Raw genomic sequence first — 60,948 nt, forward strand, 5'->3', positions numbered from 1 at the left:
AGAGTTTACACTGCTGGATAAGAGGAAAATGAGTTGAGAAGAAAAGACCCATGGCCTGTTGTGTAGGAACAGTAAAAGCATTACCGTCTAATGATAAATATCTGCTCTGATAGTCACAGTGAGTCATTTAGCAAATGCTTCTGTCTAAAGCAGCAAAAAAAAAAAAAAAAAAAATCGAAAAAACTTAGTAAAGACTCTTGATCCAAACTAACCAGCTCAGAGATTAATCACATAAACTTTGTATTCGAGCAAAATATATTTGAAAATTTGGAGAAAAGTTTTGAAGTTGTAAATAAAGCGGATATATAAATATCAATAACAATTAAACAATTCTTCAACAAGTGTATATTATAACTTAACAATTGCAAGTGGTAGGTCTGTACAATATAGATAAAGTTATTACTTTGCAAAAAAAAAAAAAAAAAAAAATATATATATACCTAAAATTATAGTAAAAATCAAAAATGAATGCAATTTATTATTGTGAGTACTTCTGGAATCTGACTTGCATTCTGCTGAAAGAGAAAGTTTAGATGAGACTTTTTAAAAAGATTTAAAAGATTATTTTAAAATCCTTTTTTTATTTTACATTTATTTTTTAAAAGCCTTTTGTTTGGACAAAAATTTGCATACACCGCTAACTGGAAAATGAGTCATATATATATATAATTTTTTTTTTAGTTTTAGTAAATTTTTCCATAAGAGAAAAACTTTGGATTTAAATTGTGCATATCCATTAAAAAAATATATTTATATAAAGATGACATCAGTGTTAACACCCATAAAAAAAAAAAAAAAGTTTTTTATTAAAATGCTTTTCTCTCTCTTTTAGGGTTTTGGAACAGCGAGTAAATGCATATATAATGCATGCATATGCTTATTGCTGATGTTATTGCTTGTGGTTGTTAAACCTAATGGCCACCAAAATATCTCCAGGTATGAAGAACCTTATGAAATGGACAGAGAACCATAGAGCTGTAGAGGAAAAACATGACATGAATGAGGCCTAATGATGAGCGATTACAGATGAGCAGACAGAAGAGGAATGGAGGACACATGATCCTTCAGAAACTGCAGGAACAGATAAAAGTGGAGTGCACAAATGGACCATCAAAGACCCAATATAGAAGATAACTTGTGCAGTGGAGAGAAACAAAGGTGGCTTCTGTATTACTCACTTCATGATGATTTCATAAAATAAAACAATGCTTTGTTTTCATTGCAACTTCTCCCCTCAGTTTTTCTTTTTTTCTTTTTTTTTTTGCTTGGTTCATTAGCAGTGTGCTACAGTGAAGCGGCCCATGAGTGGCAGTGACCTTCTTATAGAATGTTCTGGAATGCTCTAGCGATCACATTAAACTCTTTTTAATGGGCCCTGTCTGTACATACAATCCCTGATTCATTTAAAGAACTGGACCAGATGTTGAATGCTTGAAATGAGGATAGGAGAGACTCTGAAGATGACACACACTTGAACAATTCTAAAGTATTTTATTCGTTCGGCTCAGCAAATAATTTCCCCTGAACATGATTATGCTGCCTAATAAGATGCCTAAATAATAAGGCAGCATTACATGTGTCCTACATGGGGAATATATGAATGCTTTGCAACAATCTGAAGAAAATCCAAAATTGCAGATGAAGCAAGAAAAGTGTTGATATATATATATATAATATAAAATGGAATAATTAACAACTTCATGCGGACTGTGTGTATCCACTTAGATATGACTCTTACATTTCTCTTCCGTGAAATGCAATATTGTGGGATTCTCTCTGATCTTCACAGATGTTGGAGTTTTAAGGCTCATGTGTGCTTCGTTTGGGTTATATAATGAAGTGACACAAATTCACACTCATTAATCTCTCAGTGAAATGAGACCTGAATGTACGCTCTTATCCCATATTTGCATTTGAATACACACACACACACACAGAATATTTCAATTCCACACCATAAATAACCAGCTATATGCAAAGTGAAGGAATAAATAAAACCAAAATATGCATAAATATCATATTTGAGTTTCACAAGAACATGTCACATAAACACATACAGAGGCACAAACATTTACATATGCACACTCATTTATAAGCAAATACACAAAACTTTGCATCTCATAAATCAATAAGCTATTGGATTGCTTTTTTCTAGAATCTCATTACGATTCACCAACATAAGAAATACTAGAGGAATACATATGAGATATAGGGGGAAAATGGGTACATAAATGAACACAATATTATTCAAAGCCAGAGGCAGAAATTCAAGCACTTTATGTCCCAAGGGTTCACTGTTATTAATTATGATATTTATTTTGTTTTCTTTTTGTTATATAACGGTCACATTAAAACTTTATTATAATGCATAAAACGGTTGTTTAATATAGCTACCTTTTATCAAATATATTTAATTCATGTTTTACTCTTGACCCTGACTTTCAATATTCATTTTATTAAATATTTGTAGTTTAAAACTATGATGATCTAAACAAAGTATAAAATAAAAATCTATTTCACATTTATTTGGTAAAAACAACTATATTAATTTAAAATTGACTAATACAGATTTTGAAATAAAGTGGTAACACTTTACAATATGGCTCATTAGCTAATGCTAGTTAATGTATTAACGTATATTGACTAACAATGAGCAATACAGTTGTTACAAGTTAGTTAACAATAATACAAGTGCTCACTGTTAGTTCATGTACAATAAGTAAGGGTTAATGCCCGACGAGGTGTCCATTGTCAGGTATTAAAGGACAACTCCAGTGAAAAATGAACCTTGGGGTAATTAACACATGGTTACCGAGTCGATGGTTCCCTGGGGTGCGTTTTCATGATAATCAAATGTAAAGAGTTTTATTTATAAAAACAGATTAGCTCATAACACTAGTATATGGGGCACAGAGTAAGTAAAAACAAATCGCAAGTTAATACCACTAACAAGGCTCAAAATAGCCTCACGCTAACACGGTAGCATAATGAGGGTCCCTACATGCAAACCGAAGCATTGAGAGCGTTGTAAGTGTACAGACAGTTTAATAAGAAAATACTTTATAAAGACAGTACATTACGCATTTACAGGCAGGATCCATCTTGGAAAACAGACTCGATTAATCGAGCCACGAACGCCCTGCTACGTGAGCTGGTCGATAGGAATTACGTTTGTGAAATCTAATGTAGCAGGGCGTTCGTGGCTCGACTAGTCGATACTGTTTTCCAAGATGGATCCTGCCTGTAAATGCGTAATGTACTGGCTTTATAAAGTATCTTCTTATTAAACTGTCTGTACACTTACAAAGTTCTCCATGCTTCGTTTTGTATGTAGGGACCCTCATTATGCTACCGTGTTAGTGTGAGGCTATTTTGAGCCTTGTTAGTGGTATTAACTAGCGATTTATTTTTACTTACTCTCTGCCCCATATACTAGTGTTATGAGCTAATCTGTTTTTAGAGATAAAACACTTTATATTCGATTTTCATGAAAACGCACCCCAGGGAACGATCGACTCGGTAACCATGTGTTAATTACCCCAAGGTTCATTTTTCACTGGAGTTGTCCTTTAATGGACGACGGCGAGGCGTGAACCGTCCGACGCGCAGCGAAGGACGGTTGCCTCCGCCGAAGTCCATTAATAACTGACAATGGACACCTCGAAGGGCATTAACCCGCTTATACCATGGTCACTTGCCAAATAACACATTTTTAAAACATTAGTTTATATTTTAATTAGTTTTACAATCGAAATCTAAAGTTTTTACAAACAATAACTTGGTTTCCCTGGTTACGCCTGACGGTTTATTTCTATATGGCCGGAGATATTTATAGTCCGCTCAGCTCGTAGAACCCTTCAGTTTACTGCCTGTTGCTATGGTTACTCACAACTGATGTAGCCAGCGCATTTATTTATTAATTTCGAACGGTAAACAGTCAGTTTCACCAGAACTCCTTTACTAGGTGTCCTCTATCACTTTTTAATGGACATCCTGCAGCCAGACCATGGTATAAATTCCATTAACAGATTAACAACTTTTGAATAATAATGTATTAGTGAATGTTGAAATTAACATTAACTAAGATTAATAAAAGCTTTAGAAGTGTTTTCGTGATTAACTAATGTAACCTTACTGTAAAGTGTTGCCCATAAAGACTAACAGCACAACTGATCAGCACATACCTCGAATGTCACACACCTGCTGTCTGGAAAAGAACACACACACACACACACACACACACACACACACACACACACACACACACGACAGTCACTGATGCCAAATCATACATTTTAACGAGATGAGGGAAGTATGATGTCAGCATTTCTGAGAACTTCCTGTTACATCTGTAGAGGTCAGGAGTCCTGCCTCACACACACACACACACACACACACACACACACACAGGCAGTAAGAGACTCAGTGTTCCTGATGTCCTGATTTCAGATGCCCAGAAACACCCAGGAGACAGCGAGAGGTGAAGGCCGGGAGGTTTGATGAGAATCGCTGTGGCTTGTGATGTAACAAATCAAAGATTTAATATGGAGAGTTAGAGGCATGCAAGCTCAAGTTCAGGGAGTTCACGTTCCCCCAACCCCATGATGAGAGAAGCTGATGTAGTGGCTTACAAGATGCTGATTCTCTTCACTGTGTGGATGGAGCTGCAGTATCAGTTTGAAGATTGATTTTTTTTGGCATTTTTGCCTTTTATCATGATAGGACAGTATGTAGACAGGAAAAGAAGTGGGAGAGAGAGAGAGAGAGAGAGAGAGAGAGAGAGAGAGGGGACGGGATCAGGAAAAGTCTACAAGCTGGGAATCAAATTGAAGAGTTTCACTGTTGCAGAAACCAGAATATGGAAAAAAGCTCAATTTTGTTCATTTAATTAGACATGAAATGTATGCATTTGTAATCTATTGAATGTTATAATGCATAAAGAGTTATTTTAAGATAACATTTCATATGAATCTGAATCTTTTGTATATGAGAATAAACAGTTCTGACATGTGACAAATTATTTTTTACGAATTATGTGCATACGAATATCAGCATGCACATAATAATTATAAAAAGCAAAATACTGTTTAAAATAACTTTAGATGGAGTTTGCAGGAACAAAATATATGCACACTGATGAGCCAAAACATTATGACCACCCACCTAATATGCTGTTGTTCCTCTAAAACCGTGCCGACCCGCCGAGGCATGACCTCTACAAGGTATATTCATTTCGGATGTTCAATAAGGGTGTAATAAATTGCCATTGCACAGCTCAGCTCTGGACAGAAGAAGCTTTCCGCCTGTGCTGTCTGTCACTGTGTGGCTAATCCAGACTCATTTCATTTCTTTAGTTCTTCCTGCTGTGTAAGAAGCGTTGGGAGAATCTCTCACAGGCTGACATTTCCATCGAGAAGATGTCCAAACCTCTCATTTGTTTGTGTGTGTTTCTGCATGTCTCTGAACTCGTGTTGAAGTGTCACAGCGAACACGAGTGAATGACTTCAGTAATGAGATTATACTCCGCTTGTCAATCATTATCAGGCCTCATGCTGAAGAAGAGAGCATAGACATTCATGAGCACCACTGGGTATTGTCTGTGAAATAACCTGTGCTTATCACTTTTGGATGGACTGAAATCACAAAGTCGGTACACGCATTAAGACTGCTGCGCTATTATTTGAATTAATTGTTTTCCACAGCAGTCTATTATTGTGCTATCAGCTTTTTCAGATAATCCGACCCTAGATGTATAAAATGAAAGTCGGTCACTTTACATGTCAGTCAGTCTATATATGAAGAGTTCAGATGCAAAAGCCTCTAAGTGCCATCTGAAATTTTCTTCTAGAATGATCATTTTTATCAAGCTCGTATACCGTATTTAAGTTCAGTAATTTCACTTAAATGGCAATGAAGATTACCTATTAATTTTCATTTAAGTGAAATTACTGAACTTAAATATACGAGCTTGATAAAAATGATCATTCTAGAAGAAAATTTCAGATGGCACTTAGAGGCTTTTGCATCTGAACTCTTATATAGAATACAGAATATGGTCATATTTCGATATTAACTCTTTCCACGTTTTCACTGTTTTACGGTATAGGGGGCGCTATTACACATCTTCTGAAAGAGTACTGAATCTCCTGATCAAAACACAGGCGAAGAAGAAGCAGAAACAAGTGATAGCCATAGACAGTAAAAGAAATGGACACAGCGACCCCATTGGATTCAATGGAGAAAGGTGAAGTCAATTAGAAGCTCTCTCTTCCTGATGGTCGAGCGTACTGCGCAGACTCAAACTGAGCTTGACGACGTAGATGTGACGTGAGCAACCCGTCTGTCTTCTAGTAACTGTGCCAAGAGAAATCTGAATCATTCCCTTCCGAAACTTGCAGAGACGGAGAGTGTGAGTAGGAGGTGTCCATGAGCTTGGAGCAGGAGCAACTTTTGCTAAGTATTCTGATGAATTACTTTGTCATTTTGCCTCCACGTCCCCCCGATTGCTCGCGAGCTTCTCCTCCTGTCCTTACGGTAATCTCTCTACTGTGCGACAGAGAGTCGCGTGGTTATGAAGCAATCGTTAGCCTACTTTTACAAAAACTGCTTCTACGGGGCCATAACGTAAGATACAAGGTAATGGAGCCTTTTATACATTTTCGTGTTTCTTTAGAAATAAATAATGAACAAATGGAGTCTTTAAACGCCTCAGATGTAAAGTTATTCGCTGTCAAAGTGACGTCAAAATGAATGGGAGTCGATGGAATGCTAACAGCAGGTGATGGTCTGCTAATCAATGGCGGCGCCTGGCGAAGCTTCAATTTTTTCCGAATGACTGCCCCCCTGGTGATAGCATATCTGCATAAGTAAAATAACACGAACATCAAACATTAAAAGGCATTTAAATTAAAACTGCTTAATGTTACCGAATGTAATGTTACCAGGACGAGCTTTAGGACTGTGAAGCTTTGGGGGTGTTGATGGACTCGATCTACTCCATCTGTGTTTTGATCATCATTCTGAATCCGATCCAGACAGTCTTTGAAAAACAACGCTATTTTCTCCGCTTTTTGCTCAAAATGTAGTTTTCTTTTTTATGAAACTCATCCATATTCAAGTGTTGATAAAAAAGGAATGCATGAAGTTAGACCGATTACAGCAGTTCACAATACAGCAATACTGAACCATTTTCCTTAAAATAACCTAAATTAAACCTAATATTATAAAATGACCAACGTTACAATTTTAATGACCTACTACAGTAGCCTACATCTACTTCCGTACTGTGATTCCCACAATGCATTGCGACGTGACGTAACGCTATAAAACTGGGGGTTTTGTTGTTGTTGTTTAAAAGCAGAGGGTCTTTAAAATAAAGGTTCTTTATTTTGATATATTGAATGTTCAGATATGCATACACTAAAATATTATGGGGGTCATGAAACTTTTGTGAAAATGCTAAGAAAATGCTGGCGGTTGCTGGCAACTTTTTTTGTTAAAACGCTGGCATGGAAGAGTTAATATGAATTGTGCATGAATATGAATTGGAAAACCATTAGCATAATATAGATCTTGATTGGAAAATTGTGTGCATGTAAATGAGGTCAATGTAAGAAAAAAGGGGTTAACACTTTAATGTTAGGCTTCCATTTTCTTCTATATGCTACTATTTAAATTCAATTAAATACTTAATCACTCCTTCTTTAATCGATTGGCAGATATCGAATACATAGAAGCCTATGAAGGTGTGAGCCAGCTCTCAGGTTTCATCAAAAATATCTTAATTTGTGTTCCGAAGATCGAAAGTCTTACGGGGTTGGAACAACATGAGGGCGAGTCATTACTGACAGAATTTTCATTTTTGGGTGAGCTAACCCTTTAAATAAAAGAATAGCCTATATAATTGAAATTATATCGCCAGATGACAATGGAAAAATGACCGATGAGCAAATAAATTCGAATTTAAGAGAGACGCATAATAAGAATCAGAGTGCGAGTGTGTGTGTGTGCCGATTAGAGAGAGAGAGAGAGAGAGAGAGAGAGAGAGAGAGAGAGAGAGATGCTACAGGCTCTCCACATTCTTTCTCCTTCAGTCAGTCAGTCTCTTCAGGCTTGCATCAGGTAGGCTGCATGACAGCCGTATGAAAAATCGCGAAGACAAGGAATGCCTCCGTTTAAATGTGTTCATATGAACATCCACTGTGCTGAACGATGTAACTGAAGCAGAGCTGGTGTGTGGAGCTGAAACACAGAGCTTCAGACATTCATCGACGTGAATGCGAGACATTCACATCCAGCCAGCGTGGAGAGGATGAGGAGGGTCTTCATGCCCACATCGATGCTCCTTCTGTTCAGCTGTTTCGGGGCGTCGTGGGTCTTGGCTGGTAAGTTTACAAGATTCCATGCCATTAAAACTAATGCATTTCTGGGGACTGTTGCACATCCCATTAATTATGACATCCGACGAGGCATTGTGGGCACATGTGGCATGTGTAATGATGTGATGTGGAGAGCCTGGGGAACACAGCAGACAATGTGCCTTGTGTAGGCTATTTGAAATTACGAATATTGTTTTTGCAGTATTCAATATTAAATATATTCATATATTTTTTTAATAGTTTTCAGATGATTTGGCATGCAAATCTCTTCAAAGTGCAATTAGAGAAAGACACTAAGTGATAGATGCTAAAGTGATTCTGTCACCACCTAATTTTAGCAGGACACATTAATGCTGCACCATAAAGAAGCCTCCTCTAATGCAGCCAGAAGCAGCAAAATAATAAATCCAAACTACTACAACCTACTTCAACTTAATGGGCTATAAATTTTATATCTTAATGCACCATATTCAACCCCTAGTAAAGTGGGAAAAGCCATGAATCAGGATGTAAACAGGCTTTGGCAGCTGCAGCCATCAGTTCCTTGATGCTTTTAGAGGCTCCAGTGACAGGAGGTTGAGCTTTCAGTAGAAAATACGTTGCCGGTTTACTTTAGGGAAAAGCATTAAACACTGAAATTAACTGTGGCAGAGAAGACGAGAATATGCAAAAATATGCAAAAATAAAGGCCGAAGCACGTGGCTGAGCAAATCAGGTCAGCATAGTAAAAATAATATGATGTGATGAACGGCTTAAAGGAATAGTTCACCCAAAAATGCACATTATGTCATCATTCACAGTCTTGTCACAAGCCAGTATGTTGTGAAACACAAAATGAGAATTTGTGGTGAATCTCTTCCATAAACAGTTCATGCATTGCTATCAGCACCAACTTGTTTCCATATTAAGTTAAAATATGCATTTTCCCTCACAAACACACACTCACACTCACTAGTACTGCAATGACAACTAGAGTTTTACAGTATCTGTTGAAACGGCACTATTTCTTATAAAACAGATAGCTCCCATCATATTGCGACATTACTTGACAACTATAAATAGCGTACAGCTAATGAACTATATTGTTTCATACCTATGAAACTGCCCTCACACGGTAAACCCACTGTAATGACTTCATGTGGCTTATTAATTTTGTGTAAAACAGTTGCATAAACTCAAAAGAAATCTAACGGTTCATAGCGAGGCTTTGAACAAAATTAAAGTCAAAACCCTCAGAGGAACATTATGTTGTTCACTCCAAAGCCTTCTTTCATTTTGTTCCTCCTTTATTACAATCCTCTTGATCTGTTTTCTAGATTGGGCCATTCTTTATTTTATACAGTCTCAATTGATTTTGTAAGGAGATTAAATTAAACAACCTAGAGCTTACCAGAATAAAATATATAACATCACCGTATTAAGCATGGCTATTTATTCAAAAAAACACAGAAATCATTATCAATTTAAAGTGTTGTAAAATAATGTTTTGTAATGAATTTAATGCAGATGTCTTTAGATAGATATATCTACATTGTAATGATTTCTGAATCAATGTCCGAACAAATCACAATAAAGTGTACAAGTGAATGGAATTAAGTGTCAGGTTTATGTGTTCCAGCCCGTCTTCTACATCTATGTGGGGTGCTTCATTTATAATTCAACAGCATGTGAATGCTATTGCTCCCAGAATGCCGTTCTACAGCCTATAGAGAAGTCGATTTACTACAAGCACCAAACAGATGCACCATATCAAGTATGTCTCAGGGAGCTATTATGCCGAAACATACTCGACAGATGCTTCTAGCTACACAAGCTTGATTTTATGTGTCATCTTCTAAATATGTCAGAAGACAAATGCATGTACACATTTTCAGCATGCATTAGCATAAACTGGCACTTCCATGGTCATTTTTCAGTTTGAAGAGAATCATGGTCCAAGAGAAAGTGGTACAACTGTTTTCTCTCTTTCTTTAAAGGGGACCTATTATGTCCTTGTTATACTACTAGAAAAGGTTTTCATGCTTAAATGTTCAAAACAAACATGATTTTCCACATATTTGACATTGGTGCAGCACCTCTATTTCCAGTCTGTCAGTAATGCTATGGCCACAAGTTCCATTGAACTCTATTGGTAACAACATAACTTGTGACTATATTTGGCTTTGGGAAACACCCCTCTGTTTAGTTCCTGTCTCTATGAAGCCCCTCCTTTTGAAAAGCGCAGTGTGCTCTGATTGGTCGGCTGGATCAGTGTGTTGTGATTGGTCAACAATTCAAGTGTGTCTGGGAAATATCCCTAACCATAACCGACAGTTTCAACACACTGCTAACTAACTCAACAAGGCCCCGCCCCTTTATTTTGCGTATGCCTTGTCCGGGAATTATTTAAATGATGAATATTGTGATGTTTTCGTTCCCTGAAGAAAACTCAGGACTACCATGGAGGCATTTCAGGGAGTTCAGAAACAGTGACACTGATATGGAGAAGAACTCCCACTGGAGGGACTTTGCAGACCTTATTCAAGAGCAAACAGCAACATTACACACTAAAGAAAGTTTGTGCATATAAGACATGTTAAAAAGCATTGTAGGAAGTCGTACAAGCCTTATGTACACACACTGTAAAAACAAAATTAAGAGTTGGAAATAAAATAAAGATCAGTGGATAAAATTTTACAAGAAAATGCTTTTTTAATCTTTCTACTTAAAAATGTCATGTTTAATTCAATGTTCCATTTCTTTGTAATTGTACTTCAATTCATGAATTCATGAAATTTATTAGCAGTTTCTGATTGAAAATATTTTTTTCAGTACGCAACACAGTAAGTAACATTTCTAAACTCTAAAAATAACGGCTTGCTGTTGAGCAAGACAAGAACCACTCATACTGATTCAATGAGAGAGTGTTTAGAACGATTCAAATTTGACATTGAGTACTTGTTTCTAAGAGTCATTCATGAGTCGCACTACTCTGATCATAGTGTTAATGAATGCAGCTAGTGAAGACAAAATAGGGATGATTTTCCACATATATATATATGTGTATATATATATATATATATATATATATATATATATATACAAAAAAATCTCAAAAGATTTCTACATCTTCAAATGTTCACAGATACTGTAGTTCATAAAGGATTAAAATGCTAGGGGAAGAAGTGCATAGCTTCATTTTGGTGTTTCAGAGACCTATGCATAAAACATGAATGCAATCCATTTACACTTACTAAGATTCCCTGCTCACTGTAGCAATACACTACAAACAATTTTTGTCAATCACCTGACATGTAGGCATAGAGGGGCTTATATGCATAAAACAATTTTTTTTTTATCTGGGCCGCCATAAATCCTACTGGTGGGTGAGATTCTCGCACATCATCCCTCCAAACGGCTTCATTACCACGTCCTCTATCTTCTAGAAATAGCATTTTAACCCAATGTGTGTGAAACAGTGGCGTCTAAACAGAGAAGAGAAAGAACGGCGCTTGAGCTCTCTGAAGCACACAGCACTCATTCAACAAACCTGAGAACACTTCAACAAACACACACAAACACCTACACGTTATATTACAGGTCAACATGACGCAAAAGAGAACTGGGGCTCATATGAGAACTGAAATAGCTAAAAGACTGGGATCCTACTCAGTTCATTTAGCAAAAAAAGTCAAACTAAAAATTAAACTTCTATTTTTACTCATTATAAAGAAACAAAAATGAGATAAGTGTAGATAAATAAGAGCACGAATGTGCATTTAAAAAAATAAAAAGGGGTACATGTTGATCTGTCAGATCTGTAACTAAGTTCATGTCAGAGAGTAAGAACTTGAGCTCACTTTAACTGGATCAGAGGTCTGCTGTTGTGAAGATTATTTGAATGAAGTGTCTGGATTGCTCTCTGTTCTTCTCAGACAGTTTGGCTGCTCCAGTGAACGTGTCCATCAGAGATTTAAAGGGCAGCTCAGGTGTGGTGACATGGGACACCCCGGACGGAGAGCCAGTCATCGGCTTTGCCATCACACAACAGGTAATCAGAAGATGTGTGTGTGAGAGAGAAAGGAAAGGTCACACACTCAGCACTCATTTTCATTAGTAGAAAGCATCTCACAAAAGAGAAAGCATTTGGTTAAAATACTAGTTTTATCTATCCATAACAGAAAAAAGACGTTCGCATGCTGCGCTTTATCCAAGAAGTGAACACTACCACGAGGAGCTGTGCATTGTGGGATCTGGAGGCAGATACGGACTATATTGTGCATGTTCAGTCTATCAGTATAAGCGGATCGAGTCCCCTCAGTGAACCGCTGCTTTTCAAAACCCCCAAAGAAGCAGAAACACAGGCCTCTAAAAGCAAAGGTACTGACACAAACACTAATAAACACACATCACCACAATACGATAGTTTGAAATACATAGAAGTGCACAGCTAATGAATAAGTAGCTCTCTGATATAATAGTACAAGGGTTGCACTTCATTGAAATAAAAAAAAATTAAAATGGAAGAATTTATATTGACTCCAATTTAATTCCTTAAAATGTAATTGAGGTATCAAACATGATGCAGAATTATATTAAACTGCTGTATGAGTAGATTTTAATTATTTTTTATTTTTTAGTATGAACTAGATAAAAAAGTTTGTCGAGACAAACTTTAAGTTGGCTTGAGAAAGCCGGACAAGGAAGTTTGAAGAAGTTTAAAGTAGTTTAAAGTTTAAAGTAGTTTGAAGTTTAAATTAGTTTGAAGCATAATTAAATTAAACTGCTGTATGAGTAGATTTTAATAATTTTAAATTTTTCAGTATGAATTACTAATGAAAATGTGATCATAAAAAATATGGGATAGTTATAAAACCATTAGGTCTAGACGTTATTTATAATCAATGTTTGACATACCACTAATAATGTCGTTGTATCCTTGCCAGACGAAGTCACCATGGAGGAAGTCGGGCAGAACGCTCAGCTCAGGGCTGGAGAGATCATCATCATCGTGGTGGTTCTGATCATGTGGGCAGGTGAGCTCTGGACCATCACAACATCTCTCAAATCCGGCTTCAATCCACTTCCATGAAGGCTGGAAAACACTACACCGCTTTACAGTCTGGAGGAGGAGTTTCTAGCTTTAGACAATCCACCACCAGTATTTTCTGTGAATGTGCGAGACTTCCGATTCATTAGAATTACAAAGTGCAGTGACCGGTCAAAGCATTTGTGCTACAAACCATTGTGTTTATGATTATGATAATAAATTGAAATCATATGATAACAATTAAGTTTGCCATATAAAGCAGCATAATGAACACATTCATGCACCCCTACACAATCATGTGATCATATGTACAGGTACACAATCATATGGCCACACCCACTCTTTCCTAAAAAAGATATTGTTATAAAAATCATCCTAAATTCAAAAGAATAGCAGTCCACACCACAGCTATAAGGCAAGGCAGGCAAGGCAAGTTTATTTATATAGCACATTTCATACACAATGGCAATTCAAAGTGCTTTACATAGAAGAAATTAAAATAATAAAAAGAAACAAGAATAATTAAAACAGTTTAGAAAAATAAAATGAAATACAATACAGTACAGTCGGACGAACAGCGGCACAGTGCTCATTCAGTAAATGCACAGCTAAACAGAAGTGTTTTGAGTCTGGATTTGAATGTGACCACTGTAGGAGCACATCTGATCTCTTCTGGAAGCTGGTTCCAGCTGTGGCTGGCATAATAGCTAAAAGCAGACTCACCATGTTTAGAGTGAACCCTTGGTATTTCTAGCTGATATGATCCTAATGATCTGAGTGATCTGTTGGGTTTATATTCAGTGAGCATATCTGCAATGTATTGAGGTCCTAGGCCATTGAATGATTTATATACCAGTAATAATACTTTGAAATCAATCCTAAATCTAACTGGGAGCCAGTGTAAAGACCTGAGGACTGGTGTGATAAGTTCATATTTTCTGGTTCTGCTCAGAATCCTGGCGGCAGCGTTCTGTATGAGCTGCAACTGTCTTATGGTCTTTTTGGGAAGGCCAGTGAGGAGTCCATTACAATAATCCACCCTGCTGGTGATGAAAGCATGCACAAGTTTCTCTAAGTCTTGTCTGGAAACAAAGCATCTAATTCTTGCAATATTTTTCAGATGATAGTATGCTGATTTAGTTATTTCTTTGACATGACTACTGAAACTAAGGTCTGACTCTAGTGTCACACCAAGATTCCTGACTTGATTTTTAGTTGTTTGACCCCTAGAGAGAAGGTATGCGTTCACCTTGAGAACTTCATCTTTGTTTCCAAACGCAATAACTTCAGTTTTGTCTTTGTTTAATTGAAGAAAGTCAATTAAACTCAAATATAACAGCACAGAGTAGCGATATCATTGGAATCACTTCTTTTTTTTTAGATGGAAACAACATTGACAACCAATCAGAATCCAACAGACTTATGCAAATGTCGGAGATCGTGGAAAGGCAGCCTTAGTGTTTTTCTTTTAGCAGTTTTTCTCTACAATATCGGCAAGATCCCTAGTGTTTTCATTTGTTTGGTGTATTCCAGCCTTTAAAATACGCATTAACTGCAACCATAATCCATATGGTACACAATCAGTTAATAGACAACAGGGATTACAATCACATGGCTAAATGAACAGTACATTGAGAGAAACAGCATTTATCTATCCATCTTATTTTAAAACGTGAACGCAAACTATTTTCTGTGAATGTGCGAGACTTCTAATTCATAGGTAAATAACTAGAAGAACAACAAAGTGCAGTAAATGTTAAAACTATTTGCGCTATAAGCCAGTGTGTTTGTGATTATGATAATACGTTAAACAGAGTGTCTATTTAGTATTTACAGAATATATTTACACTTACGCCCACCATTACCTGATTGAAATCTGTGGTGGCGTAGAGAATATAAGGCGGGTGGCTTTAGCTTTTGGCACTACCGACCCGTTCGAATCCAGCTTTTAACAAACTCATTCTTCTCCCTTTTCCCGTCGCTTATACCCTCGGAGTGGCATTTATTTTAAATAACAATCAAGAACAGTACAAATAAAGTGCCTAACTGGTATTTAATAGTGGGAATTAAGTGTTTAACGGGTGGGGGTGGGAGTAGATTTAGGGGAGGTGATGCCAAGTACAAGTAATGTCCCATAAGGCAGCATCCATTTATGGTTTTAATGTCACGGACACACACGGGAAACAGTAGATCCAATAGCAGTAGGTTTATTAAAGTGTAATCCAATCTCGTAGTCATTCAGGCAGGGGTCAAAATCCAAATAAGCAATCCAAGAAACAAGAACAGACTAGAAAACAGACCTCAAAGTGTATCAACATTAAACAACGACTCCGTGACATGGACTGAAACAGACAGGGTATTTATACACAGATACTAACAAGGTGACGGGAAACAACTGTGTGCAATGATCAATGATTAGACAGAACAGGATGATGGGAAATGTAGTGCATGAGAGAATGACACCGTGGGGGACAAGGACCTCTAGTGGACACCCGGGGAAACACAAACCAGACACTGTGACATTTAATCAATATAATCATATACGCTGAATATCTTGTTATTATTGCATCGAGTTTTATAATGTACTACAATACACTGAGCTGTAAATACTTTCTGCCACAATTTGCACTAATTATACAATTTAGCATTTAACAACTATTTACACTTAGTGCAAAGAAAAAACTTTTATTTGCTCTTTACACTTTGTGTAAATTAGTGTTACACTTAGTTTAAATAGCATCTGACACACTCTGCATTCGGGGTGCATGTCATTTTGTCTCTTTCAGGTGTGATCGCGCTCTTCTGCCGCCAGTACGACATCATCAAAGACAACGAGCCAAACAATAACAAGGACAAAGCCAAGAACTCGTCTGAGTGCAGTACGCCTGAGCATCCATCAGGGGGTCTGCTGCGCAGTAAGGTATAACCACCACCCAAAGAGAGTCCACACTAGGCAGGTGAACCGTCCTGAATTATAACTCCTGCCAAACTCCATTTACATTTCATTTCATGTCTAAAAAAGACAATATAAGCATCATTTTCTCAGTAAACATTATATATAAAGTCTTATTTTCATAGGATTAGCTATAAATGCACTTGCCATAATGCAATTTGGTAGCAACTTGTCCATTCTACTAACTATAAGTAACTCTGCAACTACATGTCAGCTAGCAGTCATTAGAGTATTTGTAGACAGTCTGCTTAATATCTGCTATAACTTTATCCTGATGCTCCTCAACAGACATTCTACTGACTATAACTTTGCAAGTACGTCAACTTATTCTACTAACCCGAACCTAACAGTCTACTAATACTCTAGTCTAATGAGAGTTAGTTGACTTGTAGTTGCAAATTAAAGAGAGTTAGCTGACATGTACAGTAGTTGCAAAGTTATATTATAACCTTATAGTTCTGTCATGACAGCTCTCTTGAGTGTTTGGCATGGAAATGAGGATGACAATGTTGATATATTTGGTCTTGGCGGAATAGATCTGCTACACTGCTGCTGTGAGCAAGTAAGACATGCCGCTGCTGTACAATTTAGCATTCATAAATTACCCGTAGCAGATTTATACAGGTGGAGCTGGGAAAGGTGGAGGGCTTCTGAAAGCACACTGCATCTGCTACAGCAAATGCTGACTAAGTATTTGAAGGTTGAGCAGCGAGCTCATTGGCTGCTGATATAGCAGGAACCAATCAGATGTGCCCTATAGAGATGATGTGATTGCAAGCAGATTGAGTTAAAGACCTATCAGCCTGCGCCATCTAGAGTTTCATTTCAGAACTTTGTATTCATGCTGCCTTCGCGTGCTATCGGAGTAATCGTAAATGCAAATTTCCTAGTTAAAAATTGGACATGAACGCCCTCTCAAGGCGATCATTTTGATACCCAATTCCCAGAGTTGGGCGGGCTATAAACTTTAAACTTTGCGGAGGGGAGAACGATTGCTGCTGTGACTGGTGTTCTTTATTAGTTTTTCCACAACAGCTACATCACCTTTTCTTTCTGTTAAAATAGTGGGTTACACTTTATTTTAAGGTGTCATTGTTACAGTGTAATTATATATTTAAGTACTGAGTAATATTAACTACATGCACTAACTATAGGGTTAGGGTATGATTAGGATTTGGTTGAGGGTTAGTTGCATGTAATTATGCATAATTTACTGTTATTGCTATGGTAAGTACATGTAACATATGTAACAAGGACACTGTAAAATAAAGTGTTACCAAATAGTGCATATTATTTACATATATGAATAATCATTTGAAGCATACTGAATGTTTCATACGCAGCGAAAATTGCCTGTATTTGACCGAAATTCCAGATTTGTATATACTATATATATACTATATAGCTGTATAGCTAATAGCTATATAATATACTATAGCTGACTATGACTATAGCGCAGTGATTGTTTATATGATTGTCAATGAATGTGGACCACTAAATATAATTATGGCTTTAATAAGATTTTCCCAAGAATAAGCCGGGAGGAAGGACATTTCCTGAATGCACAAGAAGGCAGCATTAGCAGAATGTCTAAAGTGGACTATCGAAATAAAGTGTAACCTACGTTTTACAGTACATTTGATTTCAATAGAGCATCACATCACCTAACATAACATCACATCACACAATATAACTATAAAAGACTAAACTGCTGTATTTTTTTTTTAAATCAACACTTCAATAGTGAAAAAAAAAAATATATATATATATATAATTAATAATCGTCTTGCATGGGATTGGACTAAATGTGATACGGTTTAAAATAATGATCATGGAATAGGGTTTAATTATGTTGCCATACTTTCGCCTCTTTCACCATTACTCCACCATGTTCTGTGTTGAACGCTCGAATCCTCTCACTAACATTAGACATCTGCTTCTATCTCCACAGTTCCCCAAGAACAACAATAACCGAACGCCATCTGTGAACATTATCAAAGTGTGACAGGAATTGTTATGAGTTTCAAAGGATTCTGCTTTTACCATGGGCCTACAGAACGGCGTATGTGCTCATCCTCAAAACAGAAACCAGGAATTTTGGAAGATTCCTGATGACAGCTGGGATAATCCTGCGGGCACAGTGAGCGCCTGAAAGGTGAACTTTTTTCTCCAGCGGTTCGGAGACAAGGCCACATGTGAGGCTGTGCGGGGACAGGAGAAAAGCCTCTGAATGAAAAGCAGGGGGAAAAGACCCTCTCTTTATCACTTTACAAACAACTGAGATGCGCACCCATTCATCAGAACCACTCTGATTTAAACTCGAAAACATTGAGCCTGGCTTCTTTATCTGGTTTCCTCTTTACCCTTTTCAAATGGCATGATCCACATTCTGCTATCCAATGGTGATGAAGGCTTTTAAAGTAAAGTACATCTGTAGTAAGCAACTAAATGGAGGACATACATTGGGGTTCAAATGTCTGAAACCACATTTAAAATACCAGATAAACCTGGAAATAAATAAAGTTGAAATAATTCAAACAAAGTTATAATGAAGTGAATGAGAAATATTTAAGATTCTGAACAATTTCTAGACAAATTTGTGATATTAATCATGTAACTCTTTGTAGAGACAGTCAGATTTGACTTACATTGAAGCTAAGTGTTGTTATTATTAACTAAAACCATAAAAAAATTATTTCTGGTAATTGAAATAAAGTTTAAATAAAAAAATAAATATTAGATGCATACTTAAAAAACTTACAGAAGTAATTAAGTTGACGTACTAAAATTAATGAATAAAAATAAAACATTTAAAAAAAAAAAAATAGAAATGGACAAATTTCTTAACAGAACTTAAGATAATAAATAAATAAAAGCCCATTCAAAAGCTCCTCCTCCCTCCCCAGCTCCTCCTCCCTCCCCAGCTCCTCCTCCATCCCCAGCTCCTCCTCCCTCCCCAGCTCCTCTTCCCTCCTCAGCTCCTCCTCCCTCCCCAGCTCCTCCTCCCTCCCCAGCTCCTCTTCCCTCCTCAGCTCCTCCTCCCTCCCCAGCTCCTCCTCCCTCCCCAGCTCCTCCTCCCTCCCCAGCTCCTCCCTCCTCAGCTCCTCCTCCCTCCCCAGCTCCTCCTCCCTCCCCAGCTCCTCCTCCCTCCCCAGCTCCTCCTCCATCCCCAGCTCCTCCTCCCTCCTCAGCTCCTCCTCCCTCCCCAGCTCCTCCTCTCTCCCCAGCTCCTCCTCTCGTCACTCAGTAATTCTAATAAATTCTCGAATTATGTTCTACTTTAAAATCTTGAATTAATGATATCTGCAATACATTCATGTTGGTTCTGTTCTGTTAGCCATAAGGGTTATTTTATTAATTAATAAAGTTAATAAATAGGTAAATTGCTGCTCTCCCTGCTCTTATCAATGCTAGGCTGCATGGATGCACTGGGAGTTCTTGCCCAGAACAGAACCATACCGCCAATCCAAACTGTATGCTAATTGTCAATCGTATTTGATGATAGTAGTGCTGACAGAAATGACACTGCTCAATATTATCAAACCATGCTGGAGAACATGGAATTTAATAAATAAATAAACAAATAAATAAATAAGAAAACATGATCGCACATGAATGATTTTACTAGTGGTCTCAGACTTTTTGGACCCCACTCTATAAGATCAGAGAAGTGGTCAGAGAAATGACTGATAAACAGTCTGGAATATTAATGTTTCACATCAAGATCCTCCAAGGATTCATCAAGCCTTTCTTTGCCCAAACATTTTCATTCAGAAGCGTTTATCCACAGAATAAGGTGGCTTATTTTTGACTGGTTAAAAAGATTTGACAGAGAGATGAAAGAATATTGTGGAATAATTTTACTTTGGTTTCAGCATATTGAAAAGACTTTTACTTCTATTGATTGTGTTCTTGTTTACACCTGCAGAGATACTTGACAAACAAAACCAGCAGTGCTGGGGAAGATACTTTAAAACTGTAAGCCACTCATAATTAAAAATAGGTGGAATTCAGTAACCTAAAGCTACTGAAAAGTTCATCCAGTTCATTTAAGCTTGTTCAGCTTAAAATGAATAATTTAATCAGATCTGTATTTGTTCTGGAACAAAAACATTAAGGTGATTTAAATTAATGAACACTCTCGATTAAATATGAACACATAAATTTCCACTAAATACAACAACAAACTAGAATACACTCATTTATATAACCAAGTTAAAAATAGAGCAACATTTAACCAAATATTTCACTATTAAAAAAGCACTTAAAATGCCATGCAGGGGCTGCACTAAATGAATTCACTGAATACACTCCAATGTTAGGAGAGTGTGTCAGATTATGGGTGATATAATGTGTGGGGTTTTGTTATACTGCCTTGATACTTGTACAAAGCAGCTTGTTTTTTGAAAAAAACTACACTTTTGAAACCAGCTGAGCTACTGTCATGGTACTGAAAAACATGTATTGACAAAAAAAGTACCAATTACTGCTAGATACTACACTATTATCATACTTTAGTTTGGTTGTGTATATTTCCTTAGACTATATATAGTGTTTATTCTTTAATAAAAGGTATTGTAGTTGTAGGGCTGAGTGCATTAAACATTGTAAAGGGCCGGTTCCACACAGACCGCATTTTTGCAAAAAAAAAAAAAATGTAATTAAAGAAAAAAAAAACGTAAAGTCTAGAGAACAATGGTTAAAGACTTCCATCTAGTATGTTTACATTGAAAAACGATGGAAAAGTAGCGCAGTGGAATGTAAAAACGCGTTCTGTGTGAACGGCCCCTCTACTTTTTCTCATTGTGATATCAGTCCTGGTGTCAGCCATTTTAAATGGCGTGAGAAATATTTTTTTGTTGATGAATGATATAGAACGTTCTCTGTGTGGACTGCCAATCAGAGAGCTTCTGTTTAGTGCTAATATGATGTTTCTCTTAAGGACATTCCCTGTGCTTTCTCAACGTCGTCTCTGAGGGAGACTATCCTCCTCTCTAAACAAGGGCTGAACATGCTTCACATCAGCAATAATACCACGGGGGATTCTGACCGGCCTCCAGGATTGCACTTAAACCGACAGGACAGTTAATGGTGGTCGATAACATTGTGGGATTCAAGTTAACGGACTGAAATCACTGTACTTCGTTCTCAATTTTACTGTGTGCTTTTACCACACTAACCTGAACCCGTTGATTGTCATTAAATCTTATGAAATGGAATTGAAAAAGTCTTTTGTACTGTTACTGTGACACCTCATAAAGCTGATTATAGAATAGCAAAGCTAATGACAGTGTTCACTCCCACTGTCTTCCATTGTTTGGACAAACCTATGAGCTATAAATGGTTTACTTTTAGTTGTCTCTGCATATTAAACAAAGTGGTGCTCACTGAGGAGCCATATTACATCCAGGCCATGGGTTGAGCTTGACCTAGTCCAGCTCCACCTCTGTGGATCTAATGGGTGGAGGGATAGAGTTATGGGTGGAGGGATAGAGTTATGGGTGGGGTTAGGGTGCGGCCGGATCTTCTAGCTCCACCCATTAATCACAAATTACATCTAGAGAGGCGGAGCTGGACTTCACGCTCAACCCATGGCTCTGCAATGAGCAGCCTCTTTATTAAACTGGGATAGGAAGAAAGTATTAGAACATTTAGAAACACACTTCAGCTTTTAACATGGGACAGCGCCCTCCTCAGGCATCTAAACCCTCAGACTCACTGAAGCAATAATGTTTTAAGAAATAAAATGAGTAAATATGGTTTACGCCTACGTGCAATAGCAGGTCAGACTATCATGTGTTTTCATTTTGGCAGGAAAATTGGGTTTTTCCAGCTGTTACTGACTGTTTTGGATGACCTATAATGTTTTTATTTCTCAATTCCCTATGTTTAGTTAGTCTCAATTCCCACTTTTCTGATTTTATATCCAGTAGCTTTCCAGAAACGCTTTTTAGGAGGAAGATAATATCAATATCAATACTTGCCAAACAGTAGAGCATATCACAAGCAACGGCAAGGCCATGGGTTCAATTTCCAGGCCAAGTGAGGACTGACAGAACCTTGAATGCATTGTAAATGTTTGGTATGTGAGGGTTAAACAAACAGTTTGTTTAGTGCATATTAAACATCATATAGCCTGAAACGTGCATTAAAGACTACTTTGATTATAACTGTCAAAATGTAGTGACTCCTAAAATAGAAATGAAGTACAACATATTCTTAATTTCATATTTTTATTCCACTTAACAGTGCCTTTAATAAAGCATGGCCAGTCCAACTCAAATATTGTGAAATTCAGGTTTTATAAGGTGATCAAAAAAGGTTTATGTTAAAGGTGAAGATGCCTTTTCTGCACCACTAATAGCACCAAATTGCACTCTGTTCATGTAAGCTGTCCAACAACATTGTCTTAGCCAATGACTTGAATGATTGTTAAATCATTAGGCCTGCATTAACTCATCTGAACAAATACATTTAGCTAAAACTTCAAGACTTGTCTCTGGGGCTGCCATTTGATAATCAATGATGAGAATACGATCATGAATACAGAAGCTGCCAAAAGTAGATAAATGGATTTTGCATTCATTGGAAATTCATTAGACATCACAGTTTAGATTTGTTAGGAGATGTTTTTTTGGCCCTGAGACAGCGATTCTCACAGTCCTCCTGAGTGTTGAACCGGTTGCTGTTCCCTTCACAGCCTCCATACCAGAACTGGGCGCATACACCACTGTGGACGTTGAAGTACCATTTCTCCGCAAAGTTTGAGCAAGTTCCTGCGTCATACTCAAGCTGGCAAATGTCTGAGCAAAAAGAAAACAAAACTGAGTTTTAATGAGGTATTTCAGCACATCATATTCACTAATAACCCACAGTCAAACTTAACTGGGTGCTACAGTGTACAAGTTGATATTGTGAGTATTCAAGTTATTCTTTTGTCACTGCTGCATGGATATTGAGTTCTGCACTAATTTTGTTACTTAATATGCATAACTGTTTTAGTGAATCAAGGATGCAAAATGTTTGCAAAATGTTTTATTTTATGGTTTGGTCTTAAAATCAACACTCGTCAAGCGCAAAATGTGAGTATAAATAAATCAGTGTTGGCAAGTCTAGGAAACTGTCAATCGCCAGTTGGCCGGTAATATTTTTATGATTTTTAATAATGAAATATTGTGGTGAGAACATCAACATCAGTGACTCTAGGGAGTCTGGACAGTTGACGGGCCAGGTTTAAGCCTTGCCAATTTACATTTTCAAGCGCAAGGAGACGTGAAAAGGAACTCAATTAAATTTTCTTAAGTCACTGGCCATTGCCAGGTGTGGCAAAACGTCAGTTTTATAATTATATAAAAACAGTGGTATGGCATATCTGCCAAGTGAATGTCTCTTTTACCCTTGAATACACTGGGATCATCCTGAGGAAGATTTTCGGATTCTGTGGGAATAATTTGAACAATCTTAAAACTCTGTCTAGGTTCATAAAATAAAGCATCTAATTTAGAAAATAGAAATAAATTATTATAAATGCTTAAAGTCCTATATGCAATCTCAAAACTCTACAGATAAAAGGCCGACATAAAATAAAGCATACAATATATATCTATTAAAACGATAAAGAAATTATTAGATATGCATTAAAGCTTTAATATAATAGTTAACACATTATATATTTATATATTCATATATAATTATACATGTATATTTATATATTCATATGTAATAATAATAATTATTACCAAAGTAATTAATTAATATTAATTTAAAAACTGAAGACTTACAAACCAAAGCCAAAATATCATTAAACAAGCTGTGGTGAATTTACCTGTGGACCCACACTCTCTAAAGCACTCTTCCTCTGTCGAGAATCGGTTTTCATTGCCGTCACAACCACCGTACCAAAAGTGCAAGCATTTCTTACTCTGCTGGCTGTAGTGCCAACGGGACTCATACGATGCACAAACACGACCCGGATCTCTTTCAAGGAAGCATCGTGCTGTTGGAAACAAACAGTACACTCCACTAATTCCCCATGGCACTGAATACTGAACTATGTCAGAAAACAGCGTGAAAACAGCTTGTGCATTTTTAATGTGGGTGCGGATACATGCACACTACTGCGCCAGAGACTACTGTGCAACTTCAAAGAAGCAAGAGCAGCTACAGTATATGAGGCCAGGAAGATCTGGATTCGGCACCTTTAGTTTTTGAAGGCCCTGTGTGGTCCTCTATGTGCTCTGCTGTAAAAAGTTCAGTGTCCTCAAGTTGATTGGGTCCAGCGAATGGTTCTGTTCTTTGCTCCTCATAATCCTCATATTCCTCCAGAGGTTCTTCTGTTGTGAAGAGCACTTCGGTGGGCACATCAGTGGGTAGAATAACTCTGAAACACATTTTATTAAAAAGCACAGGTTATGTCTTGTAAAGCTAATTAATGTCCAATGTTCCAGCATCTTTTTGAATTTCAACTTACAAACGAAAACGAAATATGGCTCATGAAGCCCAATGTAGCAAAGGTTTATTGCATAGATGCGAATATCACTGGAGTTAATTTTTATTTTCTCTGGTTTCATTCACAGAAATGCTTTCACGCCTGGCTATTGTGATTAATCGGGTTAGCAAGAAACAACTGTAAAAATAGATGCACTTAGCTCTACATGGGGCCAAGCACGGCCTACACTTTTGGCACAATGCAAAGACTCAAAAGTCAACACAGTAAAATATTTAGCCCACCCTAGTTGGGGTTCAAACTTACAACCTCTGGATTACTGAGCCCAGATCTCAACCAACCGTGTCACACCACGCACAGTGTAGTGTATACACAAACACATGCTTCTGCTTTTGAAAATAAGCCAACCTTTGTGATTAGATGTTCAAAGATTACCTCTCTATGGTTCCTTGCCCTAAGTCAACTGGCCTCTGCACAAAATCACGACAATCACGGGTTTCTACCGATGACCGGGGTAAGAGTCCTCCTACAAAAACAACAGCAGTTGTTTAACTAAATACAAAGTTCAACTAAAGTTTAAAACTTAAACCATGAAAAAAACAAAAAACATTTTCATTACTTGAAATGAAACAGTAAATGTTAACTAAAATAAAATACAATTAAACTTCAACTCAATTTAATTTCAGCCAGGTACCAAGGCACCATTTCTCATTTTCTTATAGTTGAACTAAAACTGATTTTTGAAAATCACAACAACAACAAAATTACTTACAAAATATTAATAAAAACAATATAATAAATAATAATACTACTTGAAAGGGTGATGAAACACTACAGATGTAAATGTTTGTGTTGCAAATGATGAAAGAGGATGTTAGCGTCTGTTAAAGGGATAATTCACCCAAAAAATGAAAATTTGCTTTTAATTTACTCACCCTCAGGCCATCCAAGATGTAGATGTCTTATTTCTTCAGTAGAACAGTAAAGAAGATTTTTAGCTGAAACCGTGGTCCTCTGTGATTCACATAATGCCTATAATAGCATATAATATAAAATGGCTAAAAATAATTCATATAATATTAAGTCAGTGGCTACCGTCACTTTGAGAGTAAAAAACACATGTACAGGCTAAACAAAAATAATACCCGTGACTCTTGACGATTCATTGAGGTCTCCATGAAGCAAAGCGATCGGTCTGTGCAAGAAACTGAACATTATTTACAACATTATTACCTGTAATCCACAACCTCTGCAAATTCTCCTGAGTGCGTTCACGACAGTCTGTAGGACTGGAGCTCAAACCCAGGACATCTGTGAAAAGTCAATCTTCCCAATTGGGATTGTGCAAGCAACGCTTAGGATAATTTGCAGAGGCTCTGGATTACAGGTAATAGTGCTGTAAATAATGTTCAGTTTCTTGCACAGACCGATCACTTTGCTTCATAAGACATCAATGTATCGTTAGTATTAATTATATATGTTTTTTTGACTCTCAAAGTGATGGTAACCAATGACTTGCATTATATGAATCACCAAGGATCACGGTTTCAGCTAAAAATCTTTACATTTCTAGGGAAGAAAAAAAGACACCTACATCTTGGATGGCCTAAGGGTGAGTAAACTAACAGCAAATTTTCATTTTTGGGTGAACTATCCCTTTTAATTCCAGAGATAAAGGAAAGCAGATAATAGAGAGTTTTTGGGTTATCTTCATAGAAAATGCTAAAAAGTCTACAAGTTTAAACACCAGACCAGGTTAGTAAGCAATTCTATCGCATGGGTCTTATGAATATTCCTTACTGTTTAGCATATTCAGGAAGGCGCATAGAAAGCGTGTGGCGTACTCTCTGTCATCCAGGAATACCAGATGCTGCTCCAGAGGAGAGTGGGTGAGCTCCTGCATCCGGGTCCAGTCGAATCTCTGTCCCGCCATGAGGATAAACATAACAACATTCTGACACTTACATAATCTAGATAAATAATCAAGCTGAGCTTTGCTGTGCTCAGAGTTTTCACCAAAAACAGTCACAACCATTCGTTTGCTTCGTGGACTCTCTGCTCTAAGCATAATGTTAGTAATCAACCACTCCAAAGCAAACTCCGGATGGGATGTCCCGCCCACTTGGTTCAGTGTACTAGAAATATGCCGCTTCATGATACTGCGATCTTTATACTTTGTGAAGCTGAACTCCTCTTCGATGTAAGAGAAGGCATAAATGGAGCTCTGCTGGTAGGTGGCTATCCTGGTTTTCCCGTCCGCTCTGCTCGGCTCGTTGCTCACATCGATGTGGTCTAACAGAGACAGAACAAGCTCCTTCGCTCTTAAATACTCTTGAGGGTTTAGGTTATTAGACCCATCCATCAGAAAAGACAGGTCCAGATCCATCTGTAGAGGTGGCGGCTGTGGGATTATACCACACGCCGGGTCTGGGTTACAACGGTCTGGGGGAGAAAAAACACAGTTGGTTTGTAATCAAAGACATCCATGTTATAAAAACTTCCTACATAAGCAGCTGAATCCTTACTGAAACAGAACCGCATACATGACTGATTCGGAACACTCTACATGGGCAGCAACTCTGTGCATCATACTCAAAGAGCATTGGGAAGTAAGCATACAAAAAAAGAAATGCACAGAAATATTGGTCAAAATAGTCATTCTTTGGATTTTTAATCAACATTTCTCTAAGTTCGTCCATGACTGGATATTTGTTGCAATGCATTATGGAATTGACTTCTCCGTAATGGATACTTGCTGCTGCCTTTGAATTTGAATAAAATTATATATTTTTTGGAGGTAGAGCATAATTATGCTGCTTAAATTTTGAAACAGACTTCACACAAGGAGCGTGCAAACAGAGCCACTGTCACTTTCATTCATTTAATCAAGCATTGAATTGATCAAAAATTACAGTAAAGACGTTTACAATTTTACAAAAGATTTCTATTTCAAATAAATGCTGCTCTGTTGAACTTTCTATTTATCAAAGAATCCTTAAAAAAAAACCAATGTTTCATGGTTTCCCAAAAAATATGAAGCAGCACTTACTGTTTTTAAAATTGACAATAATCAGAAATGTTTCTTGAGCAGCAAATCATCATATTAAAATGATTTCTGAAGGATCATGTGACACTGAAGACTGGAGTAATGATGCTGAAAATTCAGCTTTGCATCACAGGAATAAATTATATTTTAAAAGTATATTAAAACTGTTGTGTGTGTCTGCACTGGAGCTTACCAAAACAAATGAGGCACTGTTTAATGCGATTCACTCCTCTGCCATCAACATAAATGTAGCTTCTTGTGTCGTCAACCTGAGAAAAACATTTGAGGTGAATTAATAACTATTGTTCATAAATATGGTTCATGCATTTATTTCCCAGTGACTAGATTTGAAGAATTCTGTGGAAAATATTTAATTTGAAATTCCGTTTTGAGACATTTGTGTGTGAATCATGGGCATCCAGATTCTGTAGAAATGAACATATTCTGTCTGGGCTGTTAAAAATGATCAGGAATCTGACAGCTTTGGGGAGGAATTTCCATGAAAGGGATTTAAACATGGTAATATGTGCTAAATGGAGCTGAAATGACTCTTATTCATAGCTGAGAACTTCAGCAAATGATCCCAAAACCCAATAAACAAATTACATGTGGATGTATAGAACTTTGTAAATGATGGGCATTCCAATTCTATGGAGATTCTACGGGCATTCCAATTCTATGGAGGACACAAAAATCTGCACATTTTTCTATGGACTTCAAACATCCATAGAATTCAAAATTCTGGATCTTGTATGTTTGTTTTTTAGATTATTTATTAGATTATTAGATACCTGACCTAATTTGTTGATGCTTTCAGCCACCAATGAAAATGTATGATTCATTTTTTGTCACTAAATACATTGGCATATCCAAATCCGACTGTTTTCATATCTACCTGCACTGCTCGTCTCACATCCTCAGCGGGACGTAGAGCGATCACTCCGAGGCCAATGTCTGCAGCCTTGAACTCCAGCATCGCTGTGGCGAGGCTCACGTCATCATTCGATGGCCCGTTTGTGAAGAATACAGCAACCTTCCTCATCAGCCTGCCCTTTCGGACTCGTTTGAAGACGTTTCGTGCCACGAAGCGCATGGCTTGTCCGATATCCCTGTTTTTTGTGGTTCTCTCTACAGCGATTGTTCTGAGAGCTTCCAGAAGAGTCTTCTTTTTAAGGTGGTCTGCGAAACGGATCAGGTACTTGGACTCGCTGTTGTAGGAGATCACAGACACTCGAGCTCCCTTTGGACAATTTGTCTCAGCAATGGAAATGTCTTCCAGTAAGGAGAGAGCAGCAGAACGCATTCGCTCGAACACGTCAGAAGATACACCTACAGACATGTCAAAGGCTATCACCAGGTCTGTGGGGTAAACTGGACACTGGGAACGGTTACCTGAAAGCATTGTTGGGAAAACAAACAAACAATAAAATTAACTATTTGTAAAAAGTTTGCAGTTATGAAAGATTTTAAAAGTTATTGATAAATAAGGCATTGAAATGTAGTTGAAGTAAAGGGCAAAGCATACCAGTGCAGCAAACTGTGGAGACAAAATGAAAGATAAAATGTAGATACTTTAAAAAATGATTTCAAGGTTTAACAAGCTAAAAGGCAAGTCTAAGAGATCATGGAGAGACAAATTTTTTTTATTTTTTTTATGAAATCAAATTCAATCAGTCATTCTGCTTTGAATTCTATGGATATTAGAAGTGCTCTGAACTTACCACAGTTTTTGCGTATGTATTCGACCAGGTCACATTCCTTTATGTTGAGAAGCAGAAAAGGAGGATAGAAAGAAAACAATAAAAAAAATTGAACCGAGTAATTTAATACTGTTTAAAGATCATTTATAGCAATATGAACCTACAGGCATCGGACTGATTCCAGGAAGTCCTTTGTCACCCTAAAAATAAAATAGAGTTAAATAAACAATTACAAAAACAATTAATGAAATAAAGATGAGCAGAAACATTTTACAGTAAATCATCAGCACACATGATTGACATCATTTTGTGAATTATTCATATGCAAATGACTGACCCTGTGTCCGTCCATCCCTTTTTCTCCTGCATCACCTGGATCACCCGGAGGACCAGCGTTCGCCTGATCACATCAATACATACAGTAACACAGCATAACTCATTAACTTTATAGGATATTGCATACTTACAGAACCTTCTCTATAATGTTATTATGCAAGTACATTGAAAAAGACATGCTCAGATAACATGTTGGATATTAACTTCTCAAAAAGGTTAATAAATGAGCAAAAAGAAAATGAAATGAAGTCGTACCGGTGTTCCTCGATGACCTTTATGTCCTTTACCTCCACTGGATCCTTTGGTACCATCCTCACCCTATTGTTATTATCATTGTTATTAAGAATGTTATATTTTAATTATTATTATTAACATTTACACAATTACATAAAATGCCTATAGTGATGAGCTGATGTTTGATTAGCTTTAACACACCTGCAAACCAGGGAGGCCATAGAATCCACTGTCGCCCTAAAAGCAAATGTATTCTGTTAAATGAATATCCATAAAAGTACACAAAGGAAATTGAGAGAGAAAACAAGACTAAAGTTTCATCTTTGAATATAATTTCATTATTTAATATTATGTATCTGTATTATTATTCTTTCTTACTATTCATAATCAGTTGTATTATCTTATGAAGTTTAAAATGCACGAGTTAGACTATAGATTGCATGGACACATGTGTTTAAGGAACATATTTTAGACACAAGGAGGGATGCTGGGAGGATCATGTATTCTGCTTAAAGGTACGTGTAAAATGCAATGTTCACTTAGCAGAGACTTCCAATGATCCTGAATGCTCTTTGCAAGAAAAGGAATGTTTCAACTGATGCAAATGTACCATTTGTATACCACTAATATACACAGAGAAATAGTTTCTTAAAGGTGGAAGGTGGATTGTATCATGTGTAAGCATTAGCATATACGTTCCATCTTTAAACAATATGTTTTTCTACCTTTACAAGGAAGTCAAAAGTCGCTCAGTTGTGTATTTAAGCTCAATCTTACTGAACTACGGCAGAGAAACACAGAAACGCATAGACCTGGCATGAATATAACATCTTCTCAGAGTTTCTCTCCTGACATATAAGAATAAAGATTTTTCTTGGCAAGATAACTGGTGTCCGGTCCTGTGAATCAAATGATAACGGGGGAAAAGGCTTAACTCCAAGTCTACAGTGCTTGACGTTGATTGCATTTTTGGATTGTACTCTAAATCGCAGCATGTTTCAGACCATGAAAAGTGACTTATATTCTGGAAAATATGGTTAAAGAAAACTTTTAGAGAATGGTGTGGGTTCTTTTGTGTTCCAAATGACGTGTATCAGTCTCCACTTCAGGCTTATGTTAATGGTGATGATAGATTTATGCTTTTCTGTAGGGTTTGATTGTTAAACTTTGTGACTGACCTAGTCACCAATATAATTACTTATAATTGGAATTATTCTTATTTCTATTATTCCTACTGTAGTCCCTTTATCTATCTATTTATAATTTTGAACATGTTTATGCATGTATGTTATCATTTATACACTATCCTTTTTGTTTTGGAGTTGTTTTTGTAGTTTATTTTGAAACCAAACCCGTGTCACAATATTTTGAATATTTTCTGTTAAGGTATTTCTATTTCCCTCGGGAAGACACGTTGTACATTGATCATGTTAACACTGAATAAACATGTACAAAAAATTTAAAATCTTTTAGGATTATGATCCTGAAACAGATTTTTCAGTAAATGTACATATCACAGGTACCTTGTGTCCTTTGGGCCCAGCCGGTCCGTAACCATCTCTTCCATCTTGTCCCTGTTTATATAAAAGTCATACATTACATTGGAAAGTCACACCAAATAATTCCACATGCTTTAGATGGACATTTTAAAATCCAAAGATGCACAAATGCACCAACTAACCGGAGGCCCTTTGAATCCCCTTCGCCCCTGCGCTCCATTGATCCCTGTGTCACCCGGTACACCCTAAACACAAGCAGGCACACTTGAGAAAAGAGGAGCACAAATTTGCTCTGCAACATTATATGACCACAGAGGTATTACATAATATACTATACATGAACCAGGTATTCATTTGCCTAAATAAAAGCCAGTCAAACCTTGTAATGCTTTTGGTATTCAGATTTGATCACTCAGAAGACAGCTTAAAAGTAAAAGAGTTTAAAGTAAAAGTTTAAAGTGCCCCAATTATGCTATTTTAAAGGTTCCTACTTTGTTTAGGAGGTCTGCTACAATAGGTTTACATGCAAGGTCAAAATAATATACATCACACACCTGGACAACACTACAACTACGGTGTTTGAGGGTCAAAGTAGGCATTGTTCGCGGGCAGTCAATGAAGATCATAGTCTGCTTTTAGCTATTATGCCAGCCGCAGCTGGAACCAGCTTCCAGAAGAGATCAGATGTGCTCCTACAGTGGTCACATTCAAATCCAGACTCAAAACACTTCTGTTTAGCTATGCATTTACTGAATGAGCACTGTGCCGCTGTTCGTCCGACTGTACTGTCTTATATTTCATTTTATTTTTTTAAACTGTTTTAATTATTCATGTTTCTTTTTATTATTTTAATTTCTTCTATGTAAAGCACTTTGAATTGCCATTGTGTATGAAATGTGCTATATAAATAAACTTGCCTTGCCTTGCCTTGCCTAGGCTGCCATTATGCAAATACTGTTACATTGTTACATAGGTTTATAAGAGGAAGTAAGACTGGAATTACACACTGCATGAAAGGTATTATTTGAAAGAGCATAATAGGGATACTTTAAGAAATGCATTTTTCAGGAGGAAGAAAACATGATGCATCAGTCTTACATACCCTTGGCCCTCTGCGTCCTCGATTTCCCTTTAAACCTTCATCTCCAGGAGGGCCAAACGGACCCTATGAAAACACAGACGTGTCTCACAGATGTGTTCTATATCATATATGTTTTGCTCTAAGGGTAATACATAAACATCTAGTTTAAACAATCGAATACACACCGGAATTCCAGGTACACCTGAATGACCTTTTTCTCCCCGATCCCCTTTAATACCTGGTGGACCCTGAACAGGCAAGATTTAGAGAGGCGTAACACAACACATCAATTCCAACACGATATCAACTGAAATCTGTTGTCTGTGTTTCTTTTTAAATGAGGGTGAACGGTCCCAGTCCTCACCACTTGTCCAGGGTAACCAGGAGGCCCTCGCTCTCCGGCTTCTCCTTTCTCATATGAAGATTCACCCTTTACAGACACACACGTTAACCACACATCACCACAACAGAAATGAACAGAACACATTATATTAGAAAAGAACAGAATATAACAGATTAGAGAATAGAATGTTAGAACAGAAAAAGAATAGACTTGAATAGTATATTAGTATAGAACTGAGAAGAACAGAATATATTTAAAAAATGAAATAGATTACATAATAACACAAGTTACTAATAATAATATTAATAATAACAACAACAACAATAAATCAGGATGCAAGAATATGATAAACATCAGAATTAGAATTAAGAGTAGATTAGAATAAACAAGATTAAAAGAGAATGAAATCGTTTAAATTAAAATACAACCAAGTAGAATAGAACAGGTTTAAAATTAAAAAAAGAATAGAATGACATTAGAACAGAATTCTATGTATGTTCTTCATGCTACATTACCGGTAATCCATGTGGGCCTTTTCTTCCTGGAACACCCTATCAAAGTACACCAAAATACAAGTTATCTGAAGAATGACATGCTTTTAAACTTCTTTAATGCATTTTCTCTTCTGATGAAGGATATTGAGGCAGAAAATGTTAAATACTGTATATCTCACACCAAACGTCAGACGTACAAATCAGGACCATCGTGTCACTAAACGGGCAGCGTTCAAAAGTTTGTGATCAGTAAGATATTTTTATGTTTTTGAAATACAATATGTTCACCCAGGCTGCATTCATTTGGTCAAAAATACAGTAATATAAACAGTAATATTGTGAAATATTATTACAACTTAAAGTAATAAAAATAGTTATTATTCCAGTCTTCAGTGTCACATTATCCTTCAGAAATCATTCTAATATGCCGACTTGGCAATCAACCTTTTTTACTATTATCACAGCTGAAAATAGTTGTGTTGCACAATGAAAAGTGCATGAAACTGCATTACAGGGTCTTTTCTCAAGATCCTTTAAAATGAACCAATATTCTGAAGAACTGCGTTTATGTAAAATAATAATAACATAATAAATGCGCTCACTGTCCTTTTTTATCAATTTAATGCATCCTTGTTGAATACAATTATACATTTCTTAACACAAACGTGTTCCTAATCTTTTGAACCGTAGTCTAGATATACCTCTAACACATGTAAATGTTATGTGATATCGTGTACAAATGTTTTAGCATGATTATTGATCAATCGCACAAGGAATGAGCGACACTTGAACAGCACAGAAGCTATGGGTACAGTTAGAAGCTACCACAGTACTAGTACAAGTAATACTTACAGGATGACCGTTATCTCCAAATCTGCCTGGGGATCCAACAGGCCCCTGGTCACCCTGACAAGAAAAAAAAAACAGTCATAACACACTCTTAGTGTTATCGGTTACACATCAGATAATCTTGTAACATCCTGAAAAATGTGGTTCTAAATCGGATATGTTTCTGATACTTGATCACCTAAATCTCCTCTTTTGTTAAACCTCTTAATTTGGAATTTTTTATTAAAAACAGTCAAAGTGAGTAAAAAAAACCCCCCCAAAAAAACAGTCAACTGGTAACATCTGAAGGAAAGTCATTTCAGAGGAGCAGTGCCAAGTGTGTCCATGTGTTGATTTCAAATTGCACATGTGTGTTAGTGGTGTTAAAATGGACAATGCTAAACATATATAATTAAATCACAAGTGTGAACTTTGAGAGCCAATAAAAATACAAAGCCGCATGGGAGGATTTTACAGTAGAGCGTTTATATAATCACACAGGACGAGCGTAATTCTACAACACCTGCAGATCACTACTGAAACACAAACAATCTGTCCCTCTCACACAAACAAAAAGTGCTAACATCTTCCAGAAGGAGTGAGAAAAAAAAAAAAAGGTCCCTCACCGGGAGCCCAGTATCTCCTCTCTCGCCATTTGGACCTGAATCTCTGTTGTCTATTCCTGGTGCGCCCTGTAATGTAAACAGAGAATCATATACAGACAAATCAAGTCAGATTGTTTAGACGTTTAAAACGACTACTATAAACACACAGGAACACCTTACAGGATCTCCTCTCAGACCGCGGTGTCCCTTAGTTCCAGAACTCCCTTTGAAACCCTTCACACCCTGAAAGAAAAAAATAACATGAGCTAGTGAGGAACATATTTTTACATTTTCTTTCTGCTTATATTAACAGTAATAAGCAGGCTTCTGTGGCCAAACAAAACCAGATGGCATTTGTGATGCGTGTGTGGTTGTGTAGTTACAGCACTGCCCGGGTCTCCTTTAGGTCCTGGAAGCCCATGTAGACCAGCATCGCCCTGCACACAACAGAAATAGTGAGTACAGCCAATCAAATGACTCAATAACTCATCCAGCGACAATGTGTGCTTGCAGTTTCATAGGTCACTTATATTGGGTTTAATTTATTGCAGTGTTTACAAGGCAGCACTTAATATTCCTTAAACACATTTATTTACACTGTTAATATTGCTCATACTTATGGTTAGGGATATTTCACATATTAAACTTCCTCAAATCATGCGGTTTGTTGAGGAAGGGCTTGCTGCTTCTTTTCTAAGTGGACAAAACTATGAATGTTGCTTAGTGGATGATATAACAGGCAAAAAAATACTGATAGACTCACATTGAAAGAGGGAATGTTATGCTTATAGAAGGCATAACTTCCTAAATACTAAAAATCTAGGCTTACAGTATGAAAAATCTCGAAATGAGAATCTCCCAATTTTTCATCAATAATTGCATACCATATTTTGATGCATATATCTGCATATTGCAGGGTTCATTGACATTTTTAATTAAAAAAATTCCATACTTTTTCAGACTCAAATTTCAGATTTTTCAGCCCGTATTTAACATTAACGGTTAATACAGCATTACATTTGGTATATAGTACAATCAATCATCAGTAAATATTTTCTGTGGTTTTTTCCATTGGTTTTCTCGAGGTGATAACATGAGTTTTGCGTTATGAAAATGTATGCCCTGAATTTATTCAGTCATGTTCGAAAATCACTAAACAATCACTAAACTTTAGCCATTAATTATTTCTTTGTACAATATAATGCACATTTTATTGCTCTTAAGTTTACAACCTAGTGTTTTGCTAATTTGCAAAAAAATTTAAACAGTTTCACAGTTTAAATGCAAAACATTCAGCCAATATTTGTATATAATATTAATATAGATTGATTAATGGAACATTCATCATATTCATTTAAGATACTGTGAATGTAAGAGAAATAACCTGTTCTCCATCCACTCCATCCAGCCCGATCTCCCCATTTTCTCCCTGTCAGACAGAGGTCAAAGGGTCGTACACACTTACAGTCATGTTCAGCGAAGTAATCAACAACCACTGAACAAACATGTACTCGTTTGTGACCCTATACATTACATCTGCATGCTTGGAAAAAGCCCTCAAGGAAACCATTAACTTCTCTGCAAAAAGTATTAGATTTAATTAGGATCTGGACTTAATATCCAGTAAAAAAAAAAAAAAAAAAAAGTGCAAGCACATTTCCACATTTTTTTTCTTGTTAATGTATAAAACACATGAAAAACCATCTTCTGTCATTGCAAAAAGATTCTATAAAGCTCTTAATATCCCATGTAATTTTTCTTCTCATAAAAATGTCTTGTAATCTGTTTAACATGTTGTTTATTTACCTAAAAACAAGCCAAAGATACTCATTAAAAACCATTATAGTGTTTTGTGCTCTCTAAATTGTAGTTGCAGATAAAATAAAAAATAAAAAAAGCAGCAGAACAAGCATTCAGAAAGCACTTAAGAAAATTATTTGTGTCTTTTTTGACTTACATTTTTGTCCAAACAGTAATTGTTTAAGTGGGAGCAATAATAGACCTAACAGGCAGTAAACAATATAACAACTCATGTTACTCACTTTATTTCCAGTGTAGCCTCGATGACCCTATTGAAATGAGATTTTAAAACATTTCCTTTATTCAACACGGCTGTAAAACACGATCTCATCTGATTTAACAAACCCTAGCCATGCAGGTATCATGTATCCTTAAAAATTATTTTATTGAGTCACACTTAAATGCATGAATGTGTTTGCACAAAATAACAAAATATTAAACAATTTTTATTTTTTACATTAACAATTTGATTCATGGTCTCCATGTATGTAATCTAATTTTTGTTTATTTTGATACCAATACAATTAATGTTCTAAATACAAGTGGTGTACTGAGACACACGGTGCTAATTCACATTCTGGGATAAATACAGAAATTCCAAGCAGAAAACTGCACTGATACAAACAACATCAAGAGATGCATCTCCAATGATAATCACATTACTTTACCTTGATTCCTCTGTTTCCACGGCAACCGTTATATCCCTTAGTTCCATTCAGCCCTGGTGGTCCTCGCTCTCCCTGCCAGACACATGACGGGAGAGAGAATATTTATCCATGGCATATACAGAGTACATCCTCTCTAAAACATGTGTATTTTGTCCTATATCTTCAGCGACACATCGCTACAGATGAGGTCTTAGGGCAAAATTGCATACGAAACAAACTACTATATGATATCTATCAGCTATACATCATCTTCTGAATTACTAATGTTGAAGTTGCTGAATTGGAATATGAAGTACACATATTGAGAATGACAGCATACATTAGGCTTACACTTTTACTTACCATGCTACCTTCATCTCCTGGAAATCCAGGATGACCATCCTGACCATTTGAGCCCTAAATAATAAAAACAAAAAAAGAGATGCTGACACAGAAAACTGAGTGTGCGCCGTACATAAGCAGAATTTATAAGTAGAAATGATGCTGCCTTCAAGGAAAAGTCAAATTCGAAAGCAGAAATGCATTTATCCTTTGCATAATGTGTCAAGCTCAGTGAGAAAAAAAAAAGAAAAATGATGTAAATCCACATATTGAGGATCTCTGACCTTTTCACCCGCTTTTCCAGGGGGTCCTCGTGGTCCAGGTACACCAGTGCATGTACAAGTAACATCGCAGCATACCCTCAGCGCCACTGTTTCCTGAGGGGAGAGAAAGTCGCACAATGTGTGGAACTGTTCGTCTATTACTGTTGAAGTCACAGGCCATGCATTTAAATTTTAGGGTATTTTACCACAAATTCACTTCATAGAAGCTGGCAACACGGACATGGCATCTCTGAAAACTATAAACACATCTACACAAGCTACAATCCAGACTACTTTAAATATTGGTCCAGTTGAAATGGTTTGTGTCGATCACAATGTGGAAATCAAAGATGTTAATAATTGTGCATATCACTGTGTCAAAGTAGTTCATGGTAATATTAATACATTTCAATATTTGATATTTGTGCAATATATAATTTTCTGTACGATGTAAAATCTGGCTCCTGAAACAAAGGCCAAATGAAAAGCATAAAAAATTTGAATTGCTCATTTATTTAATGAGAGAGAGAAAAAGCACGACAACATGCGCAACACGATGCACATCTACACAAGTAGAAGGAAAATAGCTTTGAAAAGTCTGCAGTTAAAATACACAAAATAAACATTCAGTTTCAAATATAAAATGTCTTTCAGAACAGCTGCCAAGCCATTGATGCAACTTGTACAGATGGTGTAAAAATAAAAGCTTGGCAAGAGCTGAAAACTGCTTCTTTGAGAATACAAGAGTCCTTAACCCTTAAGACTTAAAGTGATAGTTCACCCAAAAATGAAAATGCTGTCCTCATTTACTCACCCTCATGTTGTTCCAAACCTGTATGACTTTCTTTCTTCTGCTGAACACAAAAGAAGATATTTTGAAGAAAGTCGGAAACCAAACGACTGATGGACCCCATTGACTTCCATAGTAGGAAAAAAAAATACTATGGAAGTCAATGGGGACCAGCAACAGTTTAATTACCAACCTTCTTTAAAATATCTTCTTTTGTGTTCAGCAGAAGAAAGGAAATCATACAGGTTTGGAACAACATGAGGTTGAGTAAATGATGACAGCATTCATTTTTGGGTGAACTATCCCTTTAAACCCTAAATCCACACAGAAGTAAAGACTCATAACTCCAAAACTATAACAAGGAGAGTCAAAATGTAGGTATCGTTTGATAGAACACTTTTCAATTTTTTTGAAAATATAAATTATATTACATTTGGACATTCTCCTGCCAAGAAACTGCTGATAAAAGACAAAAAAAATATATAATTTTTATTATGATTTTGCATATCTTTCTTATTTGACATGGAATAACTCAGGAAGGAAATAAGGTAGGAGGAAAATTGGATTGGATAAAGGAATCAAAAGTTACAGCATTTGGAACCAAGATAGCCTTTTTGTTCAGTCCTTGACGCCCCCTAATGGGCATTTTTAAAATTGTTTCTCCATGAAGAATATCTTATTAAGTGATCATAAAATCAATAGATCATGTTCATTTTGGGCTCATTTTAATTGTAATAATATGCTGTAAAAAAATGAAGTGCCATTTTTAACAATCTGTGAATGTTTCATGAGCTGTGTGATGTTTTTGACACATTGCAGTACATAGTACAAAAAAGTATGAAAAAAAAGATTATGAAAAAAAGAAATTCTATTTATCAGCAAATAACTCAGCAATACTTCAGAGTTTTTCAAATTGCCTACATTCAGTGTAAAGTTCAGACTCTAAGCTTTCAAATGACACCAATTTTGTGTTAATCAAGGCAATATTTTTGAAAAATATGATAATGAATATTTGATATTATTTTATAATATTAGATGCTTTAAAAAGCTGAGATTCTAAGCTTTAAGATGATACATATTTTGTGTTATTCCACGTTTGAAAACGAGCACGGACGGTTCCGGGAACATTGGAAAACACATTGCACCCCGGAAAGTTGAGAGACTTGTTTTTTTAGCGAAGTATGCATCACTTCGTGAGGAATATCTTGTGATCAATGCAATGGATTATGTTGGGCTCTTTGTAATCGGGAGAATCTGCTGTCAATAACGATGTTCGATTTTTCACAATCCATGCAAGTTTCATGGAAATATGAGCTGAAACGTCACATCAAAACAACATAGCATCACGGCTACTGCTACTTCATTGGTGCGCCTGTGCAACTTCATGTGTTAGAAGTCCACGAGGAATATCTTTAGATCTGAGTGATAGATTTTGGTGAGTTTGGGCTCTTTTTAATCTTACCAATCTGCTGTAAATAATGATGTGGCCACAATTTGTGCATGCTTCATTGAGTTAAAACACAACATCAGTGCTCCATCTGTATACAAGTCTCTGTGTGCGCCTGCGGGGGTTCATGTGTTACAACTCCATTAGGAATAGCTTTAGATCTGAGTGATAGATTATGCTGAGTTTGGGTCTGAGTCTTCTGAAAAGAATATTGTGCAATTTTCTACGAGCTGTGCATGCATCATGAAGTTATAAGCGAAAACCTAACGCGAATACTTCATGAGTATTGGCTAGGTGCGTCTGTGGTATTTTTTTTGTGTTAGAACGCCATGAGGAATATCTTTAGATCTGATTGATGGAATATATTGAGTTTTGGGCTCTTTTTAATCGTGAGCTCCTGCTGTAAATAACCATATGTAATTTTTCATGATCGATGTATGTTTCATGAAGTTACGAGCGTAAATTTTGGATCCATATGTGATTTACATATGGGTCTCTTGAAGGGCTTCTTGTACAAATCAAATCAAATCATTATGTCCCTTTCATACTTACAATTTGTTTCATAAGAGCATTGCCTAAGTTCAGCATGTTGACAGTCAGTGGCTGCATGTACTCGGAACCTCTGCCAAATTCCAGCTTGTCAACATCCATTTCTCCCTCCAAAGACACAATCAGCAGTGTGCTGACCCCTAGTTTACACATCAGAAACAAGCAGTCTGAATAAGGGTCACAGTCTCTAAACTTGACTTCAATTCACTTTGACTTCGCTCAGATTAAATGGGGGGAAAAGTCTTCCAAAAAAAACATGGCGGCTATGAAAGACTACAGTACTAATAAGAGAAAAGGCAGTGCTTCAAAATCAAACAAAACAAAATCAATATGCAACCTCAGATTTGCAGATGGAGAGGGAGGGGTAACTATATTCTTTTACAAAATGAATTAAAGTTCTGCATTAAACTGAACAAATCAAGGAATCTCTCTAGTGTAGGAATGGGTGGATCTATCTTAAAATACTTTGGGATATTTTGCTACTTACCACTTTGTTTAAGTCTTTCTGAACTCGCCATTAAACGCTCAATGCTATCATCCAACCCGTCTGAGAAGATTATTAAAACCTAGACACAAACATACAATGAAATGTCAGAGGTTTCAGAAGCATCATTCTGTGTGAACTCTGAGTTTCATTGTCTCAGGTTGTCTTGAATGAGTAAATATTTAATGCGATCTAGGTGTCCAATATGGATCTAAGTGATCAAAATGCTGAATCTGATTTCCCAACCATATTTGCATTTTTAAAATGTATATATTTTTTCCAATAGTCCTCTTACAGATGCAATTTAATTCACCATTTTGGGTAAAATATCACACTTTGTTTTAAGGTGACATAGTTACACGTTACTACATGTACTTAATATAGTAATAACAGTAAATGATGCATAATTACAAGTAACTAACCCTAAACCAAGCCCTAACCCTAAACATAACTAAAATAGTAAGCAGTTAATAATTAATATTAGTGCTATATTATTAGTGCTATAATATTAGTGTCAGTCCTTAAGTGCAATGTAACAACGTCACCTTAAAATAAAGTGTTACCAAATATGATAGCAAATAAAAGTGCATAGTGTTTTTTTTTTTTTTTTGGTTCAACTATGTTTCTATGTCAGTAAAACATCACAAAAACAAAATCATTTTTAAATAACATCAGCAGAGGTGCTGTTGTGTGTAAGGGAACATTCATATAAAGAATGTAATATAGCGGACAATCATTTTGATGGTCAACTTTATATCTCAGACACATTCCCACCTTTGCCTTGGCTTCAGAGGAGAAAAACATTCCGTTGAAGGATTCTAACAGAAACTCGTTGAAGGCAAGGGGCTCCGAAGGTTTCAATGACATCACTTTCCTGACCACATCCTCGTTGTACTTGTCAAAGCCAAATTCCTCCAGAACACGGCCATCTCGTCCAGACACTAGCCTATAGCCAAATCTAGTTGTAATTTGGTCCACTTTGGCACAACACAGATCACCCATCATGGAGATCCGGTGGATGGCGGCAGTAACCAACATTTCCACCTGAGGCCTCAACAGAGCTTGTGTGCTTAATCGCTTGGACACGTCAAACCCAAAGGCAATGTCAATATTGCAACCTGTTCAAACAAAACAATAGGTCACAATCTTCAAGAAAGGGGATAGACAAAATAGTTTACATTAATATCATTAATACCATGCATACAATACATGTATAGAACAGTCTACACAGTATATTACCATATACCATGTTAGAAGACTTTTTGGTAACACTAGAAAAATGTCCCGCCATTAATAGGTAACTATGCAGGAATAATGCAGGACAAAATGAGTAGTACCACATTAACACTTCAGCTACTACTATCAACTACCATACAGTAGTTACCTATTAATGACGGACCATTAAGAATGGGTTAGTTCACCCAAATATGAAAATTCTGTCATTAATTACTGACCCTCATGTCGTTCCAAACCCGTAAGACTTTTGTTAATCTTCAGAACACAAATGAAGATCTTTTCGATGAAATCTAAGAGCTTCCCGTCCCTCCATTGACAGCTACGCTACTGACACTTTCAAGCATCTTTTTTATTAGCCTAATGTCCAACATGAGTTCATGTTACAATGACTGCTCTTGCGTTGCTTCATAAAACTGAGGTTAAACCACTAGAGTCACATGGATTACTTTAATTATGTATCTACTACCTTTCTGGGGTTTGAAAGTGGTAGTTGCGTAGACTGTCAGATTTCATCAAAAATATATTCATTTGTGTTCCGAAGATGAACGAATGTCTTACGGATTTGGAATTGACTTGAGGGTGAGTACATAATGACATAAATTTCATTTTTGGGTGAACTGTAACTATTTCTCTAAATTCAAAACTTATTGAGATCCCACATAAGGCAGTCATAATTGGAAACAGGCAGTAGCTCATCAAGTTTAGAAACAGTGCTGATATGTAAAGTATTTAGTTTATAATAATAATGATCAATTATAGTATAAGAACTAATTACTTACTAGATATGGGAAAATCGTGATGGTCTTTACAGAGACTATTTAACACTTTCCTTATGGTTGTCTTCAGTTCAAGAGTTTCGAAAGTCTCAATGAAGACCCGGTCAGCTGACCCAGCCATTTCACGCAGCTCAGATTTTTTTATGTCATTGCCAACCCCAATAACAGTTATTTCTATTTTCTTTCTTCTGAGATCAGGTAATGCATTCTGTCTTGCATTCAAGTCTTTGCCATCATTAGCGTATCCATCTGTGATCAGCAGGAGATTCTGAGCGACTCCTTCATCTATTCTGGATCCATTCTCTTTTGTGAAGTAGTGTTTAATTAAGTTCAGGGCGCCCCAAGTATTTGTACCCTGCTTTCTTTGATCAATGTTGTTCATAGCTCGCTCCACTTCAACAAAACTAGTGAAGTTTTTCAGGTAAAATTCATCCAAGAATTTATCGCTGAACTGGGCGACACCCACTCGCCATTTGTCTTGAGCAATATCCAGTTCTTTCACAATGCCAATCATGGTTTGTATGAGAATATTCCAACTTGGTTCCTTAATAGACTCTGATCCATCAATTAAAAAAACAATGTCTGATTGCTCCATCTCACAAACTAGAAAGAGAAACAAAAAAACATTAGGACAAACAACATTAACTGAGACAAAAACAAAAGCATAGTTCGCAGTTTTGAGGAAGCAACATTGAAACTAGATTGGCAAGCCGCAAGCAACTTATGATTTAGGGTTTATTTAAACTTGGTCACTTCAGATCTTGCATTTGTACTGCATATAGCTACAAATATCTCAGAAGGTAGTATGAGACACATACAAGATGCGACTCCACATGTGCGCAAGCAATTGTGAATGAGACAACAACTAATAAACACAAACACTAAGCATCATATGGGGCATAGATAGAGCTTTAAACTGAATTATATTGCCACATAAAATGGGAAGAGTAGATCAGATTTATATCTATTTTGCAGTGAAAGATTTATGTGACCAAGTATAAATGGACATCCGATCAACTAAGATGCATGAAGTGATTATGCAGAAATTAATCTATTTAAAACGCAGTTACTGACAAAAAGTGACTGAATACATTTAAGCTATTTAAGTGGTCAACCTATTTTTAAATACAGTAACATTCCTTTGAAATAATTTAATCAGAAGAACATTCACACGTTGAGCTTTAAGTTAATTTGTTCAAAATCTTTGTGCCATACATTTTCAGATTTTTTTTTTTTTTTAACAAATTAACTCAAAAAGTGAACAGATTCATTCACACTTAAAACAACATAAAAGAGAAAATGATCTGTAACTGGAGTTGAAAAAGAAATGAACATCAATTTAACAGGGAAGCTTGTTATTAGAAAATCTGCAGAATTTTAAAAACAGCTGAGCTACTGATAAATGTAGCTAAGTTAGTTGCATTGCCATTTTAGCTAGTTATATACTGTATATATAAAGTGATAAGAAATTAAATTTACTTGGTTTGGTAAGATTGCAAAGCTCTCGGGTGATTATTTTTTGTAGTCCATGCAGATCCAGGTAGGTGTCTGCATAGTGCACTCGGCCATTCTCTCCTGCCATCTCCCTTAGCTGGACCTCATCTGCATCTTCAGTACCAATAGCAAAAAAGTTGACTTCTGAATTAGCCAGGGATTCAGGCCAAGTGTCCAGTCCACTTAAATCATTAACCTTGCCATCTGTAATCAGAATTAGCACTTGGGGTACATTCTGTGGCCGTCGTCCACCATGGGTTCTGTCAAAGTAGGAGAGTGTGTAGTTAAGGGCCCGGGCCGTGTTTCTTCTTCCCCCTGAAGATTTGAGGTTTGAGATAACCCCCAGAACATCAGCCTGACTGTTGTACTCTTTCAGGGTGAACTCTAATTGAGGGTTGTTAGAGTAGGTGATGGCGCCAAATTGTACCCGTTTTTTTCCAACCACAGATTTGCGCACCACATATGACATTAAGTTTATCATATCCTTGAAACCATCTTTATTGGGATTACCAGAGGCATCCAAAAGGAAGATTATGTCAATCAGTTCTGGTGTCTTGCATTCTGGAAAGATAAATGATCATAATGTAAGAAGTCATTTGAAAAAGTCACTCTGGCTTTGGTTTTTACTATAATACACATGAAAGCTGACAATCTTTTAGAAGATGTACACATTAAAGGGACAGTTCACCCAAAAACAAAAAACTAATCCATATGAATCGAGCGGTTTGGTCAAAATTTTCTGAAGAGACTCGATCGCTTTATATGATGAAAAGATTGAATTTACTGTAGGCTTTTATTCACATATAAACATTGATCAGCGAACATAAACAGAAGCTCAACCAAACCTGCTTCACACATGAGAACAGTGTGTTCTCTTGCTGAAGCTCAAACGTGCTGCGTAACACGAGAATTAACCTCATTGGTTCTTACAGATATTTAAAGATGCTGCGTAACACGAGAGTGAACCTCATTGGTTCTTGCAGAAACTAAAACGTGCTGCGTAACATGAGAATGAACCTCATAGGTTCTTGCAGAAACTCAAATGTGCTGCGTAAGACGAGAATGAACCTCATTGTTTCTTGCAGAAGCTCAAACGTGCTGTGAAACACGAGAATGAACCTCATTGGTTCTTGCAGAAACTCAAACGTGCTACGTAACATGAGAATGAACCTCATTGGTTCTTGCAGAAACTCAAACGTGCTGCGTAAGACGAGAATGAACCTCACTGGTTCTTGCAGAAACTCAAACGTGCTGTGTAACTCGAGAATGAACCTCATTGGTTCTTGCAGAAACTCAAACGTGCTGTGTAACATGAGAATGAACCTCATTGGTTCTGGCAGAAGCTCAAACGTGCTGCGTAAGACGAGAATGAACCTCATTGGTTCTTGCAGAAACTCAAACGTGCTGCGTAACATGAGAATGAACCTCATTGGTTCTGGCAGAAGCTCAAACGTGCTGTGTAACATGAGAATGAACCTCATTGGTTCTGGCAGAAGCTCAAACATGCTGCGTAACACGAGAATGAACCTTATTGGTTCTTGCAGAAACTCAAACGTGCTGTGTAACATGAGAATGAACCTCATTGGTTCTGGCAGAAGCTCAAACATGCTGCGTAACACGAGAATGAACCTTATTGGTTCTTGCAGAAACTCAAACGTGCTGTGTAACATGAGAATGAACCTCATTGGTTCTGGCAGAAGCTCAAACGTGCTGCGTAAGACGAGAATGAACCTCATTGGTTCTTGCAGAAACTCAAACGTGCTGTGTAACATGAGAATGAACCTCATTGGTTCTGGCAGAAGCTCAAACATGCTGCGTAACACGAGAATGAACCTTATTGGTTCTTGCAGAAACTCAAACGTGCTGTGTAACTCGAGAATGAAACTCATTGGTTCTTGCAGAAACTCAAACGTGCTGTGTAACATGAGAATGAGCCTCACTGGTTCTGGCAGAAACTCAAACGTGCTGTGTAACTCGAGAATGAAACTCATTGGTTCTTGCAGAAGCTCAAACGTGCTGCGTAAGACGAGAATGAACCTCATTGGTTCTTGCAGAAGCTCAAACGTGCTGTGTAACTCGAGAATGAACCTCATTGGTTCTTGCAGAAGCTCAAACGTGCTGCGTAAGACGAGAATGAACCTCATTGGTTCTTGCTGAAGCTCAAACGTGCTGTGTAACTCGAGAATGAAACTCATTGGTTCTTGCAGAAACTCAAACGTGCTGTGTAACATGTGAATGAACCTCATTGGTTCTTGCTGAAGCTCAAACGTGCTGTGTAACTCGAGAATGAAACTCATTGGTTCTTGCAGAAACTCAAACGTGCTGTGTAACATGAGAATGAGCCTCATTGGTTCTGGCAGAAACTCAAACGTGCTGTGTAACTCGAGAATGAACCTCATTGGTTCTTGCAGAAGCTCAAACGTGCTGCGTAAGACGAGAATGAACCTCATTGGTTCTTGCTGAAGCTCAAACGTGCTGTGTAACTCGAGAATGAAACTCATTGGTTCTTGCAGAAACTCAAACGTGCTGTGTAACATGAGAATGAGCCTCACTGGTTCTGGCAGAAACTCAAACGTGCTGTGTAACTCGAGAATGAAACTCATTGGTTCTTGCAGAAGCTCAAACGTGCTGCGTAAGACGAGAATGAACCTCATTGGTTCTTGCAGAAGCTTAAACGTGCTGTGTAACTCGAGAATGAACCTCATTGGTTCTTGCAGAAGCTCAAACGTGCTGCGTAAGACGAGAATGAACCTCATTGGTTCTTGCTGAAGCTCAAACGTGCTGTGTAACTCGAGAATGAAACTCATTGGTTCTTGCAGAAACTCAAACGTGCTGTGTAACATGAGAATGAACCTCATTGGTTCTTGCAGAAGCTCAAACGTGCTGCGTAAGACGAGAATGAACCTCATTGGTTCTTGCTGAAGCTCAAACGTACTGTGTAACTCGAGAATGAAACTCATTGGTTCTTGCAGAAACTCAAACGTGCTGTGTAACATGAGAATGAGCCTCACTGGTTCTGGCAGAAACTCAAACGTGCTGTGTAACTCGAGAATGAACCTCATTGGTTCTTGCAGAAGCTCAAACGTGCTGTGTAACTCGAGAATGAACCTCATTGGTTCTTGTAGAAGCTCAAACGTGCTGCGTAAGACGAGAATGAACCTCATTGGTTCTTGCAGAAGCTCAAACGTGCTGTGTAACACAAGAATAAACCTCATTGGTTCTTGCTGAAGCTCAAACGTGCTGTGTAACTCGAGAATGAACCTCATTGGTTCTCGCACGTCAAGAGAACATGCTTGAGCTTCCGTTTATCACAACTGATGTGTGGGTTGATGAAAGTTTTATGTGAATAAAAGCTTAAATTCAATCTGGTTATCATATAAAGTGATTGTGTCTCTCCAGAACATTTAGGACTAAACCGCTCAATTCATATGGATTAGTTTAACGATCTCTTTATGAACTTTTTAAAGCTTCAAAGTGTCAGTTGCGTAGCTGTCAATGGAGGGACAGAAAGCTCTCAGATTTAATCGAAAATATCTTTATTTGTGTTCCCGAAGAAAGTGTTACGGGTTTGGAACGACATGAGGGTGAGTAATTACTTAAAGAATTCATTTTTGGTGAACTAACCCTTTAAAGGGATAGTTCACTTTGAAATTAATTTTTGGTATGTTTTAGCTTACCTCAAGGGCATCCAAGATGTAGGTGTCTTTTTTTCCGCAGTAGTTTCAATTTTGATATTTTTAGGTCAAACCGTTCTTGTCTGTCAGTCATATAATGCAGGTCTATGGTCACGGTCTCAAAACACAAGCACAGAGTCCAAATTAAAACAATTCCCCGTCGTCCAAATTAAACAATTCCCCATCGTAAGTACACATTGATGGCCTAAGACACGAAACGAGCGGTTTGTGTGAGAAAACGAACAGTATTTATATCGTTTTTACCTCTTATACGCAGACATGTCCGAGTGATCTGATCTGACGTGTACGCAGACTGGTGCATAGATATATACACACTAGATGTCGCCTTGTCTACGGCAGTTCATTGGAACGAATGTCTTTAAGGCGACATCTAGTGTGTATATATCTATGCGCCAGTCTGCGTACACGTCAGATCAGATCACTCGGACATGTCTGCGTATAAGAGGTAAAAACGATATATATACTGTTCGTTTTCTCACACAAACCGCTCGTTTCGTGTCTTAGGCCATCAATGTGTACTTACGATGGGGAATTGTTTAATTTGGACGACGGGGAATTGTTTTAATTTGGACTCTGTGCTTGTGTTTTGAGACCGTGACCATAGACCTGCATTATGACTGACAGACAAGAACGGTTTGACCTAAAAATATCAAAATTGAAACTACTGCGGAAAAAAAGACACCTACATCTTGGATGCCCTTGAGGTAAGCTAAAACATACCAAAAATTAATTTCAAAGTGAACTATCCCTTTAAAAATGTACAGTCCTTCTCTTTCGGCAAAACAGCCATGAGCCGTAAATTTCAACATGCTATTGCCGGTCAGAATCAGATGGACTTTGGAAATGGAGGGTAAGATGAGTCATCAGTAGTTTTGGTCCAATTTAATGAAGAAAGACTATTTGTTGCAAATGTTTTCACTTTTAAGAGTACACTAGCAGTAGATGCCCTCAAATCTAACAGACACGGACTAAAAACCACAAAACTTAACATCAACTAAAAGAGGTTACTGACATAATGTGATCTCTTTCAAAAATCTCAGATTTTGTTTACATACCTGTGTTACAGATCTTGAGAAAAACCGCACCGCCTAATTCTTTCAGGGTAGAAGCTGTGTCTTCAAAGAACACACTGTCGTGGGATCCAGCAATGGCAAGAATCTGAGATCTGTTTGCATGTCTCATACCAATGGCATTAATGTTGATGGAATTGTCTCTCAGGGATTTTGCAGGTTGTTCTACATCATCCCTACTATCTCCATCTGTAAGAACTATCAAGAACTTCAAGGCACTGGGGCGCCCTCCATTAGACTCGAGAAAATATTGCAATACTTCTGTAAGTGCTTTTCCAGTGTAAGTTTTTCCATTCTTCTTTGTGATGTTTCTAATTTCCTGTAATAAAATAGCTTTATCATCAAATGTATCTAAGGAAAACTCGTCTTCTGTGTTTGTGCCATACTGAACAACTGCAACACGCTCCTTGTCTGGTCCAATTGCAAACTTTTCTATCACAGACTCCATTATTTCCTTGAAGTTTTCAAAGTCTTCAGTGCTAACACTTTCTGATCCATCAATCAGGAAGACAACATCTGCTAAAAGACCTTCACAACCTAAAAACAAGAAATGTATAAAGTGAACACTCATTCTGTGAAAAGAATCTTGAAACAACAATCGGACACTGGCAGTCATTTATATGCACGCATCGTTATTATTGTATCACCAAATTTAATGTAAAAAATTGAAAATCAAATAACCTTGCAAACATAATATTGTCCAAATCAAGTAACAGTGCAAACATACCATATAAACATATGCCATAAATTGAATTTCTTACCTTCAGGGGCACATATTTCTGTAAGGATGTCTTTCTTAATATCCTTGAGAAAATCATAGTTTTTGACATAATACGTTCTTTTTGGACTGCCAGATATCAAAATGAGCTCGGGCACAGATGCACTTTTCACACCAATAGCATAAATGGTGACACCCTGTTCTGTTCTCAGTATTTCAGCAGGAACATCTACAGACTCTTCTGTCCCTATTGATTCGCCATCTGTGATTACAATCAGCAGCTCACGAACTTTTTCGCCACGTGTTTTTACAGCTTCTTTGAATAGCGGTATCATTTCTCTTAACCCAAGATCAGTCCTGGTGCCCCCTCCATTCATAACGAGATTCTTCACTGCCTTTTCCACACCAGCTTTTGTGCTATAGTCGTGTAATCGGAAAACTGTGGTTGCACGGCTTGCAAACTTCACTACTCCAATGCGCACATTGTCACTCCCAATCTCAAACACATCAAGCCATTCACTAATGAATTTCTTCATATCTTCAAAGTCTGCATAGGTTATACTTCCTGATTCATCCACAAGGAAGTATATGTCAGCTTTGACTGTTTGCTTGCAACCTACAAAGTAGTGAAAGAGTATTCCATTATGAAATTGGAATTGTGAAACAGGTTGAACATTGTGCTAGTAAAAAAAAAAAAAAAAAAAAGGATTACAAATATTGTGCAAACCTTGTAATATTGCGCCAAATGAGATTTTAGGTATGATGGCATCTGTGATTTCATTGCAAAGTGTTTTGGTTAAAATCTTCGCAAGGGAATTTAGTTGATCAAAGCGTTCCACATTTAACACAAACTTCTTGGGTGGGTAGGATGCAATCTCTCTCAAGTCATCCTCTTTTGTGTCTTTGATACCAAGCGCAAATACAGTGACGCCTGATCGTCGTAAATCTGCTGCAGCGCTGGCCGCGTCATCTGTGGACTTTCCATCGGTGATAACAACAGCAACCTGCTGAACATACTGATCTTTTCTGCTACCTCTTACTTTGGTAAACACATGCTCTTTGGCAAACTTCAGAGCAGCTCCGGTGTATGTTTTACCACGACCATATGCCATGCTACTGATGTAGCGCAGGATGTCAGCCTTATCATCGAAGGTGTTCAAGTACACATCAGCTCGAGGGGCGTCGCTATAGAGGATCACAGCTACCTGTATTTTTCCCTCGCCCACGTCGAGACCTCCGATGGTGCTCTCGAGAAAGTCGCGCACAAGTTGGAAGTTTTTGGATCTGATACTGCTGGACTGATCAACAATAAAAGCGATATCTGCCACCACGTCAAACTTGCACTCTGTCAAAAGACATAAGAACTTTACAAAACCAAAGTCTTTTGGATTATGTAATACATAATAGTTTTTCAGATCCATTCATAATTAAAACCCAAACCAAGGGGGAAAAAGTTTAATAACACTTTATGAATTTTATTGAAAGAATAGATTATGCACACACTCACCCTCTGTGACAGCAGCGTCCTCCCATGTGTCAATGGCAGACTTAAGTTTCTGTTGCACTTGTTGAATGTTGCCTACTAACTTGTAGCTGTGCTGTTGACTAGCGATGTCCTTCATCTCATACGGATCAGCTTTGTTTAAGCCAACAGCAAAAACCGTCACTGCATCTTTATTAATTTTACGGGATGCTTGGACGACACCATCATCAGATTCTCCAGCTGCAATGACTATCAGGAACTGCTTAAATCCTTCAGATACACGGCTTCCAGCAGCGCTATTTAAGAAATTTGTGCGAGCATATTCAATTGCATGGCCAATTCTACGCTGCCCTGTAGGCCTTAGCTGAAGGTTGCGCATCATTGTCCCAATCTCATTCTTGGTCTTGTCAGTATTAAGCAGGAATTCCTCTTTTACATGTTCGCTAAACTGAGCCAGGCCGACACGATTAGCATTCTTTCCCACGTCGAGCTGGTTGACCAGTCTATAGAGCAAATTCCTTATTGTTTGCTGCTCTTGTCTAGATGCTGAACTATCAACCAGTATGAAGATATCAGCATATTTTTTCAAAAAAGCTGAAGAGAATGGAAACAAATAAATCATTTATATCTAAACAATTTAAACACTAGGGTGCAGACAACAGCAGATTAACAGTATGATTGGACTCAAAGCATGTGCACTGTAAAAAATGATTGTTGGTTCAACTTAAAAAAGTAAGTAACCTGGTTGCCTCAATTTTAAGTTCATTAAAATAAAAAATTTTAGTTGATACAATGAAGGAGATTGGTTTAATCAACATAAACTAAAAATATTATGTTATCTGAACCACATAAATTATCTAATTTGATTTGACTAAAGAAAAAATGTTGTGATAACAAATCATGAACATAATGTATATATATATATATATATATATAAAAAAATTTACAGTGTACATTTATGGAAAGTTTTGGTTTTGTTTGTATTCATTTTAATGATTTTTATATTAAACAATCCCACTGTATAAACACAAATGGGAAAGCATACAAGGTAAAATGTTACCTTCTGACTGGACGCCCACAGTAAAGCACACTTTGTTGCGCAGACTCTCTTGAAGACCTTGCAGTTCTTGATAACTGTTAATACTGAAAACGAACTCTTCGTGTGGGTAATTAGCAATGGTGCGCAGCTTTTTCATGTTGCCTGTTCCCACCCTGATGACAAAGATGGCAACTCCCATATTTCGTAGTCTCTGGGCAGGTTCATCTACAGCATCACTCGATTCCCCATCTGTGATGACTATGGCAATGCCAGGGATATTCTTTCTGGCCAGGTTGAAGTAATTCTCACGGATGAAAGTCAAGGCCTGACCGGTGTTGGTGCCTCCTCTACGGTAGATGAGATCATCCAACTTTTGGTGCAGGTCTCTCTTATCTAAATATTCTCCAAGTAGGAACTCTTGGTATGTTCTGTCACTAAACTGGGCAAGTCCCACTCTCACCTTGTCAGGTCTAAGGTTAAATTTGTCCACAAAAGCATGGAGGAACTTCCTTACTTCTTTAAAATTGTCTCCAATGCTACCAGAAGAGTCCACAAGGAGCACAATGTCTGCCTGAGCAGTATCGTTGCAGCCTAGAGCAGCAAATGGAAGAGTTTTAGTTAGAACTTTGACCACTGAATTCTTGTGTTTGTACAAAGAGAATAATAGAAATGTCATTTTAAGGATGAAATCAGTATTTGCTGAGAACGTGCTACTGTCATGATGTTGCCTTGTTGCTTTAACTTGAGATTCCACAACATTTAGGCCCTGTTTGCACGTGGTATTAAGATGCGTTTTGGTTGATCGGATCACAAGTAGACAAGGGAGACACTTTCCCATTTACACCTGGTGTTTTAATCCGTCTCTTTTGTCCACTTTCAACAACTTCTGCACAGATTTCTTTGAGGGGAGGGTGAATATATATATATATATATAGAATATAGAACATTGAGTTTGGTACGTTTTTCATCCTGAGACCAAACTTGGGTCTTCAGCCGACAAAGTTTAAATCCCGTCTGTCTAGCTTACTATGCTTACTCATTAGGTCAGTCGACAGAGAGTAGGCGTCTCTTGTGGCTGTTCAAACGCATTCGACCACATGAGTGTTTATACTATGATAGCAATCCGGTCAAATGCATTCGACTACCTCTGGAAGTGGTTGAAAGTGGACAAGATCAAAACGTTTTAGACCCCGTTTACACCTGTATTTAGCGTCGTCCACTTGTGATCCGATCGACAAAAACAAAAACTTATGTACATAAGTTACTTGTCAGGTATTGTTCACAAAAATAAGCATTAGATGAATAGTTGCCGTTTAAACTGTTATGTTTCATCCGTCCCACCCCTGTGTTGCAATCGTCCCTTGAAACAAAGCACAACTACCGCACAAAAAAAAAAAAAAAATTCTAAGTGTTTCAACTGTCCCGGCTCTCCCCGACTTTGAATACAATAAAGAGCTTAACGGGGTTTGTTGCTACTGGCTACTGATCTCTCAGTAGTTCTCACACAGATGTCCAGTAAAGCTGTGACTCAAGAGTTTTGAATTGGAAGTTTTTCAATGTAATGTTACCTCTTGACATCAGGAGGACCTCTTTTTGTGTTTCCTCCACAGTGGTGCACAGTTCCCGGATTACCCTCTGGGAGATTCCCCGCAGAGCTGCAAAGTCTGATACGCTGTAGACATGCTGATCGTACGGCTCGTTCGCAATCTGTCTCAGTAACATCTCGTTTGCATCTTTGATCCCTATGGCGTATATTTCGATTCCCCTTAGCCTTAGCTTCTGAGCATGTGACTCAACCTCATCTTGAGAATCACCATCTGTGATAACAATGGCAATCTGAGGAACGTTCTGCTGTGCTCGACTTCCGGCCTCTACAACAAAGTGATGGTTCAGCATGAACTCTAAACCCTGGCCAGTAAACGTCCCACCGGTTTTATAACTCAGATTTTGGATGTAGTTGAGAATTTCCTCTTTGTTCTGGTAAGTGTTAAGCAAAAACTCAGTACGCGGCGTGTCACTGTACTGAACCAGACCGATCCTGATCCTATCAGGAGCAACTTCAAAGTTATCTACGAGTGAGGAGAGGAATTCACGGACTTGTTGGAAGTTGTCCAGCCCAATACTGGCAGAGCCATCCACCAGGAATACAATGTCAGCCACTGTCTCCCGTGTACAGACTGAGAGAAAGAAAACAGACTTTTTATTTGAGCAACAATCAGACAAAACTGAACATAATCACCTCGTATGATCTAGTCAATTCTGCCCCTACCAAGTTGTTGGCCATTGCTGACAAGAAAACATAATGACAGAACAAGGAATCCAAGGAATCCCCAATCCTTCTCCATGCTTGAGTTCCTCATTCCCTGAAAAAAGAAACCAATGAGGTTAAGTTTCTGCAACACTCGCATCACCAAACAGAATTGTAAATATAATATGATGTTAGCTTTAAGAAAGAATGAACAGATATATTAAGGTAGTAGGGATGTCATTATATAAATCAAAGGACACAGGAATCTTTCCACTTTCCCACTGATCTTTCCTGTTTTGAATGAAAAATAACACAGAGAATGTTTGTAAAGACTGTCAGGTTGAGATATGAGATCTACAGTTTTGTGTGCATTACTGGGACTACGACCACTTATACTTATATCCTTACCACACAAGGGCCTTGTACCAAACGGCGCCCTTTATGTTTACTTGGTGTTCACTTTATGTTTACTATGCAGGCCATCACAGGTCAGCAAGACTGCAACAAGTCCGATGCAGCAGCATTTGCAGAAATTACACTGACTGCACACAAGTGTAACAACTAATGAAGCCTAGAAGGCCAAAACTCCATATCTATTAATTGATTTAACACATCTTTCAGATACAAATACATGTCAAATGTACGGATATCTCCCAGACAAACATATCAAGGATTATCTAAAACCCATCCATTGTTGTATAATGTATTATGTGGGCCGGCATTAAGGGGGTTCTCCTCTTAAGAGCTAATGTTTGTGGACTTCCTTTGTCTCTGAATAACTCTTACATCCTTAGAACATCTGCCTACAGTTAAGAAAAATATTTACTTGATGAAGTTCCATCCCATCAGATGTAGAACAGGCAGACATCTCCAGCAGAGCGGCAAGATTACAGGACAGATGGAACGTTTAGAAACATCACTCACTTTCAGGTTCTTACATTATACGTGCAAATTAGTAAAGATGTAAATCCATTATAAAGTACTACAAAATGCTAAACAATTTATGATTTATTTTATCAGTAATTTTGAATGTTATTTAATCAACATTTTTACTAAATATTTTATCAGTTTTGAGAAAATTATTAGTTTTATTAACATGCATGAGTATTTTGTATGAGGACACAAGTACTGTCTTGATCCGATCTTTTGTTAAAATACTGTATCAAGAGGTCATTTATTGATTTTCAAATGCTATTTAACACGCAATTGTTTGAATCTGAATATACAAAATATATAATAAAATTGTTCAGTAACTGTATGTGTATGTGTGTGTATTATTACTAATATTACAACTGATCAAAAACAAAAGTCACTAAGATTAGAACATAATTCTGAGAAATTATGTTATTAATATACACTACTGGTCAAAAGTTTTAGATCTGTAAGATTTTTTATGTTTTTAAAAGAAGTCTCTTCCTGCTCACCAAGGCTGAATTTGATAAAAAAAAAAAAAACAGTAATATTGTGAAATATTATGACAATTTTCTATTTTAATATATTTTAAAATGTAATTTATTCCTCAGATCAAAGCTGAATTTTCAGAATCATTACTCCAGTCTTCAGTGTCACATGATCCTTCAGAAATCATTCTAATATGATGATTTTATGCTCAAGAAACATTCAATGTTGAAAAAAGTTGTGTAATTTTTTTTTCACAATTCTTTGATGAATAGAAAGTTCAAAAGAACAGCATTTATTTAAAATAGAATATTTTCTAACATTATAAATGTCTTTACTGTAACTTTTGATCAGTTTAACTCATCCTTGATGAATAAAAGTATTGATTTATTTCATTTATTTCCCCCAAAAATAAAATAAAAATTCTTACTGACCCCCAAAATTTTGAACGGTAGTGTTTAATGTTACAAAAGCTTTCCATTTCAGATAAATGCTGTTCTTTTGAACTTTCTATTCATCATAGCATCATGAAATAAAAAAATTAAAAACTGTTTTCAACATTGATAATAATCATAAATGTTTCTTGAGCATCAAATCATCATATTAGAATGATTTCTAAAAGATCATGTGACACTGAAGACTGGAGTAATGATGCTGAAAATTCAGCTTTGATCACAGGAATAAATTACATTTTAAAATATATTAAAATAGAAAATTGTCATAATATTTCACAATATGGCTGTTTTTGTTTGTATTTTGAATCAAATAAATGCAGCCTTGGTGAGCAGAAGATTGAGCTTCTTTTAAAAACATTAAAAATCTTACCGATCTAAAGCTTTTGACCGGTAGTGTATATCTGAATTAAAAAAAATTCTAATAATTATATAAGGACCTCGATGCGAAGCAAAACCTGAACATCTGACAGCTAAATACCATGACAATCATATTTAAATTATAATTTTAAACAATTATAGGAATTATTCAATTCAATATTACATTTCATATACTTAAATGTCATATATAGACTTAGTATACTGTATAGCATTTCATAAACGGAAGCATCAATATTTTTATGACAACATAAACCTTGTCTGGATATCATCTTTTCTTGAAATAACCAAACATTTGAATTGCTATTTATTTACAATTACACACATCTGAATACATTCAAAAACAGTTATAATATTTCAAATTCATTTTCATTCCAAGCCACTAACAATAACAGAAGCAGCAAATGTGTTTCCAGTTTTAGCAAGGATTGTGTGTGCCCACATGCTACTTTCCTAATGCATTTAGGATCAGGCCTGAGTCTATGAAAATACTGGCTAGTGAACATGAGAGATCTGATTCTGAACCCACAAAAAGAGGCTTGAATAAAACCCAAATAAAATCTATACATAAGATGCAATTTGAACTTTTGTTTATAAAACAAACATAAAAAAACCCAGTGATCTTTTCTGTGAAATTTTTCTTTGAAACATTTCAGGCATCTCTACAAGCTAAAATACTCAATCATAGTATCATCATAATGCCTTTGCATGGATTATATTAATATTACCTCAGTGTAAACCGCTCTGTGCTCTAAATATAATAAAAGAAGAGAGTAGAGAGGTGAACTTACACAGAACCCAGGCACCGAAGGGACGAGTCTAAACTGAATGAGAAACTAAAAATCTGAAACTTCTTATACAAACTTTTCAAGCCACTCCTCAACACCACGATTTCCATTTTAGGAGAAGATGACTTTCAAGACATGCAATATGCAGACCCACGCATGCACGATAAGATTCATCATTTGTTTATCTTCACCATCAAAACGCTTGAATGCAACGTGTTCACATTCAACGTTTGGATAATTGCAGATGCTTACAGCTTCATGTTTGTTGCTTAATTGAATTTAATATTTCTATCAGTGCATTTATAACAATGCTAAAGGAATAGTTCACCAAAAAGGAAAACGTTTCATCATTTACTCACCCACAGGTCGTTCCAGGAATGTACATGGTTATTTTTGCTGTTGAATAAGCTCTAAAATGATTAAAATGCACACAAACACACACACAAATCACCATTAAAGTAGTCCGAATGATTGTGTACTATTTTGCTTTTAATGTGATGCTGAATCAACACTGAGTGCACATTAAAAGCAGATCATTTGATCCCATCATGGCTCGTTCCAGACAGTACCTGTATCTGTGGACCTTTCCTCTCAGTCTGTGGTCCGTCAGCAAGAACACAAGACAGATCTCTGGCTTCAGATCCCAGCTGCTCTTCCTAACAACATGTACCTCGACTAATGCAGTCTGTATACAGATAAACACAAACAGACACGTTCCAACACCGCATGTAAGGCATACTAAACACATAAAGTGACCATTTTAACCATTCTTTATGTTAGGCAAGAGAAGCATTTTATAACATGTTAGAACCTCATTTAAAACATGGTCATTCACAGAAACATTATCAGCAGATTTATTCATCTTTTTACTGGATTTGATTCCAGATGGAATTTGATTGGCTCGGGTTCAGAAAGTCTGCTTGGATGTGTATAGCGTTGGGTTGGTTAAATCTTATTGAAATCGAAAATAGCTTGGCTAATTCCTTCATTTGTGCATCTTTAACACTGTTTTATTTCTATTGTTAGTTCTCAACGGGTGGGTCATCAAGTTTGTTCTGATATAGGGTCGATTAATCTTTTAGGAGTTTAAGGAGATTCTTGTTTAGTTTTGTATGATAAACAGTTTAGAACTGTGCTGGGTCACCACTTGATGTCCAATGTAAAATATTGGAAGAAAAACTAGTTGTGAGCCACAGTTTCTGATGCATAATGTAGCTTCAGATCTAATAATAGAGTCTTGGACAATTTCATGAACAAGAGAAATCTTAAAATGAATAAAATTCCTTGACATTGTATTTCATATATAAGATTAACATGATGAATGTGAATATAAATGCATCATAATCTCATGTAGCAGAACATTTTGACTTCTGCCTCTGACTACATAGCAGATTAATCTGACCAATAACAGCCCATTTATAAGCCCTATTCGGACGGATTAGTTTTACAAGGGTAGATGTGATTTTATCACAGGACCTCTGTAATATTAAAGGTGACATATCATGAAAATCTGACTTTTTCTGTGTTTAAGTGCTATAATCGAGTCCCCGGTGTATCTACCAACCCAGAAAACATGAAAAGGTGACAACCCAGTAACTTTGTTTTCGTAAGCCTTTCTCTGCAAGCATGTCCAAAAATAAGCTGATCAGATTTTGCTCCTCTTCTGATGTAGGAAGGGGATCTTATTATAATATTACCGCCCCTTTATCTGCACGTTTCCACTCACGTCGCAGCCATTTGGTTTTCGCAAGCGACAACAGTGTTGATGATTCAGAAGGGTCCGTGTACTTTTTGATCATTTCATTTCCTGTTTGGAATGGAATAAGGAGAAATGAAAACCAGCTCGTTTATTCGTTTTTTAGTTTAGTTTAAAAAACAAAAAATTAGATTTTGGCTCGATTTTTCGTTTGTGGTTTACAAATCGGTTTATGGGTTCGATATTTCATTTGCACACGTGGGCGGCGCTGAAACGCCCCTTTCATCTGATTGGTCAAACCGCTCCGCCTTCAGTAAGCTACGAGCTTCTCTTTCTGTCAGGCAGAATAAGAGTCAGTGCGCACTGACAAATGCACTTTAATAAAATAATGTCTGAAACCACCACTCACTGTTAACTACACACAATATCTGAAGCAGAAATATGTTGCCGGTCACGTAATTCGTGCTGTTGCGACTTGCAAGCAACCCCAATAATGTGAGCCACAGTAGGCCTATATATTAGCATGATGTATTTCCCATTGATAAATACAGTGCAAATAGTTCCGTCTCTTTGGATAAAAGGGAAGTGGAAATAAAAATCAATAATTGGCTGAACTGTACCATGATAATATGTCCGTAACATTTACAACTCTAGTCTTTTATTTACATCAAAAGGCAGGTAGGCAGTGTGTGACATATGTAGGCTATAAATAATTTCGAAAATTGAACAGAAATAAAGTTTATGTTTATGAATGTAAGCATGTGTAGCCTACTAGAAGCTAGAATCAGTGAATGTACATTAATACTGACAAAATTACCAGGTTTGGGATTAATTAAAATCATGTCGGTTGAAGAGCACGGCATACCTTTAAAATGTTATTCGTTTTATTATAAAACTAATACAATTTTATTACATACTGAATTGGTCGAGGTTTCTCTGAGTTTTCTTTATTATGTTGGCTTAAGAAAGCCAGCATATTTGAACTTTATTTTTTTTTATTATGAGAAATTGACTCCGCCTAGAACTTTAATGCTTCACCAAACTCAGCTCAGACCTTAAGACTGGTCTGACTCGCTTATATCTTTTCTAACTGGTCAGACTTACTTTCCCAAAAAATCATTGACTTGCGTTATCTGAGCAATGAAGGCCGTAATACTTAATGCTGTCCACTAGAGGGGGCGAC

At 36.9% G+C, this 60,948-nt stretch overlaps 2 protein-coding genes across 3 annotated transcripts; one reads left to right on the forward strand and one right to left on the reverse strand.

Annotated features, from left to right (window-relative positions):
* The first annotated feature begins 8,064 nt into the window (after positions 1-8,064).
* fndc5a (fibronectin type III domain containing 5a) lies at positions 8,065-19,045 on the forward strand. The gene is made up of 6 exons (XM_082154919.1): positions 8,065-8,384; positions 12,293-12,408; positions 12,539-12,737; positions 13,304-13,393; positions 16,194-16,360; positions 18,312-19,045. The coding sequence occupies exons 1-5, from the start codon at positions 8,312-8,314 to the stop codon at positions 16,331-16,333; spliced, it is 618 nt and encodes a 205-aa protein (XP_082011045.1). The 5' UTR covers positions 8,065-8,311; the 3' UTR covers positions 16,334-16,360; positions 18,312-19,045.
* Positions 19,046-22,576: 3,531 nt separating this feature from the next.
* On the reverse strand, positions 22,577-58,708 carry LOC309486701 (collagen alpha-6(VI) chain). Of its 2 annotated transcripts, XM_082154085.1 has the most exons (43): positions 58,639-58,708; positions 58,429-58,479; positions 55,075-55,168; positions 54,374-54,982; positions 52,827-53,396; positions 51,791-52,360; positions 51,011-51,628; positions 50,327-50,899; positions 49,551-50,102; positions 44,786-45,361; positions 43,310-43,909; positions 42,069-42,412; positions 41,298-41,376; positions 40,814-40,950; positions 38,046-38,138; positions 37,783-37,836; positions 37,441-37,512; positions 37,015-37,041; positions 36,357-36,401; positions 35,356-35,409; positions 35,153-35,215; positions 34,994-35,059; positions 34,392-34,445; positions 33,561-33,596; positions 33,067-33,132; positions 32,888-32,950; positions 32,724-32,786; positions 31,804-31,866; positions 31,646-31,696; positions 30,324-30,359; positions 30,144-30,206; positions 29,890-29,952; positions 29,717-29,752; positions 29,574-29,610; positions 29,378-29,389; positions 28,748-29,244; positions 28,046-28,121; positions 26,607-27,248; positions 25,242-25,332; positions 24,559-24,740; positions 24,186-24,356; positions 23,757-23,798; positions 22,577-23,163 (listed from the first exon to the last, which is right to left on the reverse strand). In XM_082154085.1, exons 3-43 carry the CDS (start codon positions 55,163-55,165, stop codon positions 22,964-22,966), a joined length of 8,337 nt encoding a protein of 2,778 aa, XP_082010211.1. In that variant the 5' UTR covers positions 55,166-55,168; positions 58,429-58,479; positions 58,639-58,708; the 3' UTR covers positions 22,577-22,963. The 2 variants fall into 2 exon arrangements, with proteins under 2 accessions (XP_082010211.1, XP_082010210.1); XM_082154084.1 differs by lacking the exons at positions 58,429-58,479; positions 58,639-58,708 and adding an exon at positions 58,073-58,128.
* Between the last annotated feature and the right edge of the window lie 2,240 nt (positions 58,709-60,948).

This window comes from Leuciscus leuciscus (assembly GCF_965113295.1).
Source record: "Leuciscus leuciscus genome assembly, chromosome: 22".
Lineage (NCBI taxonomy): Eukaryota > Metazoa > Chordata > Actinopteri > Cypriniformes > Leuciscidae > Leuciscus > Leuciscus leuciscus.

What these genes read in the sequence shown, in the direction of transcription:
- fndc5a (XM_082154919.1), top strand. Translation starts at nt 8,312, where the DNA reads ATGAGGAGGGTCTTCATGCCCACATCGATGCTCCTTCTGTTCAGCTGT. An exon ending in GCTTTGCCATCACACAACAG is followed by an intron (nt 12,409 to 12,538) that starts GTAATCAGAAGA and finishes TATCCATAACAG; the next exon opens with AAAAAAGACGTTCGCATGCT. An exon ending in ACAGGCCTCTAAAAGCAAAG is followed by an intron (nt 12,738 to 13,303) that starts GTACTGACACAA and finishes TATCCTTGCCAG; the next exon opens with ACGAAGTCACCATGGAGGAA.
- LOC309486701 (XM_082154085.1), bottom strand. Translation starts at nt 55,165, where the DNA reads ATGAGGAACTCAAGCATGGAGAAGGATTGGGGATTCCTTGGATTCCTT. An exon ending in CAGCAATGGCCAACAACTTG is followed by an intron (nt 54,983 to 55,074) that starts GTAGGGGCAGAA and finishes TCTTTCTCTCAG; the next exon opens with TCTGTACACGGGAGACAGTG. An exon ending in GAGGCTACACTGGAAATAAA is followed by an intron (nt 36,402 to 37,014) that starts GTGAGTAACATG and finishes TCTGTCTGACAG; the next exon opens with GGAGAAAATGGGGAGATCGG.